The sequence below is a fragment of the Corvus kubaryi genome, unplaced genomic scaffold, assembly GCF_017639235.1.
Source record: "Corvus kubaryi isolate FWS band 111438036 unplaced genomic scaffold, C.kubaryi_AGA036_p1.0 66, whole genome shotgun sequence".
NCBI lineage: Eukaryota > Metazoa > Chordata > Aves > Passeriformes > Corvidae > Corvus > Corvus kubaryi.
Genome location: NW_024582054.1, coordinates 15,293,931 through 15,346,142, shown reverse-complemented (window position 1 = coordinate 15,346,142; position 52,212 = coordinate 15,293,931). Strand labels below are relative to the sequence as shown.

Below are 52,212 nucleotides of genomic sequence, written 5' to 3'. Positions count from 1 at the left end.
CCCCTGAGCCTCTTCTCTCCAGGCTAAACAACCCCAGCTCCCTCAGCCACTCCTCATAGGACTTGTGCTCCAGAGCCTTCACTAGTCCAGGCAGACAACATCCACAGCCTTCCCCTCATATACCAGGGAGGTCCCCTGGTCCTTAAAGCAAGTAAGGTTGGTCAGGCAGGACCTGCCCCTCCAAAATCCATGCTGGCATCCTGTAGGTATAGTGTGATTGTGCTCAAGATGTTGTGTTCCATAAACTTGCTGGGCACCGAGGTCAGGCTGACTGGCCTGTAGTTTCCCAGATCCTCCTTTTGGTCCTTCTTATGGATGGGTTCATGCTGGCTAACCTTGGGTCATCTGGGACCTCCCCGGGGAGCTGGGACTGATGGTAAATGATGGAGAACAGCTTCACAAGCTCATCTGCCAGCTCCATCATCACCCTAGGATGGATCCCATCTGGTCCCATAGACTTGTGAGCATCCAAGTGGCTCAGCAGGTCGCTAACTGCTTCCCCCTGGATTACAGGGGGTGCTATTCTGCTCCCTGTCCCCATCTACTAGCTCAGAAGACCATTTGTCCTGAGGACAACGTGTCTTATTTTTGAAAATGGAGGCAAAGAAGGTGTTAAGTACCTCTGCCTTTTCCTCACCTTTGGTAACTATATTCCCCCCCACATCCAGTAAAGTATGGAGGTTTTCCTTGCCCCTCATTTTGCTATTAATGTATTTATAAAAATATCTTTATTATCCTTTTCATTTGGTTTTCAGTGTTTTCTCACCAAAAGCTCTGCAGCAGGGAGAAAGCTTGCATGCATGTATGGGCATATACAAACATATATCAGAAATCATGAGAGAAGGTAGAAATTACAAACTCAGAGCCCTCCTTTTCCACATCTGTGAGAGACGCTGAAGGGGCACTGATGTTTTTATCAACTAGAAATCAAACCTGTTCTTTAGTGAAGGGTATGGGTTTGACCTGGGCACTAAGAATATTTTATTTTGTGAGTCTGGGTATTGCAACACATCAGGGTTGGGTGTGAGCAGTCACCTACACAGCCATGTAACATGTGGGCTGGCAGCACATCTGCCCCTGGTGCTGAGGGGTGCTCTTGTGCTCTCACCAGTGGGATTGCAATGACAAGAGTTGCAACACTTGTCCTGCTCCTGCTGGAGGTGAACCAAATGTTGTCTATCATGTGGTCAGATCCTCAAGCAGTGTAAATTGATAACCTAACCTGTGCAGCTATACTTAGCATTGATCATTCAGTGAAATGCACACATGGCTGTCTAATATTAGCTTGTATTTAAGGATATTCCAAAGAGATGTGCATCATAAATATCCCAAAACCTGCTGTTCTCCATTCACAAGAATGAGCCAGTAAAACAACTGTGTTCATCAAGAATAAAAGAACTGTTGGCGACTAGGAAAATAATTGCAGAATGGAAAAAAAACCAGCTTTCTCTACAGCTAATCTTCACCTCCTTACTATAAGAAATGAAAATTATTTTATAAAATGATCATATTCAAGGTTCAATGCAAAACCAATCTCTCCACTAAAGCCTTCTTGCAATAAAGATTACAATAAAAGAGAGAAAGAACAAAGCAGTAAATGAAAAAATGCTGCTGAACCATCAAAAGTAATGTAAAATATTCATATTATGTGGAGCAAATACCTATCTTGATAGTCACCCACTTGAAACTTGGCATTTCTGATTGAATTTTTCTCCCATTGTGAAAAGAAGGAAACTCAGTGTTGTTTCCATTCAATATCTTTCTGAGAAAGAGAACCTGCAATTCAATAATACCTGGGAACCCACGGTAGAAGTATTTGGGACAGCTACCAAATACCAGTATTTTACAGCTACCAAAATTAATCCTTAATACTTTAGAAGGATGTCAGAGACCATAACCAAATGAGACCAAAAGGTTCCTAATAATTCTTTGGGAGTTATTGTTCCCATCAGGATTCTGGAAACACTGAAACAAAGCAAGGAAAGCATCACTGTGCAGCATTTCCATTCATACTTGCAGGAATGCAGTTGCACCCAAAAGGATGGAAATGTTTGAAGCAAAAGATCTCAGCTTCTAAGAGTAATAAACCAGGACATTGTACTCAAGAAAACATCCTGATGACAAGTCTTTTTTCCTGGATAAATAGGTTTTTCATCCAAACCTCTGTGGAAAAGTGCTGTAAAGGTAATTTATCTGCCTTCTTCCTGGCTGTGAGACAATGGTGCGTTAAATACTTTCCTAAAAGATCAACATAATATTGGAAACATTTGATGGGTTCTTGTATTGGATTTGTGTGGCAAGGTTTTGGTAGTGGAGGGGGCTACAGGGATGATTTTTGTGAAAAGCTGATAAAAGCATCCCCCATGTCTGACAGGGCCAACACCAGATGGCTCCAAGACAGGCCCGCTGCTGGCCAAGGCCAAGGCAGTCAGTGACAGTGGTAGCACCTCTGCGATAGCATAGTTAAGAAGAGAAAAAAAGTTATTGTGCAGACGTAATTGCAGCCAGAGAAGAAAGGAGTGGGAATATGTGAGAGAAACAGCTCTGCAGACACCAAGGTCCATGAACAAGGAGAGGGAGGAGGAGGTGGCTATTTCCAGATCACAGAATATCCTAAGGCACCCAGAAGGAACATCAAGTCCAACTCTTCAGTGAATGGCCCACAGGGGGATCAATCCCATAGCCTTGGTGTTATTAGCACCATGCTCTAGCCAGCTGAGCTAATCTCAGGGTCATAATACTCCAGGTGCCAGAGCTGAGATTCCCCTGCAACCTGTGGTGAAGACCCCTGCAGCCCATGGAGGACCATGGTGTATCAGATATCTACCTGCAGCTTGTGGAGGACCCCACACTGCAGCAAGTGAATGCCCAAAGGAGGCTGTGACCCTGTGACCCCCTAGAACAGGACCTGTCAGGACCTGTGGACCTATGTAAAGGGGAGCCCACACTGGAGCAGGTTTGTTAGCAGGACTTGTGACCCTGTGGAGGGGCCATGCTGGAGAAGTTCATGAGGAACTGTAGGTCATGAGAAGGACTCACATTGGAGAAGTTTGTGGAGAGCTCTCCATGGGAGGGGACCCCATAATGGAGCAGGGGAAGAGTGTGAGGAGTTCTAGCATTTGAAAGAAGGAGCAGCAACATACATTCATGTGTGATGAACTGACTATAATCCCCATTCCCTGTCACTGTGCTCTTCTGGTGGAGGGTAAGTAGAGAAAATTGGGAGTGAAGTTGAGCCCAGGAAGAAGGGAGAGTTGGGGAAGGTTTTTTTTTTTAATTTGAGGCTATTTCTCACTATCCTACTCTGATCTGATTGCTAATAAATTCAAAATAAATTCATTTCATGTCCCCCAGTCCCCATGTTTTGCCCATGACAGTAATTAGTGAGTGATCTCTCCCTGTCTTTATCTCAACCCATAAAGCTTTTGTTATTTTCTCTCCCTGTCCAGCTGAGGAGGGGAGTGAGAGAGCAGCTTTGGTTGGTAATTCCCATCCAGGTAGGGTCAACCTGCCACAGTACCCCTTTTGTTTCCATCTGGCTTCACTTCATTTTCGTTTTCCCCACTTGTACACTGTGGCAGACCTTAATGTCAATGCCTGCACAGTGTGGGCTTCCTGCTAAATATTGCCTCTAAGAAACAAAGCAGCTACAAATTATGAAGGGCAGAGTTAAGGTGATTACCCTGCCAGCACACTGAGGATACAGGGCCCACATGGCCAGTTGCTGCATCAGCCATATGATGGCTAAACTGGCTGCAATCCCATAAGTTTCTTTCCCTTCTAGGACAGATGGGAGCTTTTGAACTGATGGGGGGCAGTGAAGCATCGCAGCTTAGTCTTGGACCATTACAAATTGTGTAGGAAAGACTTTATTGGAAGGAAGCTTCATGGTTTGGAGGGAAAAGAGGAAGAAAATAAAAAGTCTGGGAGATGTACGCCTGATGTACTGCTGAGGAAATGAGAAAAATTAGTACAGATTGAATGTGAAGTAACAACTCTGAATCACATAATTAAAAAGGCTGAAAAATACAGGGAAAAGGTCTACTGTTCTTGTGTCTACTAAAGCATGTGTAAGTTTTGCGATAGATTTTTGTGTTTGCAAATTCACAACCTCCATGGCTCAGGCTGATAGCGGGCGTGATAGTGGGGTGTCCATTTAAAGCTACTGTGCTATTGCATATAAAAATCAAAAATAGCGACTCTAAACTCAGCACAGCCACTGGTTCCTGACCACAGCCCACTGCTTCTGCCCGGGATGCTTAAAAGGCTGCCGCCCGGGCTATCAATCCCCTGCTTTAACGGCGAGATCCCACATGCTGGCAATGCTCCCAGCACAGGGAGCAGGTCAGCATCTGATTTTTGCTGGCCTCTCCTGGAAAATCTATGGGAGGTTTCTTCAGAATTATTTTGTTCCTTGCAGCTTTCAGTTAAACAGGCTGACACTGGGTCTGCTGCAGAGAGGGGAATAAAAAGAGGATTTTGTAGCATAACAATGCCGTGTGCTGATGTGCAGTGGGCAATTATGTAACAAACGCTAAATCTTTCTATAATTAGAACAAGCACCTAGTTAGAGTGATCAGAGCTCTTTTGTGTGCGCCTGCACGGGGCTATGCAAGAAAAACCTTGGCTTGAAAGAAAGATGCTGGCTTGATTTCCCTTTCCTTTTCAACTGGTGAATAAATTAAATCTCAGATTACCCCAAATTGCTGTGAAAGATAAACTGTGAAAAGCGTTTCCTTTTCATTCCTGTTGAAGACATTTGCATCCCAGGTGTGAATCTCATGAAATGCAGATGCAAACTTGGCCTCTCTGTCTCAAGCACCGGAGCAGCAAGAGCAGCCAGACAGCCTAAAGAGAGGACAGAAGGTCAGCATCAGCCCTCACGACTGAGAATCAATGCGTTGTTTAGATTCACTTTGATGAAGAACATGACAAGATATCCGCAAAGGCTCTCCTTATATACGGAGAGGAGGCATGGGAAAAGAGAACTAAACCATCCCAGAAAGCAGGTGATCCTATGATTTTATGAACCCAGAGGAGTAGCTTAGAGGAGATATGGAAAGGTGTGGTGAGAAATTGCTACCAGAACACCTTGACCCTTCACTCTTCTGATCTCCTTCCTGTGGATGGTAAGCAACACAAATATTGAGGCAAATCTATCTTCTGCAGCTATAAACAAGTTCAACTCTAGAAATCACAGTAGCAATGCCAGTTCATACAAGTTAAAGATGTGGCCAGTGGGATCTCTGCTGCTAGAGTTGTGTACTTCTCAAATATTTTCTGGTTCTTTTCTGATTAGTTCAGGCCTGATTAGTTCAGGTCACCAGATGAAATATTACAAATATCTCTGTATAATGGTTGACAGATGTGAAAATAAACATGGAGGATAGGAAATACAGCAACCTCCTACCTGGAGGTAATTCTAGAAGATAACATACTCACACAGGTCTTCTGATAGGCCAAACCCACTCCATTCTTGGTCCAGCTTAAATAGAGGTTGGCAGGTTTTGCCTTTATATCAGCAACAGAAAGTTCAGAGCTGACTCTGTAAGCCATAAAATTTTAGAATAGCATCTTCTTACCAATCATACTGCACAGAGCCAATATTTGGATAAAACATCTCTCGACACAAACATGCTCATTGCCCAAGGTCATTCAGTCCCTGTGACTCAGTAGTAACCAAAGTCTGAATGTGACAATAGAAAGTGATATGCTCTTTGGAGAGAGGGGCTCTAGATGAGCAGCAAAATCCCCTTCTACCAGTATTTTGTTCCTTCAAGGCCTTTGCTCAACCTTGTTGATGTTGTGGTATCAGTTTAGACAATTGCATGCCACCTCCATACTTCTCTCATAATTTCTGTTGGCAAAAAATATCCCCCTTACTCTATTTGCTAAAGTTGTTGGTGCCTAAAGGGCACTCCACTTCTTCTTGCAGGTTGTTGGGAAGTGTCAGTGAGCCAACATGTCCTGTGTGAAATGATCTTATCACCTGGAAGTGTGTATCACCTTCACAAAACACCCTCAGAGTCTGTGGTTTTTACAGAAGTACATGAGAACATTTTTGTCTGACAAAGTTTAATTTTCTACAATATGCAACAAATAACAGAAATTAAAACAGCCTTCATTTCAGTCATTCCAGAGAACACAGACATGGCTTGAAGAATTTAAAGGTTTTTTTACAAAAGCACTAGTAAACCTTGTGATCTTTTCCCCCCAGCTATAATTATTCCTCCTGAGTGCTGCCTGTAACCCCTTAGGAAGTGTGAAGTACAGGGGTTGCAGATGTGATTGAGCCTTTCAATTTAGGTAAATCTCTTCTCTTTCACTGTTTAGCATCCTACCTGTGGCGTAATTTATCCCCCGAGTTAAGAAGAGTCGTTTATTTTGATCATTTTTATCCGACTGTGTGCAGCAACTGGTAGGCATACAGATATCTGATATTAACAATAGCTTATTCCATTACTTGGTATCATCATCTTCATTTGTTACAAGATATTTTATGAACCATTTAATTCTGGATTTGCAAATGTGAAAAGTGCTGAGGTAGATAAAAAAGGTGCAGAGGATTTAACAGCATAAATGTACCCCAAAAGACTCCTCAGAATGCCTCAGAAATATGTTCTTAAAACCGGCTGTGATATTTTCATCAAACTAAAAATGTCCCTGCTCCCAGCCATCCCAAGACCTCCACAAAGCCTGAACTCCTTACTCACCATACCCAGGATCATTTTGGGAATAGAGATGCATGTGGAAACCTGATATCATTATTGTCCAGAAAGACACTGTCAAAAAAATATCATGATAAAACCAGAAAGGAATTAATCCTTTTTGTCTTACAGAGAGATTTATATTTGGGGAAAATAAGTTTCAGATTCTCGGAACCATTCCTTGCCTAATGCTTCTTTTCAGAGAAGCACAAAATAAGCTAAGTTGGAAGGGACACACAAGGATCATCGAGTCCAATGCCTGGCTCTGCACAGGACACCCTGAGAATCACACCATGTGCCTGTGAGAATAGTCCTGATGCCTCTTGAACTCTGTCAGGCTTGATGCTGTGAGCACTTCCCTGGGAGCCTGTTCCAGTGCCCAACCACCCTCTGGGTGAAGAACCTTTTTCTAATATCCAGCCTAAACCTCCCCTGACACAACTTCATGTCGTTCCCTCAGGTCCTGTCACTGGTCACCAGACTGAAGAGATAAGAGATCAGTGCCTGCCCCTCTGCTTCCCCTCCTGAGGAAGTTGTAACTGCAATGTGGTCTCCCCTCAGTCTCCTCTTCTCCAGGTTGAACAGATTGAGGGACCTCAGTCACTCCTCATATGGCTTCCCCTCAAGGCTCTTCGCCATCCTTTTAGCCCTTCTTTGGATGTTCTTTAATAGCTTTATGTCCTTCTTATATTGCGGTGACAAAAATATCACATACGACTCAAGGTGAGGCCGCACCAGTTCACAGCAAAGCAGAGTACAGCTCTGCCATTTGAACAATGAACAATTTGATCTGGTTCATAGGAAGTCCAGACCAAGGAGATACATGAAAATCCACAGAGATCGTCAATTCAGAAGGGAATATTAACTTTTCTTGTCCAATGTTGTGATTGTGGGACATTAAGTTTCACCTGACTGTTCCTGTATGGGCCCTGGTTGCTTAGGCTTGTCCAAAGCAGATCTGGTAATAATGAAACTGTGTCTTCCCAGGAGATTTCAGTTTTAATTCGAAGATAACAAGGGATAGAAAAGTGAGCACCTCCCACAGTTTTTCAAAGGTTAATCACTCTCATTGTTAAATATTTCAACCTAACTTCTCATTTGAATTTCCCTAATTTCTACTTCCAGTCACTGGTTATTGTTTTGCCTTCCTCTGCGTGATTAAGGAGTGGCTTAATATCTTGCATTTCAAATTTGTATGGGTACATATACAAGATGGTCAAATCTCCTCTCAATTTTTTGTAATGAACAAAATATACTAAGTGTTTTAATTTGCTCAGTCAGGTAATTTTTCATGTGATGTTATTGTCAAAGGACAGATAAATTGAGTTAACCTCATTCTAATCTGGCAATATTAACGTTTACCTCTTAAACTTCACCACAAAACAAATTTACTTATTGTATTTTCCCTACACTTCCAATTAATGCTAGCCTTATAATACCTTTGTAGACTTTTAACACTCTTCTACATTCCAGTGTTGTTTTAGAAACTTGAAGTCCAGGACAAGAGTCCCTCTAGAGTTCACCACGTCCCTACTTCTACATCCATGGCCTGCATGAGACTTTTTTTACTTCATAGCACACAAAATTTGTGCTAAGCTGCTTGTCTCTCAGAACCGTCATGGATCCTCTTCAGAGTCACTGGTTCCCAGCACAGCCTGTACTTAACCCCACATTTCTTACTTACAGATATATGTTTGCACAATGTGATGTTGAAACACAGCTCATTCAAATGGATTCTACTTACCAAGTCATCTAGCTCACACTGTATGACTCCTCTCCCAGTGTCCCTGAACATTTTGCCACTCATTTTGAAACATACAGACTTTATGAATAGCAATTTCATATTGATTGCAAGCTGATGAAAATGGTGGCTAGTATAAGTCAGAGTCTCCCTTCCTCTGTAACTTCCTCAGAAGTACCTTGTGCAGCATTGATCCACTGCTGATTATTCCTTTGTATTTCAAAATGCTAGCCACTTCCCAACCCCAATGGCACACTTCTTCAGGTGTTGCACAGTGCTAATTTTTTAATCAAAACATCATCAGAAGCAGAAGATAGAAGTAATGGTGTGGTGGTGTATTCCCCCCCCACCTTTTCAGGCCACACTGGGATCTGAGAAGTGCTCATTAGGCTTCAGCCTTGACCAGCAGCACCTGGGCTCAGCTCCTCTTGAGCTTATCAGAAACACTGTCTGCTCCCAGGAACTGAAGTTTCCAAACTTCACACAGTTTTAAAGTGCATAACTTCTCAGAATTTTTTTTCCTAGTAAACATTTTTCACCAGTTAAACCATATATATAAGCATTTATATTTGAAACATGGTAGGTAATGCAGAGCAGGGACAAGAAATTATTCACACCTTGATTTGCAGCAGTTGCATAAAATAAAGACTGTGATGAGTTTACTGAGCCATATGGTTTTGAATAAGCTTGTACAGCCCCTTTGTATCATGTGGTCCTCTCTACCCTGGACTAAGGACCTTCCATATTGGCAAACTCAAAATTAGCCAAGTCAGACATCAAAAGTAAACCACAAAAAAAACAGAGGTTCAAGGGAAAGAAAATATTCAAAAGAACCAGTGTTGCTTATAGTCAGACAACTATAAACATCTGCGAGCACTGAGAGCTCACTGTTTGCAGTGAGAAATGACCTGCACAGTTCTCAGAGCAAGCTGTGAGACTGAGGAAATGAAAGGAGCATCTTGGTGCAGGAGCTGAAGCAGATTGCTCATGTGCAGTTTTACCTTCTAAACAGCAAACTTGTATTGTGGCTGTCATATAAACTGTGTTGCAAAATAGCTCACAAAGGTGTATATTTTCCATACAGCATTAAATAATACTCCACAGCAAAGGAATAAGGAGAAATGTCAAAGTTGGAGGAATAAAACATAATTTTTTCACTGAGACTAGTAAACAGCTGGGCACAGAATCCTTGGCAACTTCTAAGGGGGAAAGGAGGCTCCTGAGTCAGGTGGCAATATCGCCAGATATGATACTGTTACTAAATTAGTGACAGAAATGGGTAGAAGGGATGACAGATAAGTTTTGCTTAGGAAAATTATTGATAAATGGCATGTGACAAAGTCTTGGATCTTTAGCTTTGTCTACAGTGCTCATAAGACACCAGCTATCTCAGAGAGAAGGGGAAGTATCTGTCATTCATAGAGATGGTGACAGAGCTGTTGTCACCACAATGCTAAACCAAAAGCAGATTCCCCCTGGAGATGATGAGTTTGGGCATAGACAGACTGCACAGGATTGCCCTTACCTTCCTCCAAATCTCCCTGTCCTAGAAGTTGCAGGAGATTAATTTAGCCTGCAGGAGTAGTTCGCCCTTATCACCGCGAGATGATAAGACAGACAAAATGACTAGAAGATTGCAAGACAGTTACTCTGTCATATCATATTCCTGCCTCTCATGGTATGATTTTTTGAATTTCTGGCAGACCATGTTTGTTTCTTTAGCCATTCTACCCTTTTCTTCTCTGTCTGGCTTCTGTTTCTCTTCTAGATGAACTGTGCCTGGCCCAGTGAGACTCTTCTCCCTTTGATTCACTAGATGCTACGTAACAGTAGTAACTGCTAATTAATAACTGTCTTTGGTTATATATGGTGCTATATATTGCCACTTTAACACAAATAGTGACTTGCCTATGTAAAGCTCCACCTAGTTCCCATGTACTACAACTCCCTGAGAAGTATTTTTCCATATTCCAAATTTTAATTATACTCTAAAGAGTGCATCTCTTGATTTGATTTAAAGAACTCCTGTGTAACATATGGACGGCCATTTAACATAGACAGCACAACTCCTTGTTTTTAATGCAGAAGTTTTTTTATTTTAAATCACTATTTTGACACCACTTTCAGTCTCTCTTCTTCCCTTCACTCCCATGTCCCAGTTCAATGATTTCTAAGCAGCAGGTATCAGAACAAATTTTATTCCAATGCATTTGCTCTATATTTTCTGCTTTTTACTGGGACATTTTCAGCTGGATGAACTGTGAAGTTATTGAACTTGTTGGAGACCGCGTGAATAGCACAGGGGAGCGGAACACGATGGCTGAAGAGATAAACGGGGAGACTGTAAAACTACACCTTCCAGGACGCCTTGCGGCCTACCGCGTGCGCCACCGCGCCGCGAGTGGCGTTATCCAGACTACAACTCCCAGGCCACGCTGCGGGCCAGGCGCATGCGCAGGTGCCGCCACCTTCCCCCTCCTCGGCGGCCCGGCTGCCGAGCGGACGGCGGAGGCGGTCAAGATGGCGCTCACCAGGTGGGTCCGGCGGGCCCGGTCGGGCCGTGATGGCGCTGCGGCTCTCGGCCGGCCCGCGGCTTCCCCGCCGCGCTGCGGGCCTACGCCGACGGGAGCGGCCGCGCTTGGGGAGCTCGCCGAGGGGCCGCGGCCTCTCCTGGGCAATGGGCCCGCCGACGGGGCCGCGGCCTGGGGGAGCCCTGGCGGGAGCGGGTGTTTGGCCCGTGGTTCAGGGTCCTGCTTCCTTCGCGTGTTCCCTGCGGGAGGAAGGATCTCCTTTGCCTCGGTTGGGTCCGTGGGGTTCTGTCGAGGTTCCCTCACCGTCAGAGAGGGCGAGCGGTCTTTGTTGCGTGTTGGAGTGTCTCTCGCTGGACTTGGGACTGCAGGTCCAGTGGCCGCCTCGGAATCCCGTGTTTCTCTGGGTATTTTCTTAGTAAACGCACAAAAGGGTTCTGTAGATAAGAAGAGCTGAAAAAGAGGAAGTGAAGAAATTTGGGTTTAACTTGCCCGTGGCAGGGAGGTGTCAGGTGTTGAAGAGGGGAGCTTGTTGACAGATCTGTTTGTGGGTGTTTGCCTTGAGAGAAAGGAAGAGCGAGTCATTGGGACTAGAGACACAGGAACATAATATTTGTTTCTTATCCATAGCAGTGGAAAGAATACCCAGTAGTATGTGGCATTCCTGTTGGAAAAAGGGCATTGTCACACTTCTGTTCAAACACTATGTGAATGTGGGTGAGTTTAGTATTAGGTTTTTTTAGGAATCTTATACAATGTTGAGAAAGCACACATTGCCTTTGCCATTCTAATCTCGGAAGTTACTGAATCTCAGAAGTTGTTCTCACATTTATGAGTGCAATGCTCAAGTTTCATAAATTGTTTCTTAATCTGTAGAGAGTGATTGTAGAGAAAGTAGTAACTTAGAATGAAGTTGACTCAAGCATAGTTGAGTATCAGTGAGTAAAGTTACCAGAATGAACTTTTTATGTCATTCTCTTTTGGTGGCTGTCCATGGATGTCCAGTTTTTTGCCAGCTCCAACTCAGCTGTCCCAAGATCAGCTAGAACTAGAAGAAAGAGCAAGAGCTCAGAGATCCAGGCAGACTGCTCTGGTCTCATCACGAAGGGAACCTCCACCATACGGTTACCGGAAAGGATGGATACCACGGGTGCTAGAGGTAAATATTTAAATTCATACAAGTAGTAGTGTGTCTGCTAAAGGAGGAAAAAAAAATCTGGAGTAGAAATAAACTCTGAGCACTGTGAATGTAGCTGAGAATTGTGCAAAGCCTTACAAGCTGCATCATCCAGACTGCTTGATATATTCTTGTTTTGGAAGAGGTTCTAATCCACTGGATTTCTTAAAACATTTGATGGTAAACAGGATGGTCTAAGTCTACCTCTCTTCAGAGATTGTTGTGCTGTATTACGGAAATACATCTGTGGTCCTTTGGGTTTACAGTCTGTGAACGCAAGGGTCCTCCGAGAAAGACGTCCATATTGTTCCTCTGTCACTGTTAAATACACGTTCCAGATTATAGGTGAAGTAAGTGAACGTGTGTGTATCAGAGAAGAGAACACTCAGATGTTCTGTTCAAAAAGATAGCTGCTATTGGGGGACAAAATTACAGTTGGAAGAAAACTTAAAAACTAGTCAGATATTTGTTAAGTATGTTACTAGCAAAAGGGTTTTGGACAATGTTGTGTGTCATTAGTTGTAACCCTTGCCAGTTTAATGTAATTTGAACTGGAACCGCTAAAAGTAGAAAGAAAATACAGATGGGTAGCTCTGATTACAAAACTGGTTTGGAACAGTCTCACTGTGAGCTGGAAAAACCTTGCAGTTTGAAATGATCCTTGACAATAACTTTTGAGACCTTTTCTGGTGAGTCACAAGCCAGTGCTCTTGGGACCAAGCATGCTGTTGAGGTTTTATTACAGTACTTAATGTATGATCCTACGTTGTTTCCAAATACCATAATTTCATCAGCTTGTAACAATGTTACCCTCATTTATGTTTGAGTGCCATTTTTGTAAATCCAACACTGTTCTGTGGTGATCCATGTACTTCAAATAGTAGTTCCAGTGGTTCACTGAAAGAATACATTCTTATGTGGGTGATGTTAAAAATTATACTTTCATTATATCCAGTGTAGGCTTTCCTTCCTACACTGTTGAGTACTTAAGTTAATGTTTCAGTGCTTGTTCTTTCTAAATGTTAATAAAGAAATTTTTTAAGAAGTCAGGTGCTGAAGGTTTGCAAAGAGTTTCCTGCACCACTTGGCCACAAATTAATACATACCCAAAAAGGCCTGTTAAGGGCTCCTTTCTGATTCATAAACAAGTGCAAATTCAAAAGCAGCAAATGCTTCCAAAGCGTAATCTTTGTCCAGTGATCCTGGAATGCCATTGTTGGAAAAAGCAAAACCTGTTCTTAATACATTATGAGTTATGCAAAAAAAAAAAAAAGGAAGAATGACTGAATTTGGCTGGCTAATACTTAACAACAAATTGTTGAATGTGGGACATCCAGTGGAAACCTTCAAATAACTGAAACTATGTTTCAAGGAGCATTTGCAGATGGCATGAGCACACCATCCCTGTTTGGAAGTGTTCTGCTTGGTCATTTCCAGTCTCAGTCCACTCCATCCCCATAGTGGTAACTACTTGGTCACATGGTGAGCATGAAGGGAGACAGATCTGCTCAAGACACCCATTCTTATTTTTTGATGTGTTTCGCTACCAGACTCCATATAAGCCATGCCGTTGCAACAGAGAGCGGGATAGATGCTCATGCTGCTTTAAGCAAATGCTTCCTCCAAAGCATTGCATTTGAAACCGTAGCCTGAAGTTGTTTTGTGAGTGGTACCACTGGGTCCTCTGTGTTACTGAGCCAGGATTATCTGCTTTAAGAAGTCTTTTGGTTAGATATTTATTAAATCTTTTTACACCAACACATTGTAGGAGAGAGGAAATAAACTGTAAGAATATTGGGCTGTTGCATGCTGGGCCAGTTTTCAGTGTATTTACACGTCAAAGTAAGGAAATGCTTGACACATAGCATTGTAAAGCTATGAGCTACAGGCTTTGAAAGGAATGGAATGTTTTTTTATCTTTTTCACTTCATTATGGTGTGAAAAGCAACAAATAACCAGTAGAAGTCTTCATAAAAATGCTGCTCTTGTAATTTTAGTATCCACAGTTGCTTTATAGCGGAAGGTCAATTTTTGAAGTTCTAATTAATAACTCACATGAGAATTAATTACTTAATTTTTTTATTGTCTGTAGCATAGTATTGCCTGCATATTCTAGTCAGTAATACCTGTTCCTACTTTGTGCAGGGAATAATTACTGCAAGATGGCTCTCCATTTCAGTGTCTTTTAATAACTGCAAGTTCTCTCATTAACTGCTCTCTTTCCAGTGAAAATAATAAAGTTACTGGAGCATTCTTGGCAAGTTAGTTTTTGTTGAAATCAATCTGCTCTCTCATTCCATTTTGCATTTTTTTATCTTTTGGACATTCACTACTATTTTCTTTCCTGTAGGATTTTGGAGATGGGGGTGCTTTCCCAGAAATTCATGTGGCCCAATATCCATTGGATATGGGCCGCAAGAAGAAAATGTCCAATGCTTTGGCTGTTCAGGTGGATGCAGAAGGAAAAATAAAATACGACGCAATTGCTCGACAAGGACAGTCAAAAGACAAGGTAATACTTCTTCCAGTATGTCAGCTGGCATATATACTTGGAAGAGTTGTACATACACATTGCATATAATTGAACTCATTGGTCTGGCATTAGCCACATGGATTGTGTCCTCTTTTCTTATGTAAGAACTAAAATAATGTCAGACAGAAATTGTGGTCCTCTCTGTAATGTAAGAGGTAAGGCAAAAGTGGCGAGAATCTCTACACAGAACTTACTTGATGGCTTAGCAGTTTTCATTTTCCAATGAAGACAAGAAACTGGAAACAGTTCTGTGGCCTCATTTCAGTATGTAGAGAGAGGGGACAAAAAACCGGACAGAAAACACAGGTCAGCCTTCAGAATACCGCACTTTGTGTCTTACTGATGTAACATTTGGCACTTCTGGTTGTTTTCAGTGTTGTTATGTGCTCTGTGTTTGCTGTTGTTGTTTAATTGCAGCAGAAAGTATTGCCAGTGGTTATACTCCATAAGTTTTGTGCTGAGTGCAGAGATGGCAAGATTCTCATGGAGTTTTTTAGAGGGGAACTTCAACTTCCTGTATCCAGTAGCCTTTCTAATACCAAGAGATGACACTTGAGATCCTAACTAGTTTTGAGGTCAGATACTTGGGTCTGCTAAGTCTACTTTAAGGAGTGTTTACATCTGCCTTTTCAAGTGTTACCAAGTGGGCTACATGGACTTTAATTCTCTTAAGCAGGTGTTGGGGGCTGGAAAACTGCTCAGGCATGATCAAGTGTATGACCAGCTGTTTCTTCCAGCAAGCATCTTCTGTAAAGAATAGGGTAACACAAAGAGAGCGTAAACAAAGTGTTAACTACACAGAGTGTTTTAACTAGTAGATATGAATAGTTGTTTTCAAAATAATTTGACTTCTTGGGCTTTAATTTAGGGTGCCTTGAAAAGCTTATGGTTATGTAATACGCCCCATATTTTACTGCATTTGAGGAAGGGAGGAAACCAAAATATAAACTTTACCTCTCCAGCAAAAAGCTGGGATGGGCATTCTAAGAATATCAGGGAAAATACTTTTAACAGATAAATTTATTGTTTTAAATAGACTCTACTGCCAGTAGGATTTTATATTTAATTAATACTCTGAGTGTCAAAAAAGCATCACATCTTGCATATCCTCATCCTATGCCTCATATGTTACTGCAGTACCTTTGAAAAAGATGAGTGCAAATTGGTCTCCATGCTGTCATGTGGAAGAAAGTAGTTAGACTAAACAGAAAAAACCAGCAGTGGCAATATTTTTATTGAGGAGACTTTCCTTGGAGTTCCACCAGACTTTATCTAATGTCTGGAATTATTTTTCAAGAGGAAGGTGTTAAAATATTAATTTTATTTGAAGAAATTTTTTACTAAATATTTGATACTTCATGCTAAATAGAAATGTTGCTTTGTCGAAAGCATACAAAATAATTTCAAGCAGATAATTAGACAAGAAGTAATAATCAGACCAATTTTGGGGAAGCTGCAGGCCAAATAATAAGAAAAAAATTAGTGTAGTTAAACCCTCATTTTTACAACTTGTCAAGTACATCTTTACTTACTTGTAGGATTATTTGTAATTTGCATGTAATAGAACTGTTCAGATTGGAATCTTAGTACGTTTGAAAAATAACTAGATATGATAGTAGGCTTGAGGAAAAAGTGACTGTAATCTTTCACTGACTCTTACTTGGTTCAGAGTTAGGAAAATACTTCTTAACAGGTTAAATTAGAGTTAATTTAAGCCACTAATGTTTGTCATATTTGATTCATGAAGATCTGTACTTTCATTAACTTTCCATACAGCATCTATAATGAAGGCAGTAATATTCTTGTTCTCATTCACCAAGATGGAAGAGATGTGGGGCTTTTCCAAAACCAGGCTCTATAGAACTGTAGTTAGGGTTTTCTAACCCTGAGCTCTGCCTTCTGTGTCAGCTTGATCCTAGTTGCATCCAGCTGGATGTAAATGCTGAGATTAAAGATTTAAGTATTGTGATTCAAAGGGGAGTCAAACTGAGAGGAAAATTAGATCACAGATTCATAGAATGGTTTGGGTTGGGACACCCTCTGCCGGACCAGTTTGCTCAGAGCCTCACCCATTCTGGCCTTGAACACTTTTCAGGGATGGGATATCCACAACTTCTCTGGGCAACCTGTTCCAGTGCCTCACCACCCTCACAGTAAAGAATTTATTCCTAATCCTGATCTAAACCTACTTTCCTTCATCTTAAAGCCCTTCCCCCTTGTCCTGTCACTACATGCCCTTGTAAAAAGTCCCTCTCCAGCTTGTAGGCTCCCTTTAGGTACTGGAAAGCTGCAGTAAGGTGTCCCTGGAGCCTTCTCTTTGGGCTGAACACCACCAACTCGCTCAGCCTGTCTTCATAGAAGATGTGCTATAGCCCTGTGGTCAATTTAGTGGCCTCATTTGGACTCATTTCAACAGGTCAACATTGTGTTTGGGGCCTCAGAGCTGGATGCAGCATGCCAGCTCAGGTGTCGGCAGAGCAAAGTAGAGGGGCGGAATCACCTCCCTCGATCTGCTGGCCACACTGCTTTTGATGTAGCTCAGGATACAATTGGCTCTTTGTGCTGCAACAGATATTTGAAACAATTTCACTGGAAGCAGCAGAACTACTATTGCTTGATTTGATTTGCTTTGCAGGAGAAAATATTGGCAGAGATGTCATAGGGAGCAGTTCTTCAGTGATCTGCATTGAATTGAATAATGTGGAATATTTTCTCTTAAGACCTTCTGATAGTACAGTGTCAGTAGAATTAGATACAGAAGTTTCATTTTCCAGAGAGCTGCAGCCATAATTCAATATTTCTTCAATCTTAATACTTAAAGCTAAAAGAAACAGATACTTAGCAGCCTGACAGAAATTAGATGGAGTTTATTAACCTATTCTAGGAGCTACTTCTTTGGTCTGAGTTAGGAAGAAAATTTTGCTTTCGCTACAGTTTATGGATTTTTCAAAGTTGAATTTAGTATTCTGCTTTCCTGTAGAGGCAGCAGTTCCATCACCCAGCCCCTATATCTAGATGACTTGTCAGCAGTTTCTACTATTGCAGTGGTTCATCTCTCTTGCATCTGTTCCCTTACATATTTAAAAAACAGTTGCTTCAGAGAATTTTCCCTGAAAAATACTGACACAAATGTGATAGTCTGACCAGCCTCCTGTTTGGGTTTGGCAGAAACTCTGCTAGACATGAAATGCTGGCTAACATTAACAGACCTGGATGCATGACCTTATGAATCTGAAGATGGGGTTCCTTCCATCTGGTTGTCGAGATGGATTTCTAGCCTAGCTGTGTGGTTAGCTCTTGTGCTGCTGTAAATTCTTTCAGCACTTTCTCTACTTACGTTACTAAAAGCCAGGCTAAAATAACGCATCAATAGTGGTATATTTTGGCGAGACTGATACTGTCCCCTTATTAGGAAAATAAAAACATGTAATTGCATCCTGTGTTTTTATGAAGACAGAAGAAAGAGTGAAATCAAGGAATGGAACTGTTAGGTACCTTACTTTTTTCCAGCAAGAATAACTTTTTATGTTGGAGTTGGATTTCTTCTTCATGGCCCAAGGCTGTGGCTTAGTTGTTAAAGGAGAAAAAAATCACAAAGCTTATTTACATCTTTTTTTTCCCCAAGATTGTCAATTCAATTGAAACATTTACAAGAGAGTAGTTCCATTGTTGAAGTCCTGTCACAGCTATGGAACAGGTCAAAAGAACATGAATATAACTCAAATAATCAAAAGTGTTACTTACTTGCAACCTATTTGCCTTTGTGTCAGAGCTTGGTTTGAGAGTTTGTTACCATTTTTTTATCTGGTGTGTGTACCAGGCTTACAACCAGGTAATTTTAATGATTTCTAAAATGTTATATGCTTCATATGGAGAAACCATTCTTTGACAAGGAAGGAATTCATTCTGCATTGCTTGATAGTAACTTCTTGATGTACATATAGGATTGATGAGCACTGTACAGGGCTGGTTGGAATATATAGAACAAAATACGTCGAGGACAGGATTTCTTGTAGCAAATTAAGAAATTTCTATCAAGACACTTGAACCTGTCAAGTGTCTTGTGAGACTCTGAATGTGATTGATGTCTAAATCCTGCCATGGTACAGTATCTTAGCTAGTTAAGTAATATTATTCTCTTTCTGCTTGCAGTGGCATGCAGATTTCTAATCACTGCCTGTTAAGGCTGCCCCAGCCAGGGAATCGCATGGCTGTACCAAAAACTTGAGCTTTTTCTTTGTGTCTAGAAGGAGATTCTGCTTTTCAGTAGCAATCAGAATGAAATATCTAAAACACAGGCTGATGCTTCATTTCAAATTTTACAGACTGAAAAATGGTAGTGGATGGGCACAGTACAATGTCAATCAATCCCAGTCTCCTCTTTATCTTAGATTAATGAAATGTCTCAACATTACTCCTAAAACAAGATAAATGTCTCGAAAAACAACAAAAAGAAATGTAACTTCTTTATCTGCCTCTTTGTATCACTTCAAAAAAGGACTACAATGAAAACAAGAGTATCAAGTTTTTGATGGCAGCAGAAGTATTTGTATTTTCAGGACAGTTTAATCTATATTATGTATTTCTTCCATAATAAAGCATCTTGCCATTTGCATGCAATACTTCAAAGTTTAAATAGGTCATATAGATCATTTGTACCTCACTGTAAAGTAGTTTTTAGAGTGCTCTTGGACCACCACAAGGAGCACCTTCTTTTATTTTCTTCTTTTGTCTTTTGGGGTGCTCTAAAGCTCCTTCAGCATACTTTGTTCTTCATGCAGCAAGACACTTGGACTTAAGAGTTAATTACCTTAGAGGAACTCTGCTCTTCAGATGTCCTTCATTCAGCATCTGAGATGCTAGAATATTACTGATACTAATTCAAAGGATTAAAATTTTAGGAGTGAAGGCTGAGAAGCAGAAAATCCTCTCATGTGATTAATTAATGCTGAGGCTAAAGGTTAATTTTGTAGTTGGACATGTACTGCATAATGAACTTGAAATAATAGTTCTTGACTTTTAACCCTTGGAACTAAAACTTGCTGTTTTGTTGGATACTTTTGAAGCATTAATGTAAGACAATACATTTTTCCCTGAAGCCATCTAATAGTGTTCTTTCCCAATATTTTAAACCGGGACTGGAAGCTGCCAGCAGCTAGCTGCATGTTGTGTGAAAACTCAAGTACCTATATAAGGGAAAGTGTCAAGACCAGATTTCTCAAGTATTTATTTTTTCAAGAAAATAGTAAACCTAATGATGTGAAAAAATCCAGATGCTGGAAAATACTTGCATGAAATTCTTGAGTAATCCTTGAAAACAAAGTAAAAATTTGTGGGGTTGTGTCTGTCTTGAGGTCCCTAAAAAGGAAAATACTAGGAATGGGAAACAGAAAACTGCTGTCTAATGCCAGTTCTGAGAGCAGTTTATACAATTATATTTAATCAGATTGCTTTGTTTCTTCGATCACTCCATCTGTAAAATGGGGTCCAGAGTATATATGTAACCAGGTCTTCTATGGGAGTAATTGAATGATATGTAATTGTAGTGCATTTATAGTTGTATATTAATTTTAATTAGTACCCAAAGTATAGTCTAAGCCTGAAAGATTTCCTTTGATATATGTACATTTATTCCTGTTCATCAGCACAAGTAAAATCTAATGTCTTCCAGGTTATTTACAGCAAGTACACAGATCTTGTGCCAAAAGAGGTCATGAATGTAGATGATCCTGAACTGCAAAGACCAGATGAGGAGGCAATTAGAGAGGTATTGTATGCACTGATGTGCCTAGTAAGCAGTGGTATGCTTTATGTCTTGCATCTGGGATGAGATGCACACTGTGGTATTTTTTCTTCAGATAACAGAGAAGACAAGAGCAGCCTTGGAGAAATCAGTCTCTCAGAAAGTTGCAGCAGCCATGCCAGTTCGAGCTGCTGACAAACTAGCTCCTGCACAGTACATTCGGTATGTAGTGCTGGTGTTTGTGCAAGATGTTGTGATAGACAAAATGGATTAAAATTGGCATATTTGTTTAATTTCTGAGAACAGAAATTCCTCTTGAATTCTGTTCTTCTGTAAGGAATATGAAACTGGCTTATGTATTTTGAATTAAACCACTAATGATCACCTAGTTTGAAGTGTGTAGAAATACGTCATTAACATGTCATGAGTTGTGGCATTTTGGTGGGGTTATTGTTTTATCAACAAAACACAGATTTGCTAGGGATCACTATTAATGATGCTGCCCTGAAAGGAAAGTATTTACTGCAAGTTTCAAGCCACAACAAGACATGTAACAAAGTTCTTCCTCCATAGAAAATGAGCAATTGGAAAGAATTGGAATGATGAGGAGGCCGATACTCATTTATGATGATTTTCTGTTTCAAACACAGAAAAATTTCATGGCAGGGTTACACTTGGCTTGAGGTTAATTCTGAAAAAAAAGTATGTGAAGAGATTGGTATTGAACAGTAAGAAGTCACCAGGGCTTCACAGACATAGGTGGAGGAGAGTATTGTGACAAGCTGTGTGTATTGTACTTGTTTTTCTTCTATTTCAGAATCTAGGTTGAAACAGGAGAATATATCCCTGAAGAGAAGTTACATTCTGTCTGGTGTAACTGAGTCTGCACTCAGTGCAGTATCATCTAGGCAGTTACCTGCTGCTGACATTCATAGTGGAATAGTCTTAAACTGTTGTGGATAACATGAAACCACAGCTAGAGCAGTGAACTGAGTAAAAATGGAGGTGGGAAAGGAATATCTAGCTGTGTGCAGAAAACTGAGCACTCTGTTTTATTCAGGTACACACCATCTCAGCAAGGAGTTGCATTCAACTCTGGAGCAAAACAGAGAGTTATTCGGATGGTGGAAATGCAGAAGGACCCTATGGAGCCTCCAAGATTCAAGTAAGTGTTCACAGCTTGTTCAAGGCAAGTAGAAGATTCTGAAGTGTATTTCTGTGCAACATGATGATTGTAATTGTTTTTGTAATTGCTCAGAATTAACAAGAAGATTCCGCGAGGACCACCATCTCCTCCGGCACCTGTAATGCACTCTCCTAGTAGAAAGGTATGAAACACCATAGCTGTTCTCAGTTTTGAATGCTTAGGTGGGTCACAAATTCTTCTTTGATCTAGTTCATTTCTGTGTACCTTCTCCTTACTGATCTTTTGATGTGATGTTAAGTGATAAACTTGGTGCCTGGTGCAGTGTTTTTGTTTGTTTGTTTGTTTGTTTTCATTTGGGCAGTTCTGTAAGTTGCTGTCTTTTTATCTATCTTGTCAAAGGTTGAGTAGATGTCTCATGTATTTTATGCAGGGCTGCATTGCTAAATTAGTTCATGGCATGAATGAGTTGACCAAGGCTTTAGCCTGGGTACCCTTATGTTGCTTTTAGACAACACTGTTAAAATAATCTTCCATAACATTAAGTTGTGTCATTAAGGATTAGCTCCTTCTGAGAAATGAGTGTAGTGGTGGTTCATCAGTTTGGTTCAACTTCAACGGCTGCTAAGTGTGCAGATGTTAACAAGCTGGCTGAGAGTTACGGCCTGTGTGACAAAAGCTTAAGAGGATGGCTGAAGAGCTGTCGGGACTTTATTCAGTGTTGGCAAAGATACAGTACAAAAATAAATCCCATGGCAGAGAGTTTGGAACCAGCTGATCTTTAAGGTCCCTTCCAATCAAACCATTCCTTGATTCTGTAATCTTATTGCTCCTAAGAAGAGTTGGGGTTTTGTAGTGGAGTCCTGAACTTTCTACTCTGACTTATTTCAATAGTTTCATAGTTGCTTTTGAGAAAGAAAACAGTATTTCCTTTTACTATGATTCTGAAGATGACTTTGCTTCTTCTCTTAAATCAGATGACTGTGAAAGAGCAGCAAGAGTGGAAAATTCCTCCATGCATTTCAAACTGGAAAAATGCAAAGGTAATTAAGTTGTCATAAATTTATTTTTCTAATGTTGCACCCTGATGGGAAACTTCTGTGCATGATTTAAGCTTGAATAATACTGATTTTAAACCTCTAGAGTTAGGTAAACTGGCTGCTTCTAGCATGAAGAGCATATGATCATACAGCTCATTTTTCTTCAGTTTGGCATATAAGGGTTGTCCAATTGAGAGTATAGAACTGAGGGAAAATATGTTACTTCATGGCAGAGATTATAAATTTTGAGAGGAAAAAATTATATTAATTAACATCCCCATAATAGCGCAGTCGAAACTCAAAACCTCTCGAGGTCACAAAGTAAAGCCATCTAAACTGAAAAAGACCAGACTATCAGAGACCCAAGCATGTTTCTTTTTAATACTCCAGTCCATATTTCTGGAAAGTTTTCCTTGTTGCATTCTTTCATTAATTAATTTTTACCACTGGTCAGCTAGCTATTTTTGTTCCTTGTTTGAGTAGGTCCTGTCCCATTGATTTTTATCAGCTGTTAAGTTTATGTTCCAAGACAGGGGCGAATTTATTCGCTGCAGTAACTGGTTTAATCATTCTGAAACATACTAAGCTGTTGTCCTGAGACAGCCCCTTCAAATGGAGGAAGGAAAAGCTGCATGTTTGGAGGTTACTTTTTTCTTGTGTACCCCAACACAGCTGTCTGACTGGGACCGATGCTAATTAGGAGATCAATTTTTAGGTTGCAGATGCTAAAACCAAAGCAGAAATTTTGTAGAGCTCACTAAAAAAATCTTAAAATATCATCTATTAATAATTTTGAGTTTCAGCTTTGGAAAACAAAACTGGTATTTAGTGTGTCTTGCTGGCTGCCTTGCCCCTTACTTTCTTATTTTGAATCAGCTAACCTCTTAACAGGTAGGGAAACCATTTAGGTAAAACAGCTGAGATACTGGAGAAGCTATTATCTGTAGATTTTTTAAGACAAAGCAAAAAGTGGACCTTATCAATTGAAAACTTTCTTTTGTCCTAAGATGAAACTTGAAGGAAAGCTGTGATTCAGATTTGGTGGGAGGGTGGAATTGGAGTGAAGCTTAGTATTACCAGGTAAGAATTTGAAGTACGTATGAAAAGGAGATCCATTGAGGCATAATAATGATGGGCTATGAGTTTTGTATGTGTTTTTTTTTTTTCTTACACAATAAATATAATAATGCTTGTTATTACAAATACTGTTTCTGTGATTAACTGCCTCTCTGTTTCCACTGTAGGGTTACACCATTCCATTAGATAAGCGTCTGGCTGCAGATGGCAGAGGATTGCAGACTGTTCATATTAATGAAAACTTTGCCAAACTTGCTGAGGCGCTCTATATTGCTGACAGAAAGGTCAGGTAGTTCTTTAAACTGTTTTGTTCCATATAGTTTTACTATCTTTGTATGCTAATTTCCTTCAGAAAATCAGCTGTGAATAGGCTATAGCTTTTTGATTTGTTCTGCTTCTTTGCTAATGTAAGACTTAAGGTCTTATCCCCACTATCTTGGAATCATTGGCTCAGCATGGGTTAAGTTATCGGAAGTCATGGGTCTTGTCTCTCAGCGCTAACTGCTGTGGCTGATGGGCTTTAAGCTTCCTAATTTTGGCTTCATTTCTGTTCCTGTTTACTGGCTAACTCCTTGACAGATCTGCTTGTATCCCAGGTGGTAGGCTTTCTGTATTTTTACCTGTCTTATTTGTGCAGGCTCGTGAGGCAGTAGAGATGCGTGCCCAGGTGGAGAGGAAGATGGCTCAGAAAGAAAAGGAGAAACATGAGGAAAAGCTCCGAGAAATGGCTCAAAAAGCCAGGGAGAGAAGAGCAGGGATCAAAACACATGTTGAAAAAGGTACATTTCTTTGTTATTAAGATGCTATGGCTTTTTTTAACACTGAAATGTGGAGCAATAACCTGAGAACTTAAAATATCCAAATACCAGCTGAAATTTCTAAGCATTACATCAGTTCGTCTATTCACTCTATTGGTTAAGTCACTGGCTGGTTTGATGGGATGCAGGTTTGAACCTCATATCGGTATGTTGGTGTATACAGGTTTAGGACACTGAGAATTTTGGAGTTAATAATGCATCAGTGCGAGTGGTGGCTTTCATGGACAGTTCTAAACTAATGTTTTTAGAAGCAGCATGTTGCAGACGAAGGGCAACTTTGTTTAGAAGAACTAAACCATCTTTTAAGTTTTCAAAGCTGGTAAAACACAATATTCTGTCTCTTGCACTGTTGTAACTGGTCTTGCAGAGCTGTAGTTTTGTTGGCCAGCAGGCTCTAAAATCCCTGCTGCCAACCTAACTAAATTGTCACCATTTTGATAAGTCTTACGTTCTGATTGAAATCACTCTTCAAAGATCAAGATGATGAACTTACAGAGCAGTTACGATCTATCTAGAAGGCGGAGGGATATGGTCATACAAAGCCAGATCCTGCAGCTAGGATGTACTAACCTCTTACCAACAGGCTGGGGGCTGGCCAGCTGGACAGCCACTCTGTTGGAAAGGACCCAGGAGTTGTAGTGGACAATATGCTGAATATGAGCCAGCAGTGTGCCCTGGCAACTGTAATGCTAAGGGCATACAAAGCTGGATCCGCAGGATTGTAACCAGTAGGTCAAGGGAAGTAATAATTTCCTTTTATTGGTGACCTGTTAGACTGCATCTGGGATACTTTGTGCAGTTATGGGCCTCCAGGTACAAGACGGACATTGATAAATAGGAGTCAGTTCAGTGGAAGGCCATCAGAATGGTCACAGGCTCAAGTAACTGCCTGCTCAGGTGATGCTGAGAGAATAAAGCTTGTTCTGCTAGGAGATGATGTGCCATTGGGGCCAAATAATGGGAACTTACCCACAAGATCATCCCATAATGATTCCTAAATGATTGTCAGAGCTCTTCACCAAGTTGCATGGTGGAAGAATGAGACAGTGGTCAAGAGTTGAAGCAGAAGGTTTCAACTATATGTTAGGAGAAAAATTTTCACCATGAGGACAAACAGCAGTGGAACAGGTTGCCTAGGAAGTCCGGCAGTCTCTATCCTTGCAGGTTTTCCTCACCTGAGTGGGGAAAGCCCTGACCAACCTGGTTTGAATTCAGCATTGATAGCAGGAGGTTGTGAATTAGACTCCCTTTCAACCTGAGTGATTTTCTGATATTGCATTCCTAGACAGACAAGTATTCGAAGCTCTTGAAAGTTGGAAGAACATAGTTGTTAGGGTATGTCTGCTTTGACTCTTATCAAGGACAGTCAGTTGCTTGGGGCATAAGAAAGCTGTGGTGTTCCGTGTGTTCACTTTAAATAAAGTGTAACATTTTCAATAGCACTAAGGGTCACTACTCTTCTGTAAGAGAATACTGAATTGAATTACTGTGCCAATGTCTGGCATAATTAATTCAAACTTCAAATACTTGTCTATAATGAGCAATCTTGTATTTGTTCAGAGGATGGAGAAGCTAGAGAAAGAGACGAAATCCGACATGACCGGCGCAAAGAGAGACAGCATGACAGAAATCTTTCCCGGGCAGCCCCTGATAAAAGGTGAGTCACAAAAAAAACCTGGTTTATTCTTGTACTGGCACTGGCTTCCCCACCAGGGAACCTGTTGCTGGGCTTTCCTTTTCTTGATGTGAGTGCCTGAATTTTTTCTTGTGGAGATAGTCACTGGTACGAAGCACAGTTCATTGTATGAAAAGGTATTACTGTGTGAAAACATTGCAATATTCTCTTCAAAATGTAGAATTTTCCACATGAATGGGAGAGAGGGGTGTGCTGTGTTGGTTTTGTGTGGGTTTTTCTTTAGCAGAACTTCAGTATATTCCGGTTTAATTAACATGTTGACAGCAAAGATTGAAACCTGAATCCTCTAATTTTGGTGAGACCAGAGTTATCAATAGTGGCTTTGCTTCTTGAAGCTGCTCGTTTAAAGTAAGCTTAGATTTATGAAGGTAGGCTGAAATATCTTACTAGCTGAAGCCACTGAGATTTCTGAGTGCAAATGGTTTCTGGAGGCTTAAAATCTCTAATATGTTAAAATTGGATTGCTTGGCCTTCCCAGAATATAACTACACTGATTCTTGCAAAAATAAATATGACATTTTAGACCAAGTCACCTTGATGTGAATTGCAGATAGTGGAAAGCAAATTTAAATGTCATGCCCAGCTGAACATAACTTTTCCAAATGTTTCCTTTGCCAGGAGACAAATTTTAAATGTTACCTAGTAAGGAAGAACAACAGTCAAAATCTGGCTCCTGCGGCAAATTGTTAGCATCTAATACAGGATCCAGTTGCAATTGAACATGTCAACAACTATGGTTTACTGACCTCATAAAACTTTTAAATTTTTAATTCAGGTCAAAGCTGCAAAGAAATGAGAACAGAGATATCAGTGAAGTTATTGCCCTGGGGGTACCCAACCCCAGGCCATCCAATGAAATCCAGTATGACCAGAGGCTGTTCAACCAGAGCAAGGTAAAATACCTTTTCACAGCTGTGTAGCTTTCTATGAGAACATGTTCATCCTTCCTTAGTGGGTATGCCTAGAATACTAAAGGGAGCCTGTTCTCATGGTTGGTGTGGATGCACTCAGAAAGAAGTCTTTACATAACTGATTAGGGAACTGTTGATTTCCTTTATCCAGAGCCTGTGCAAAAAAAAAAAAAAAAATCGACTATTCTAAGTGTATAGCTGAATTAAAGTGTTTTTGTTGTGATTTTTCTCACTGGGGAGTGGGGAGAAAAACTATTTTGCCTTCAAGCTGCAGTGACCTCATTTTCTTCTCTTGTACAAATGTACTGACCGAATAGGGAAATCTGCTTTCAGAAAGAAGTAAATACTTTCTATTCCCATTACTGCTGGTGTTAATAATACTTCTGAAGATATAAACACTTGACAGCAACATTTATTTTCTCTGAATTTTATACTATTCAGAGATGACAGAATATATTAGGCTTCAGCAAATCCCTCAATAGACCTGCAGTTTGTCAATCATTCTTTTTCATGTCTCCAGTGAAAGACTTGCAGGCAAGAACGGAAAGCTGATGAACCAAAAATTAACAAGCAGACACTTCTACTTTCACAGTTTATATAAGCCTCTCTATAAGTGTGATTTGGATCAGTCAGCTTAAATTAAGTTAGCTGACGTTTTACAGATTCACTTGTGCTGTTCTTCACAGGGTATGGATAGTGGCTTTGCTGGAGGAGAGGATGAAATTTATAATGTTTATGACCAGCCTTGGAGAAGTGGCAAGGATATGGCCCAAAACATCTACAGACCAAGTAAAAATGTGGATAAGGACGTGTATGGTGATGATCTAGAGGCTCGAATAAAGACCAACAGGTAAGGAAATAAATTTAAGAAATATTCTTAATTAGTACTCTGAAGTTAGTCAACTGAGAATCATCTTCTCCTGCAGGTTTGTTCCTGACAAAGAGTTTTCTAACTCGGATCGTAACACAAGAGGCAGGGGCAGAGATGGGCCAGTTCAATTTGAGGAGGATCCATTTGGTTTGGACAAGTTTCTGGAAGAAGCTAAGCAACACGGTGGTTCTAAACGGCCATCAGACAGCAGCCGCCCTAAAGAACATGAGCATGAGAGCAAGAAGAGGAGGAAGGACTGAATGTCTCTTCTCCTTGAGAGGTAGGGAAATGGACTGCAAGCTTGGACTTCACGCAAAAGGATTTTTAATAGTGGGTGTACAGGAGGATGGCGTTGTAACACGGCAGTTCACAACTCTGGCCGTGTGGATATATACACACACTAATTCTTCTACATAGGACTGCTACCCAAGGAGAAAGGAGACCACTCTGAAACATTTCATAAGGGAATTCATGATTCTTTAGCAAGTTCTCTGACTTTGCTGATTTCCCCATTGCCCAGCATCTCAGGGTAACAATGTAGCCCCCTTCCTACAGCTTTAGTTTTTGTAGGTAGCTAAAGCTTTGACTTGATCTGTTAAAAGCTTTCCTGCTGTATATAATGATCGTCTTATGCTGTAACAGATGCTGGGGTGTTTACGATTCAGTGTTTTAGTGCGGCTATACAGTTTTTTTGAACAAGGGAGGGGAAACAGCTGGATTCTGTTTTAAAACAAGTACTCATTCATAGTTTCTCAGTAATCTTTATTTTAGTTTCTTTACATTTAGTGAAATAAAGCCTCCTTCCACCACTCATGCACTTGGATTCTTTCTTTGACTGCGTCTTCTACGGGTCTGCTGTCTGAGAGTGAGCTGAAAACAATGGAAATTATTGAAATTAGCTAGGCAAGAAGGTTTATTTTTCATTTCATTATTTTCCATTGATATGGAAAGCAGAAGATACATTTATAACCAATTCAGTTTCATGAGCCCCAAGCCAGGGCTTTCCTGACAAGAAAGTTGAATATATATGGACAACAATTGCTTGTTGTTCCAGCAACTGTCTAAACCTAGCCTAGAACCAAGTGGGAGAAGTGCTCGTGTTCTAGAGAAGCCTGCATTTTTTAAGAAATGAAAATAACTACTGCTTGCCGTCTGCTTTTTATTTCACTATAAAGAAGTCTCTTAGCTTGCACCTCTTGTGAGAGTATAGTCTTTGAAGCCTAGGCAATTAAGTGCATGTGGCTATCCTTAAAGCTTCAAGAATAAAAGCAGCAAAAATTTCCAGGAAACTTACACAAAATACTATGCTATTTCTAGTACTTAATGTGGTAATTGCATACAGATAACATCCTAGTTCAGCACAATTTATGAAGGACCAGCCTACTGCCTATCTAGTCACAGTTTAAGGAGTCTTAATTTCTGCTTCCATTTTTGTACCACAGTTGGAACTTGCAGGTTGGTTCTTCTTGGGAATGGGTACTGAAGTACCACAACCAACAATAACTTATGCAGTAATATGAACCATGTCAAGCAAAATACTTTATCACAATCAAAATACTGCATCACTGAAGTCTCCTGCCAATTCATTTTACTTTTACTTTCTACTAGCATTCAAAGTCTCAAAATAAGAAACTAGTTGTCAAAAGGATATTGAAGAATTTGTATTAATTAATCAAAGGCTTGAACTGATTGTGTCTGATAACACTAGCCTGCTTGTTGCTCATGACTTCACTCTGTAGTACACCCTCTGAGTAGTTGTATCAGCTGAAGCACATACAAGTCTGTAAGAAAATCCCCTATTTGGGGAACATACCAGATGCAAGTTTCTAACGATTTTGACATGAGAGCTGTTAACAAATCAATGGCTTTGGGCAGCCATTGACTCCCTGTCCTTTATTCCTTATCTGTCAACACCACGGCACACTAGACGTTGGGAAAACGGTGAGATGGCTTTGCTCAGTTTCTGTGTTGGAGTGACGCTGGAGGATATAGTTGTCTGGCTCTAGCTGACCAGTCAATGACATACAAAAGTGTCTGTGTGCCAGACCACTACACTGTCTTGATCCCATACACTAATGCACTAACATTTAAAATGTTAAAGATGGAGAGAATAAAACCCTACACTAAAGCAACTTTAAATTTGCCTTGAACACATGAAAGCAAGCAGCTGATTTCTCCTGTATGAAATGACAGCTGAAGAAAAATAAATTTCACTAAAGTTCAAAACTTAGCATCACTTTCTTTATCACGTTTCCCCAGCCACTCAACATCCAGATCAGATGTTGGAATCCACCTGCAGAAACCTGTGTTTCAAAGTGCAAACTAGTTGCATAGTAAATCCCAAACAGTTTTACTGAATTCGTATTACTTTAGCATAGCAGGAGTTTTTAGTCTCTTGCATGTGTGATCTCTCTGGTAGCTCTATGATCTTGACCCTTAACAACTCAAGCTGAGAGGAGGGAATAAACAGAAGTGGTAATGATTTAAAAAACATTGAAAGCACACTGAGTGACAAAATCCTTAACCACACTTTGAAAGACTGTGGTAATATTTTCATGTTACTGTATCCAACTGAAAGCAGAATTAGAGTCAACTCATCGCCTTACTTCATGAAAGGAATTAGCACATTACCTTGGAACCTTCAAGAATGTGGGAGTCCTTCTGTAACACATTCTGAACTTCTTCTGGAGTTGAGAATTTAATCCAGCAATAACGTCTGTGAAAGCCTGTATCTCTGTCCTAATTACCAGTTAAAAAAAACAAAATGCAATTACTATAGGAAATACTCACAGAGGCTGTTAAAAACTTTCTACAGATATTGAATTTAAGGATTATTCAGAAATGATCAGAGGAACTGGCACACTTGCTGTTTCTTCACACTAAGACATTTGCTGTCAGTGACAGCATGTGGGGTCTAGCAAAGGCTGTTCTACATACCTCTCAATTTGAATCTAGCAATAATTAAAAAAAAATCACAATCCTAAGATATGGTTGAAGCCTGGAATAATGCATAGGCAGTAGTTTCAAACTGCAGTATTTATCTACTAATAATAATCACTCACAACAGAACTGACATTTAAATGGCCACAGTACATGAAATGCATTCAGCAAGATATAAAACAGCTACTTAAGAGACTAAGAAAGCATTCTGCAATTCAGAATGACAAACACTAACTGCACTGGAAAGAAAAAAGTTCTTTTTAGAAATAATTTACCAGTCAGAAAAGACAATTGTCAATAAAGAGGTGATAATGAGGAAAAGCCAGGTGTATCCAAGTGCCTTCTATGTCTACTCAGATCCCCCTCAGAGCTCACAACAGCTCAGCCACTCTGATCATCAGGCAACACTTCCAAACCACCAGGGAAGTTTTCACCTACAAGGCACTGCCTGGTTTCAGTATCACAGTGATGTCTAAATTAGGCTGTCCTACACTGGGATTTTTGTACCTCTGGCAGTTTTAAGCATTAATGAAACTTCTTAAGTAATCACTGAATCTAAAGGTACACATGCATGAGTTTGTGGTAAGCCACCAGACTTTACAACAGAATGATGCAGTCTGTCCTGGGCCTGAGGAAAAACGATGTGACAGGCAGGTGCCTAAGCTTCAACTGTTCAAAACAACCAGGCTGTTTCAAACTATCTTTCTCCATTTCCACACTAATCCTCAACTGAGGTGAACCCATCAGCTCACTAACTGAAGTTCACTACACACTGAGCTTAATATAACAGACCATTACTTCACATGGAGAAACACAAGCGGACAGAACCTTGATACTTTCAGCAATGGCCTGCAACTTACCCACAAAGGAATACTTTTTGACTGCTCATCTCTAAGAAACTGCATTAGATATCTATGATGCCTGACCTACATCCTCAGGAGATAAACAGCCTAAACGACAGAGGCATTGGTAGCTTGGCAGCACCCTGCAGAGGTTATGGGTTTTGTGTTAGCCTCGCACTCTGGATGGGGTCTGAATCCACAGCAGAAAAAGATGCGAGGTTCATACCCACACCTTTCGTTTTTGGCCAGCTAGACCAGGCACATAAAAACTTTATTCTCTGTCAGAAAAATAGTAACACGATGATAGAAAAGCTCAAAGCATTTTTACATTAATTATTGAGAAATGCCAGCATCAACAAGATGTGAAGGATGTGCTTTGTAAAGCTCTTTGAAAGCCAATGGAAAACACTAAGCTTCAATAAGGCCTAGCGCTCGCAGTCAAGTGGTGATGCTCCTGCAAGAAGGAGCTAAGGGTAGAGAGCACTGAAAACCTCACTAGAGTACAAGATGAGGCGTCCAGACTGCAGCTCCTAGGAAGCGGGGAAGCTGCTTCGGAGCAAGGCCTCAGCCGCAGGACCAGCCGGCGGCTCTTCCCTGCTTCGCCGAGAAGACACGAACTGCGGCCCGGAGGACGCGCGGGTACTCACGAAAGGCAGCTGGCACCTCTGCACCGACCCGAACTGGGAGAAGTACTCCTTCAGCTCCTCTGTGGGGAAACGCACCTGGTTATCCGGGCCCGGCGCCTCCGCGCAGCCGCGCCGCCCTGGCCCGACCCCCGGCCTGTGCCGGCACACGCGGCCGCCCAACCCCGCCAGGCCCAGCAGCGGTGAGGGATGGGAGCGGGGGCGCAGACTCACTGCTCGACACCGTCCAGGGAACCTCGGCCACGAAGATGTCGAAGAGCCGCCGGGAGCGGCGCCCCACCGCCCGCACTGCACTGGCCGCCGCCATGTCGGGACTGCGGCGAGAGGGGAGGACGGAGAGAGGGAGGGGCGGCCCCGCCCCGGCCGGCCCGAAATGGCGGCGGCGGCCCTGACCCGTGAGGGTGGGGAGGATGCGTTTCGCCGGCTCTTTCGATTCTATCGGCAGCGCGACGCGTCCGACCTGCGGGGCGTGGTGGACTTCTCCTCGCCGGGGGGCCAGGTAATACCAGGTTGCTTCTGCCCGTGCCCCGTGGTGAGCGGCTCGGAGGGCGTCCCGCTTTCTGCGCGGTGTCTCTGCGGGGCTGTGGCGGTGTCGCTGCAGCCCGTTCTCTCCACCTGCTGTTCCCCTTCGTGCCCGACGCCGAATCCCTGGTGCCGCCCCGTTTCTGGCTAGAGGACGCTGCACTCGAGCGCTGACCCTCTTAGGGATCCCTGTGATGTTTTACAAATGACGGCGTGACCTGGGAGGGGCAGCTGGGAAGGGCCCGTGGCCCCTCCGCGCGGGAGTCCCTAAGCCGGGCGCGCCCAGGGTCCCCCTGGGCCGTGGGGCGCTGCCCGAGGGAGCAGGGTGCCGTGCGGCCGCCCCTGGCCAGCGCGATGCGTAGTCACGGGTATACTACTTTGGCTGATACTTCATAATGTTTCATTAGCTCCCTACTCTGCACTAGGGGATCTTCAAAAGCTTCTAATAGAACCACGTGATACTTAAGCAGCGGAATGTATTGACGTAAAAACCCCCAAGTTTCGCTCTCGGAGCTGACACTGTTTCCTGGGCCTCCTGGCCCTTGTCTTAGCCCTGAAGTACTTGGGTGAGCTGGGATCAGCTGCCCCTTGCTGTGCTGTTTTCCCCCTAGTCAAGTTTCTTCTCCCTTCTCACTCCTGTATAATAAATGCTTGGCTCAGTCATCAGGGTGAGTTCAACTGTTGCAGTGGGTTGGGGAGCACAGCTGAAAGCAGTAGCCATCATAGTAATTTACCATGCCTTTAGTGATGAAGATATGATCCTTAAAACTTGTCTTCTGTTTCGTCACCTCACAAAAGGATGACACATAGCTGCTGAAGTGTTGTTAACCAGGGATTTTCTACTTAGGAGCCTATGTCAAAAAAAGGAGTGGGGAATATAGTTAAAATGAAACTTTGCCTAATTTTTCATAGTTTCAATGCTTAGTCTTTTCTTTTTAGTGTTCTATTCAGGTATTTATTTTTCTGTCTTTTTGGACTATAATTTTATTGTTGCTAATGGAACACAAAACCTGACCCATATGAAATTGTTAGAGGCATTAGAATTAACCAATGAAGGTTTTATCATTTCAGCCTTTCTTGAGCTTGCAGCAGTCCTATATTTGGTAAAGGATTACAGCATTATGGCTCTTCTGGGAAATTCAGAGTATTTGAAAACAACACAAGGATCTGTCTTCTCTCAATATGATTCTTTTTGTGCCTGTTACCTTCTAAGATCAGGTGACAGTTTACTAGTGAAAACATCTTTTATTCCTCTTTCCCCCAGGTTAAAAACATCTGGCTTTTCTCTTTAAGAGCTACAGGCTGGCAGACTGGCCCAGATAATACTGCTTCTTTTTTCTCAGAAAAGTGCTTCAAGCAATTGAGCTCTTCAGTGAAGTGTGACATACCCCATCTGCCCTGTTATCGGACTTATTTAACTGATTCAGCACATGTAATTCTTCAGCGTAGAAACATCTCCTGTTCCTCAGAAGCCCAAGCAACAGCTGGTGTGGACGCACTTTGAGCAGGCAGTGATGTGGCAGAGTTTTGGTCAGAGGATGAGCCTTCCTGGGGACATTCTGTGGATAGGACTGTGAAGTAAGCTCCTCAAGGCTGGCACTCACAGAGCTGCTTTTGACAGAGAGCTGAAAAATGGGTAAAACTTAACTACATTGCCAGAAGGTGCTGTCCAGCAGTAATTCAGAATTTCTTAGAAATTCAATGTATGTAATTTAGTTCTGTTGCTCATAAAATGTTAACCAGAGCTGTCAGCTGCAAAGAGACTGATTTACACATGCACCACTACAGAGGCTGTGTGCAAAGGCCTTAATTTGATATACACCTTAAGTTGTTACAAAGTCTTGCAGTCTCTGCCTGTTTATTCCTACTGTGCCTGGCCGTCTCTTTCCTTATATGAGTCTGTACTTTTCCACTGCTGCATGGAGAGCTAGACTGGGGAACTAAGCCAGAACAAAACCAACATGCCTCTACCCTGCCCTCCTCAAGACAGTTCCCTGTCCTAAGGAAAGAAGGGAGTGAGAACACAGTAGAGTGAGTTCGGTGGGTTTTTTTCAGCAAATGTTAGCTTAAATACATGTGTTATTGCAACCCAAGAGAATATGTCCAGTAAGTACATCTTGCCGAGCCTTGAGCTGGTGATCCTGCTGTTGGGAACAGAAGTGGCAGGGTGGCATTCAGAATTGACAGGGTTTCTGTAGTCCTTCACATCGGACAGCTTTGGCTAGTTCATCACTGCACTGCTTATCCTTCTGTAAATTAGAGATGAGAATAGTCATCTACCCTATAGGATCATGAGCAACTTGTATTTGGAATGTTCTTCGAAGTATAAAGTGTTACGAGTATATTGCTCTCTAATGGAGGTTGATAATTACCAGAATGTTTTACAATGATGAGGCTGTACTGTGGAAAAATCATGATGAATTTTTTCTCACTGGTATATATTGTTTGGGTTTTCTTATGAGTGGGGGACACCTCTCCTCATCCCTAAGTAAAACCTGTAGTAATACCTTCAAGTGTGGTAGTACTCTTCCTTTTAGATGCTAGTTTTGGAGGAGTTTTGTGTTTCTCACTTTTTTTTTTAACCAGAACTGTTTTCTTTTGCCAGGTGTTCAGATCACAGCTCAGTATTTCTTCAGTCAGTGATCAAGATGCCTACAGAGCAGGATTACAGCCAGTTAGCCAGTGGAAAGCCTATGGCCTCAGGGGGTATCCAGGTAGGTGCCTCTGATTTCAAGAAGAATTAAACACAACCTTGTTGCTTTGAATTCATGCAACTTCAATCTTACCTTTCTTGTCCTGACTGAAAAAGCTATTTTGGTTTGCCTAAGTGTAATTTAATGTTGTCATAAGTGAGGAGGATGAACAAATCAGCTAAAGGGTGGGATGCAGCAATATTTATGAAGGTGAGAAGAGCCAGTTGTTTCACAGTGAGATCAACCAGACCATAGCTCATGAGAATGGGTTCCTGTTGCCTTTGACAGAGACTTTATTTCTGTAGAATCTGTTTTTTCTCAATATATATCATGCACATTGGGTACATGGCTGAAATACAGTAGTTTCACAGTTGAAGTGTGGCATCTACTTGTCAGTGTAGGACACTGAGTACAGTAAGTGAATAGGCCTATTCAATATACAGAGTAATTTCATTAGGCAAATTATTTCAGAAATGGAAATATGTTTTAGTTTGCAGTTTACCTGGTAGAGTCACAGAGGGGCATTAGGTTGGAAAGCACCTCCAGAGGTCTAGGCCAACACCCTGCTTAAAGCAGGATGAAGTTGCAAGTTAGATCAGGATGCTGACAGCTTTGTACAGGTAAATTCTGGAAATCTCTAAGGATAGAGATTGCACACCCTCTCTGGGCACCTGTACCAATGTTTGGCCATGTTTTTTTCCTAAACCTTATATCTAATAAAAATTTGTCTTGCTGTTATTTGTGACTGGTGTCTCTCCTAATCTTGCTGTGCACGTCTGAGAAGAATCTGGCTCCCCTCCTCTCTCTGTAGGTAGTGCTCAATACCAGGATGTGTCACCAGCCCTCACCGCTGCTCACACAGTTTGTCCTCAAGGCAGCCTGGCCTTGGTTTGGAGCTGCTCTTAGCCCTTGGGCCCGTATTGTTGCATGGGGTTTTTCTGCCCCTGATGCAAAATTACCACTGTTGAACTTCCTGAGGTTCTCTTTAGCCCGTTCCTTCATTTGTCAAAGCCCCTTTCAGGTGCAGTAGTAGCCTCCAGCATATCCACTGCTGCCCCAATTTAGTGCAATCTGTAAGTGAAATGGGGTGAGCATCCCATCCATCCATGTTGTTGATGTAGATGTAGTTATCAGTCTTTGCCCCAGGATCAAAGAACAGAGCTCATAACAGCTGCTGGTGAGACTTTGAATCATCAGATCACTATTCTTTAAGCCTGGTGATCCAGCCACCTTTTGCTTACCCTTTCAATTTCCCCAAAAAATTTATGGGCCCTCAGTTTGGCTCCAATGATGCTGCAGGAGACCAAGTGGAAAACTTTCCTTAAGCCAAGGTAAACAACATCCCCTGTTTTCCCCTTGTCTGGACATCTCACTGTAGCAGGCAATAAGGCTGGTTACACAAAATTTGCCTTTCATGCTGTCTGTTCTCAACCACTGTGTCTGGAAGCAGCTGCCATGAAAGTTTGCTTCATAATTTTATCAGGGGTTTTGGTAAGGCTGGTGACTTTGTAGTTCCCCAGATCCTCCTTATTTCAGGGATTTTTGTTTGATTGATTTTGTTTTTTCTCATGTTTCTTTTGGTTCATTGGGACTTCAGTTTCTGTGGGTGGTTGCTATGAAGCCAGCCTACCATTCCTGAAACTGAAGCAGCCATGCTACCCATCTGGCATGTTTAATACACAGGGAATTGAACAACTTCAGGAGAAAGGCTTCTGCCTCTTCTTGCCTCTATAAATGTTTTGTTCCACTTACCTGTCATATTATAGCTGCCCTCGCTTGGTCTGCCTGCCATTTACTGTCTGTCTAAATGTCTTTCCTAGTAATTACATAGGGGCTGTGGGGAATCACAGGTTTTCCACTTAACTGCATTTTTCTTCTGCTTTGGCAAAGGAAACCTTTTACTAAAATGAAATGCAAATACATTGACAAATTATCTGTCCTGTTTAGAATCAAGTCATGTGGACTTGAAAAGAATAATATTTTATCATTTTTCAGCTACCTTTATCTGGACATCCTGAAACAGTAGGAGATGTGTAACCAACTGTCCCAATAGCCTTCTAAGTGAAGTAAGAATTTCTTTAGTTTGTCTATGAGCGAATGGAAAGGAATTTGGTTTTGTCCACACAGTAAGCAATGAAATAGAAGACTAAGGGATCTGGGCGAATTTCTATTGTGGTTTCCTGAGTTCTGTGAGAAGCATGTGATGCTGTCTTTGGGTCTTTGTAATTGACACACTTTTTTTTTATGAGAGGTTTTTCTTGCTGTTAGACATCTGCATGTCTTATCCTTCCTTTGACTGAGGTTGGAGACCACTTTCAGTAGGTACGAATTAATTCCTAGTTTGTAGCAAGATACTGCTGCAGTCAGAGAATTGCATCTACTTCCTCAGGGCAGCTTTCTTTAGTATACAGATTAACAGAGTAATTCTTTTGCCCTTCCCCCCACATCTTTCAAGGCGAAGAGGTTTAGTTATGTTGTCTTCAAAGTTTGTCTGTGGTGTTTCTGAACTTTAGTCAGTTCAGAAAGATTGCTACAGAAATACATTTCTTATTTCTTACTCTTCTCCCTCCTATGTGTGCAAGTTACTGATTCTAGCACTATTAATCTTTGCTCTATGTTTGCATAGAATTTTATAGTAAAGCTCTGCAACTGTTAGAAATTCAGTTCCTGTCTTTCTTGATACAGTAAGCATAATAGTAACCCATTTTTTAGTTGTTACTGCTTTTGTAACTCTAGACCAGTCTAGTTTCTTAGGAGAAACTTAGGTCAAGGAAAGGTTTGGAGTGACATGAGCATGTTCCAAGCTTGTGATATAAAAGCCATAAAATCTGGATTCCTGTTCTCATCTCTGCTTGTAACTAGCCCTCCAGGCTTCAATGCCTTTATTAATACCTGGGGATAATACATACATAGTAGAGTGTAATTTCATGAATGTAGTAAAGTGCTTCAAGGACCCCACATCAAAAACTGTAGACAGGATGGGCAATATTATTATTCTGTTCTATGCAAACGCCAACAGAAAGTAAATGTAATGCTTCTGGCAAAGAAACTTCCTGTAGCCAAACCTATCAGAAGGCCACCATAGTCTGAAAGTGCAGGAAACAGAGTGAAGTGAGTGACCATGTGTTATTAATACGCTAAAGGCTTTTTTTCTAACCAGTTACTTTAATCTTGAGTCTGTGAGGTATGCTGGCAGGTTGCTCTTTTTGTATTTTTATTACCACTTTGACAAGGCAAGTTTGTATCCTGCTAAGACTCCTAGCTTTGCTGCTTCTTTTTTCATCCGTTTTTGTCTCTGTTAACTTGATATGACTGAGAAGTTCAAAAAGATACAGTAGGCCAAAACCTTAAAACCTCCTTTTCCTTTGTTCCTCTTACATCCTTACCTCTCTTTGCATGTGGATTTTGTGTTGGTGAGCCTTACTGAATTGACAGTCTCTGAGAGAGTGCCTTGATTCTCAGAGTAGGTACAGTACAGATTAATAGCTTTTCTCATATGGGCTACTGCTTGAACCCTGCCTGAGGTGCCTGGCTAAATGAATGTGCAGAATAGCTGCATGTTTATTTTGTTTTGTTAATTAACAATGCCTGCAAAGTATTTGCAGTCAACAGCAAGTGGTTTGGGATATCATTTGACTTTCATGCCCCTTTCTGAGTGTTACTGTATCAAAATGCAAATGTGGATACAACCAGACTTACCTGGAAATAAGCATGAAGCAAAGGGGCGGACACTACATTACTAGACACTGGCTCAGCCCAGGAACTTCTTTCTGAAGTAGCAATAGGAAGAAAGTATGAGTTCAGAGACAGGATAAAGTTAGTTTGAAGTGTAGAAAAACTAGGCCAGAATTACTTTAACTTTGCAGGGCTTAAGACAAAAGTCATGCTGAATAATTGAAAAAATAAAATTTGCTCCAAAGCAATTGGATTTTCATATTCTTACTCCTTTGTCTCCTGTAATCAATATGCCTTACACAGATATGTCCTTTATTGTCATTTTTTGTTTGGACCACAGGCTGCCCTCTCTGCCTTTTCCCTTGTGCCATCATTTGTTTTTTTCTGAAAAAAAAAAACCAATAAGTTTTAACTTACCTGTAATAGATTTCATCAGCTTATATGCACAGTCAGTTTTTTTCACTACTTCTGACTCCTGTCCTTTGCTCTAGATTCAGAAAAAAAATAGGGAAACTCCTAATCATACTTTCTCTCCATCCTCTCCGTTTTTATTTGTGGTCAGGGTTTATTTTCATACCAAACCCATTCCTTCCGGGCTGCCAGCGTCACTGGGTGAAGCAGTGTCTCAAGCTATACCCTGAGAAACCCAATGTCTGCAACCTGGACCTACACATGGCTCCTGAGAAGACCATGGACCTGTGGGGACAGAGCAAGGAGCAGCTGAGGTAACTCCACTATAACCTTTGGCGGTCAAAACTAATGGAGCCAGATCTCACCTCTGTGAAGGTCTAAGAAAATGGAGCAGGAAAGGAAAGCTGAAGAAGATTGTGTACATGCTGGCAGCATACAGATGGTGTCACACCAAGTTAAAGATGGCTATTTCATGACTTCACATGCATCCTTGTTAATTCCTTGTTAATTCTCTGCTTTCATGCTTAGTGGGATTTTCTAGTAGCATATTGTTCTAAAGCCATCAGTGAAATGTTAAATAGTGACCCTGGCTGATGCGGTGCTTGGAAGCTTGCTAAACTCAGTTACAGGTAGAACCATGAAGTCCTCCTAGGCCTCAGTTATCCTGAGGCAAAAGGGATCCTTTCCAAAACTCCCCACTAATGGTAGCACTTCTTCCCAGTCAGCTCTTAGACCCGGTACACTGTAATTGTGCTGTTAGCGGTACTCTCTTGAACTTCTTAAATCTACCAGTTTCTGTGTTCTTATTTTCTAAAGTATTTCTTTTAGTTTGGTTTTGTTTGTGGTTCTTCTTAATTCAGCATGACATCGAATTAAATGTATTAAATGTACCATTTCTATGGCAATCCTATTTAATCTGAAAGATTCCTTCAGGTTCAGAATTCTGCGGCTGATGCAGTTGCCTTTCCTCTACCTGATTTGGAATTTAATGGAGAATTTGTCCCAGTTTTGAAGTCAGGTAGAAAGTTTAAAAAAAGAAAAAGTCTTTTAAAGCTTGAACTTTATTAACGTCACCTGTAAAAAGACATATAAGACAGACTGTTTACACAACCTTTTAGCCACTTGGATATTTATCATTACCTTATTGATTTCACCGCTCATTTTTCATAATGATTGTTTCATGTGATGGTGCAGAGTTCCCTACAATGCTCATCTTCCACCTCAGTCTCTTAGTGAGATTGACATGCTGAGATTTTTCTTCAAAAAAACTCTTGACATCTACAAGATACAGAATGGCAAAAGCAAGATTTGGACTTCTAGCCGTTTGCACCTAGGAGAGAAATTATGCCCTCACTTGTGTTTTCTAGGCTCGATCAGAATTAGCTACAGAAATGTAGACACCATTTTTGTGTTCCATCAAGGGATGAAAAATTGTTCTTTGAAAGGATTGTGCATTATGCCCAGTGGCTGAAAAAAGTGGGGTACTGTTCCAGCTTGACAGGCCTCTCCCAGCAGGACCTCCTGCGTGCAGAGAATGATCAGAAGTTCATTTGCAGCTGAATCCAGTTCAGTTGAAAACAGTGTTTGGAAGAGTGATGGCTAGCAGCAACACTGGCAGTTTTATGAAGTACTTGCCTAAGTCTTCAAGTGAGCAAACTGCTGTATTGTGCTTATACCTAGCGGCAGCAGATCAAAACTAGCCAGCCTCTCTAGTATCTGTAGTGAAAGCCTTTCTAGGAGGCGAGAAACAGTGCTTAACTAAAAAGAGGTCTACTTCCAAGATGGGTCACAACTTTAATGATTTTTAAAGCCTCAGGATAATGCATGCATGTCCTTGGGGCTTACCTGCTCTTTTTAGGATGCAGGAGTCACAAGGTAGGGTGAATCTATACAGTTCCTAGACATATATGCTGTGCTTTCCTCACAAAGTGGAGCCTGAGTATTGCCTCTGGTACTGGGGACAATTAAAAGCATAAAAGGGGATAGAGCATTCCCACAAGGGAGATATATAGATATGTCCATCATTGTGTATAAGGAAAAGGCTGGAGGGGTTTTACAGATGCAATCATGACCCTGTAAATAAAGACACAAGGGATCTTCAGACCAAAGCTCCCATGCTTGTTCTAACATAGTTATACTAGACCTTTTCTGTGTTTTCCTGCAGGACCTCATTGTTTCAAGATACACAACACTCACACTTTCCCCTTCTTAGCAATCACACATGAAATCACATGCAGAATACCAAGTTCTGGGAATGAGGACTTCCCACACGCATTTGGGCTCTTGCTGTTGTGCAAACACTAGCACTGTAGCGAAAGAAGGGCACTTTTGAAAGGCACATGCTAAAAATGTTTCATTATGAACATTGTTAATTGAAGGTTGTACAGGAACAAGTTGTGGGCTCCATGTTTTCTAAATGCTGTGTTACCTGCTTGTAGGCTACACAAATTGTTCCAAGCAACATGTATTTGACAGTTACTGTGTTGGTGTTTATGGTAATTGCAGTTGCTGTTACCATATGACAGATGGAAGTTGGCAAGACTACTTTCAGTAATCAGTGAGCTAAGAAAAATTACTAAAAGTAGAGAAACTGGCCTTTTACTCCTGGTCCTGTTTTATCTTAGGAGCTATCAGCATGGCATAGTTGAAGGGCAGGAACAAGCTGCATATCCAGGTAGAAATGCACACTAAATGCAGATGTTTGACTGAGACTTGACCATGGCAGCACAAATACAAATCTTTTTTTTGTAAAAGAGAGCATGTTTGGCTGAATTAATGAGGCTATAAATGAGAGCCAACCGTCTGGTGCTACTATTTATCTTCTCAGTGTATTTCCCTTTTCTTTTTCTTTTTTTACCATACCACGTGACTTGACTTAAGAAAAATAAGCTGAAATTGCTGGAATGAGTAGACTAGAAGATAGATGTGTATCTTCCTTTTTGTATTTGTCACTAACATACTTCTGTCTTATTTAGTTACTTATACTCTGTAACTTTTCAAGAGCTTTTCCATAGTCCTTCTAAAAGCCCGTCCTTGAAGCCTCTTGCTTTCATCACCTTCAAGTAAGAATGGTAAATTGGTGTGTGGCTTCAGACCACTCAGTCCCTTTACTTTAGGGTTGTCATGTGATAAGAACAGTTCTTTGTCCTGTGTAGCAGCCTGGATAAGGGGACACCTGCCGTCTAGACTTCTTGACGCTGTGGTCATAGCTAGAGAAGTCTTGCTTTTTACTGTGACTCAGTCTGTCCTAAGGATGTTTTATCAAAGCACCAAGTAGTAGAACTCACCATCCTTTGCAGTATTAGGCAGCATGCTGTGTTTCACTGTCAGGCAACTCATTTTTCTTTCTTGTAATTTTCCAGTAGGTACCTAGAATATTTTTTCCTTGCATTTGCACCTTTAGATCTTCAGATTCCAGTCTTTCAGGTGCTCAAATAGGACATGTTTAATTCTGATTTCTAAATCTGCGCAGTTCATTGTGTTGTTTCCATCTGACAAGCTCTTAGGTACCATGTTGAAAATACAAGCTTTCAAACTGACAACAGTTGGCAGTAGGCCCCATAGCTTGCACACATTGCATGAACTAAATTTTCAGGGTCTTTGGAGGAAGAAAGTATTGGCACTGAAAATAAAAGTTTAGTATTGATTGTTTTTAATAGCATTGATTGGTTTTAATAGGCTGTGAAATGGATGAGTGAATCTCATTACTGTATGCTGCACTACCAGAAGACCCCTCAGAAATTAACACATATCCTATTTCTTTATATTTTGTCTCTGTAGAAGGAAAGGTTCCAGTAAATGGGAGCCCAGGAGCCTATTGGAGAAGCTGCGCTGGGTGACCCTTGGTTACCATTATAACTGGAATACTAAGGTATTGAGATTAAATTCTTCTCCATTTTTCTTAGCCATAAGCACTCAGAATGGCAAACAGAGAAGAACATCATGGAATAAAATGTTTATGATCCTATAAGACAGTATTGAGGAAAGGCACTAACAAACTGTGTTTTCAAGAACATTTTAATCTGTATTAGTTTACTGTGAAGGGTTTAACAGCAAAAGTCCATTGCTGCATTCTTTCCTTTGAAAGTTAACATGAGAGCATGCACTCAGCTCTAAACCTGCAGCTATTTCAGAGTAAGTGGCATTTTTGCCTACCAAAAGGGATGATTACAAAAGCATTGCTAAATAAAGCTGAGTGTGACTTCTGGGAAATTCCTCTTCTTGGGAGGGTTGAGCAGGAGCAAGAAGAGACTGCTGCTCTTGTGATTTTGAGCTTAAGGGAGTCTGAACCAGTATAGCACATTCTTACCAACCAACAGCTGTTTTGAGGATCCTGATCAAAATAAACTATTTTCATAAGACTGAGACAGATGAAGGCTGATAAACACGGGCAGAGTGAATATGCATCTTACCTGTATACTGCAGATAACCAAATCTGCTTGCAGCTTTTTATTTACCAGGTCAACCTGTTATTGGATGGCCTTAATAAAAGTTTGGTTATTATCTTCCAGTCCTCTCAGAATCACTCATGGGAGAGAGAAAAAGTAGGCTTGCAACTGATTACTGTTTCTTACTCATGAAAGAATAAGATGCTTGAGAATAAAGATGGTTGTTTTGGAGCTCTGTTGATGAGCTACAGGACTGTCTTTCCATTGGCAGCTTCAGGTTGTGACTGAGAAGATCCTCAGGATGTTGGTACTAATCTTACTGATTTCAAGTTTAGCATCTAGATATAATGATTAACGTCACAATTCATTGAATCTCTGGCACTCTCAGCCTAGGCCATGATTTTAATGGTAAGAGGTAGACTTGCTGTGGTTCTGCCTGTGCTGTAGTCATTTTCTAGGCAAATGTGATGTCCTTCTCCGTGGCTATCAGCCAGACTTTCAAGTTCTTTTTCAATGTTTGTTTCCAGTTGTATTTGCTGCTCTGATGTGTTGGGTGTGGCTTTCTTTTTTTTTTCTCCCCCCTCTCATCCTTCCAGAAGTATTCAGCAAATCACCACACTCCTTTCCCCTCAGACCTTGCATTCCTATCAGAACAAGTGGCTGCAGCCTGTGGGTTCCGGGGTTTCCAAGCCCAAGCAGGGATCTTGAACTACTATCATTTTGACTCTTCACTGGGAATTCATGTGGATGAGTCTGAACTAGACCATTCTCGGCCCCTGCTGTCATTCAGGTGAGTCAAGGAAAGCACACTTGAGTGTTATGGAAAGATTGGTGGCTTTTTTCTAGGGTTGCATATGGTTATAGGAAGGCCGTATGATGTAGTTTGGGTATATAATCTTCACTGTCAGAAGATCTGATTAGCAGAAGGCTGTAGGTCAGGGACATAAGTTTTTCTTTAAGGACTGCTTGAATAGCATGGATGTAGTGCCTGGAGTGAAGAGTTCTTTTGCACAGAGCAGAGTTCTGTTCTAAAGCAGCAGTGTCAGGTACTAAAGAAGTATCTCAGCAGGGCTTCAGACCTGGCAGGGCAATTGCTCACACTGTGCCTGTCTTGAACCAGATCTCTTAGCCTGTTTGCCATGTTCCCACTGAAAAGTTGTTCTTAGGAGTCCATCTGTTTTTTGTGGTTGCTTGGGGTGTTTTTCATAAAGGAATTTAACTACTGATATTTTCTTCCTGTGCAGAAAATTGTTCTCTGCCTGAATTTGTTTTCTCTTCTCTCTCCATCCTTATACCATCTCTAGTTTTGGGCAATCCTCGATATTTTTGCTTGGGGGCCTGAAGCGGGAGGAGGCCCCGACAGCAATGTTCATGCACAGTGGAGATATCATGGTGATGTCTGGCTTCAGCCGCCTGCTGTACCATGCTGTTCCCCGCGTCCTCCCCAACCCCGAGGGCACAGCTCTGCCTTCATGCCTCGACCAAGCTCTTTCTTCAGACCTTCCTGTTGGCTCAGTCATTGAGCACAGCTCTGATGAGGATTGGCAGGTGTGTGCCAAGTACCTGCAGTCCTCCCGCATCAACATGACTATTCGACAGGTGTTGGCTGAGGGTCAGAAATTTCCAGAGGAATCTGGGACAAACGGAAAGGGCCAAGCACCCTCTGAAGACAGTCATCATGAGAACAGCAAAGCCAAAAGACATAAACCAAACACAGTCAGCTGAAACCAGGAGATCATACTGACATGGACTGGACAGGCAATCTCCATATGGAATTAGGAACTAGTGTAATACTGGAAGTCACTTGTCTGTATTGCGGTTAATAAACTTGTGCAGAATAAATGTAGTCCTTCTTGCTGTAATAAATAGGTGGGAGGAGAAAAAGAATTTAAAAGGAAAGGAAGGATGAGTTCAGGACTCAGGAGATGAACTCTATTGGCATTTTGTTGGCAGATGTTTACAGGTATTTTAAATTACCTGTATGTCAGAGAATTTTAAGCTTCTGGTGAAGCTTGGTTTAAGCTTTAGGAGTGATGCTTATAAAATATTTTGAAATCATTGGGCAGAGAGTGTTAGCAAAAGATACACAATTGCTATGTGATAGAGAATCCTGTTGGGCTTGTAAAGCCCAGCTGAAGCGAAGTAACAAGTATGGATGAGAATAGGCTGCTATGGGTGTAAGACCTATCTGCAACATTTTCAAGATAATTACTTCTACGGCAAAAATAGGTCCAGTGGTCAGAAACTGGCAGCTCCCTCAAGCAACACCTGCTGTAAGCTTGCTGTAGTCCTGTGCTTTCCTTTTGCCAGCTTGCATCCCCTCAGCTGCAGCAGAATCTGCTTTTATGAGTGGTACTGAACATCTTATCTCAGATTTTAGAGAGAAACAATTGGGGGTGATATCTACTTAGAATATTTAGTAGCTCCAACTGGGTCTCCTCCCAGCAGTATGTGACTGAGCCCAACATCCCCATTCTTTCAAAACTGCCCTCTCTTAAGTGCCTGTGTGTTTTGGTTCTCCAGTCCCAAGCTAGCATCTATAAGGAACAGAATGACTTGCAAATAGAAGCAATGAAGTTGTAAATTAAGTACCTAAAAAATTAATCAGTGACTATCTCTGTTGCCCAAAGATAAATATATTGAAACAAAGAAAAGCAGTAGCTTTTGTGCTAGTTCTTTTTAAGATTCAGACCTTCCTATCTACTTTTTAATGCAGTTTTAATTGTTGAAGTGGAATGCACTGTCCCTGGGGTATTTTTTTGCACTTTCCCAATGAATAAACTTATACAGTTTTTAAATTAAAGATGTCTATCAGTTTTGGGCTGGCTATTTTCTTCTTTTCTTTTTCTCCCTGTTAGTTGTTTCAGTGTGGTGTTAGTGCTGCTGTATTCCTTGTGCAGTTCCCTCCAGGCTTTTGGATCTACTGCCTCTGCAATCTGCCAGCTCTGGTGGAGGAGCCCTCCGTTTGTCTGCAGGGCTGCTTTGCTTATGGGCAGTTCGGAGGGCAGTTGCAGAGGAGTGTTGCCTGCAGCATCAAAGTCCAATTTGATACATATGTGGCAGCTTTTTCTCATGGGTAAAGTGTCTGGTCTGCTTATTTCATAGCAGGTGAATGTGTGTTTGTGTGCAATTAATTCCTTACACAATACTGCAGAGAGCTCCAGTAACTTAAGGTCTGAAATAATCAGATAAGAGTTTCAATATCTTATTCTATGCTAGATGTGTGTCCTTTCTGTAGCCTAGGCCTGGTATATTTACAGCTGAGCCCTAGGAGAGTGAATGTATTACGCAGAAAGGTTACAACATGACCAGAAAGGAAAGTTGACTGAGTCAGGCTCAGAAAACAGCAAAGATCCCTTAGTTGCACCTGAAGGTGGAGAAGGATGGAGAGGAATATCTGTTTTCCTAACTGAGAAGGCAGACTGACTGTTCTTCACCCTGGAGAGGGAGGCAAAGATTGTCCAACTCACTCATCTCTGATGATGAGACAAGACAAAGTCATGGAACTAGAAGGTGGTGAACTGGAGGTGGTTTCTTCATGTCACAGGCTGAATTGTAACTCCATGGTTTTCATGTCTTCTGTTCCCTATAAATATATATGACAAACAATTATTTATTCCAGGATTCAATTGTTCCTGTGATTCAAGGACAAGAAACCATACTGTTTACCCTCTGCACTGAAAATTGTAGTAAATGCTGCAAACTGCTGACAGCAGTTAGTCATGAGAAGTATCCAGTCTATTGAAGTCCTATGTTTAGATGTGACTGAGTTGAGAATTTTCTGAGTTGCTGACTTGCAGTCAAGCTTTTTACCTAATGTCATCGTGAGTGAGACAGCCCTGATCTAATTCTGTGTAAGACACCCAGAAACTGAAAAGTCCATGACCCAGAAAGGGATATATGGGAAATGACCCAGAAAAAAAAAAGCATCCATGTACCAAGAGAAACAACAATAAGGAGAGAGAATTTCCTGAACTGCCAGCCTAGCAGGATCATTAGTTCTTCATCCACAGCAGCGTGGAGTACAAGTGAGCAAACCACAGGACTTCTGCAGGCTTTGCAAACTGTGGTTCCAGAATATAATTTCAAAGAGGCAGTAAATCCTGGCACGAAGGCAGGATAGGGCTGCATTCAGTAATACACTCAGGTACCATTGACCTACTCCACACAGCTTTCAGTCTCACATTGCACCGCAGTTGCTTGGGTTTGTGATGACCTAACAATGTTTTTTCATAGCACTGATCAAATTTTTGTATCTATAGGTACCACCAATAATTGCTTGTCTTCATATAGGTGCATGCTGAGATAATCTCTGTAGTTTTTAATTCATCTGAGAGAGAGGAGGTAAAGAAGAGGACATCTGGACCAATTCTGCAAGAAAATTTATGTAATGAGTTGATTGCAGGAAGATAATAATGTGTTTATTTCAAAGCCACCTGGAAATGAAGCACATGGTTTACCACATGTACACTGTTCATTATGTGATCTAGAGATAAAGCTAGCTGTCCAAAAATTACTGCTTTTTTTTTTTAATCAAGAATAAAGGGAAAATAAATCTCCAGTTAAATGAGAAAGTGCAGTGGGATGAATACTGGAAGCAGAAGAGGAAGCTGCCTGCACAAACTAAAAATTTTCAGTCCTTTTGAGAGTACTGTGCTAGAAAAGTTCAGTGTTACAAACTGGACTTTTGGCTAGTGGCCAAGACAGATTTACTGCATGGCCTCTCCATGCTGCCAGGCAGTAACTTATGGGCAAGCTAGTCCCTAAAGCTGTGCCTGCTGCTGGAATGATTCTGATCTTAGGTATTTTTCCCTTCTTTGAGAGCTTTGTTGACAGTTTTTCCTTGCTGTTTCACAGCAGATATTTCTACAGATTGTAGTAAGGTGCACCTAAGCTCCTCTATGATGCTCTGTGCTCTGCTGAGGTAGTAGGTAGAGAGAAGCAAGTGGCTGGGTGAAGAAGCTGGGTAGGGACTGCCGAGACAGCGGCAGCATCTCAGTGGCATGGTTACAGGTCCAGGGTGAAGCTGGCCAGTATCTTATGCAGTGCAGACAGCAGCTCAGATCTGTCTTCTATTCATGTAAGTTATTCTCTGCATCACACCTGAAACAGGATAGATTTAACACAGAAAAGAGACTTGTCAGTGATAAGATTGTTTTCCACTTAATTAGAATGCAAAATTAATTGAGCTATAATTCAGTGTGCTCTAAGCATACTTTAGTTCTGATGAAATCATAAAACTTGCCTGAGTCTGAACATGTTACCTCAAAAAGTTAACAGAAGTACATGGCCTGCAGACATCAGTGATCCAGAAAAATATGTTGATAGAGGCCTCAAAAGACCCATATATAAAAGGCTTTTTTTTTAATAATCTTTATGCAAGAAGAGACTTAGAGAAAACCAGTGACAGTCATCCACGGCCATTTACGGATGCCTCTGTAAATCCTAACAACCAAAGCTGGTTGAAAACAGTCTGTAGCACAATGCTATAGGTCTGGTACAAGGAGGCACAAGATGTGCCTGACACAAGTTTAGCACAGTACAAAATAAGCTCCATTATTTAAAACTCAGCAAATAAAAATCACAAATACCTTAATAAAACCATTTTTGTATACAAGGAATTGAACAATGACTATGTTCATATGTCCTCTGGTAAAGTTGAGGTGAGACAAAAGTTGCCACTCTCTAAGTGACAGCTTTGCTCATAAAAGCTGTTTTCGTGCATCATCATCTGGGCAAAAAGTAAAGGACCACAGAAATGGTGGTTGAAGGGACCTCTGAAGGTGTCTAGTCCAACCTCCCACTAGGAATTACTGTTGTTGCCTACATGAGACTTGGAAACCTTCCACAATGGAAACTCTACCATTTATTTCAGTAACTTCTGCCCAGTGCTGTCATATTCACCTTAAGAAGAAATTTCACCTGAGTTTCCCAGAATACAACCTCTATCATCCTCTCTCCTTTTTTCTTACCATCTATTACTACCAAGAGTTTGCTTCCACTCGCTTTGTAACTCTCCTACAAACAACTGAAGTCTACAGTTAGACCATCTCCCCTTAGTCTACTCTGAGACACATGGAAGGACCGTGGGAATCACAATGTTTCCCCATAGATAATGTGCCCCACCCTTCTTCACTTTAGCCTTGTTCAGAACCTTGTCTGATTTCAGGTGCTGCACCACTCTCTCTGCTAGGGCTGGTTTCTGTCAACAAATTGACTACTGAACCCTAGTTCCTAAACCTGCTAGTTCCACTAGATCCGCTTTTTTACAGTGTTTCCTAGATTAAATAATTTTTTCCTCCCATCTCTATCATAGCAAAATAAAAGTAGTAGTTTTGTGAGGTGCAGAATGAATGAACCATGGTCCCCTATGGATTTCTGTTCCTGAAAAATCGAGTTCTCACTGAAGCTTTTCATCCAGATGAGTACTTACATGTAATTTTTTCCCATGTGATCTCCCCAGAGTTTAATACATGCACAGTGCACCCTTTTCCCAAATCAGGATATTTATAGAGTCCCTCTCCTCTAACTGGTTACCTACTACTTGCAGGAACTTAATTTGCTGTGAAATTTATCAAATCTAATTGAAATAGATCGACAGGTTTCAGAGTTACTGGACAGGAGCATGAGGACACACCAAGTTTAACACATGCACAACCCATAAGAACATATGCTTTACTCCCTTAGGAAACCAGTCTCAAAAGGCTACATTTGTGCTCTTAGTGCAAGCTGGTCTGGACTTCTATAGCAGGTCCTGCTCTGGAGGGTTCTGCTCTTGATGTCCCAGAGAGGAGAGAAACAATCTGGAATATCAGAGTAATTTTAGTCCAGCAGGCACAATCCCCATCTGGTTCCTGCTGTTATATCACCCCTCTTAGAAGGAGCTGACTGTGCACATAGACTGAACTTAATCAGCTAAATGCTTAACTCTCCAGGGTGGTAAATAAGTCTCTGGAGTACAGCAGGGAGTCAGACCTGATTCTTATTCGAAGCTAGGGCTTGTATTCAGATAGGCAACATGGAAAGTACCACTTCCACTAGATCAGGGATGAAGGAGAAAGGGGATAAAATCTGGAAAAGCCTGTAGTAGCTTTCCCTCTTTTCAGACTAGAGATGTTTATTCCTCTTGATGAGGAAGTGAAAGCTTTAACCTTGTGGAGACGCTTCCCATCTTGTTTTTTCCCAAGTCAGTGGAGATTATTCTGTCTTTGACCTTTTCCTATAGGGCTGTTAAATGTCCTCTTCCACAAAATCCCCTTGTGTACTGGACTCTCCCCTGAGCTTGTCTGTGTAGCCTGACCCTTTTTGTTCATGTAATCACCCATTTCAGCACTGGGGTTGTGCCCTCCTTCACCATCACTCAATGCTTATTTCCTTAATTCAAGAGGTCAGTGCTGCTGCCACCTGCCCACAATACAGCTTTTCTAACCTGTTTCATGATCTCAAAGCTCTTCCAAAGTGTAGGTCAGGACCATTAGCCCCCAGAAGTTCAGAAGCTAGGCCAGTTTATAACAAACTGTGGGGAAACTGAAATAGCGGTAATGTGAGGTGGCACTCACACTTATGTGTAGAAGTAGTGCTTAGGGACATGGTTTAGTGGTGGACTTGGCTGTCCACCACAGCCAAGGTTTAGGTTTAGCTGTTAGGTTTATGCTGGGACTCAATGATCTCAGAGGTATTTTCCAAACTAAATGATTTTATGAATCTATGAGGCACAATGAAACACTATCCAAATATTCTTGTTGAACTATATATAGAGAAAAAAAGGGAATCAGCCTAGAAGACATACAGTCTCTTTCTCCTCTGATGTTGAGAAGTCAGTATTTTACATTAACTTTTAGCTTCCTTCCAGGTGAATTTGAAATACTCATTCTGTATTTACTGAGGAAGGCCAGAAGAATCAATAAAGGCCTTGGCTTTCTAGAGGTGATCATCTCACCAATCATTCCTCCTCTGTTCTGTGCTAAGGGCTTAGATAAGAAGGTTTTGTTTTTGTTTTCTTTCTCCTTAACAGATAGGTCTCTTAATTAGGGTGGGGGAAAAATGACTGCAATTTTGCTGTGGCAAATTAAAACCAAAACGAGGTAGTAAAGAGCAGGATCTGGAGGGGA

General features: G+C 41.3%; 4 protein-coding genes across 4 annotated transcripts; 2 read left to right on the top strand and 2 right to left on the bottom strand.

Annotated features, from left to right (window-relative positions):
- Window positions 1-10,518: 10,518 nt before the first annotated feature.
- On the bottom strand, window positions 10,519-14,508 carry LOC121674233 (predicted GPI-anchored protein 58). Its single transcript, XM_042048449.1, has 2 exons — window positions 13,260-14,508; window positions 10,519-11,429 (listed from the first exon to the last, which is right to left on the bottom strand). The coding sequence occupies exons 1-2, from the start codon at window positions 13,365-13,367 to the stop codon at window positions 10,824-10,826; spliced, it is 714 nt and encodes a 237-aa protein (XP_041904383.1). The 5' UTR covers window positions 13,368-14,508; the 3' UTR covers window positions 10,519-10,823.
- Window positions 10,902-28,795, top strand: SNW1 (SNW domain containing 1). Its single transcript, XM_042048447.1, has 14 exons — window positions 10,902-10,982; window positions 11,982-12,135; window positions 14,504-14,665; window positions 20,358-20,453; window positions 20,545-20,651; window positions 21,490-21,594; window positions 21,688-21,757; window positions 22,551-22,616; window positions 23,858-23,974; window positions 24,328-24,469; window positions 26,069-26,165; window positions 26,980-27,097; window positions 27,802-27,965; window positions 28,042-28,795. The coding sequence occupies exons 1-14, from the start codon at window positions 10,969-10,971 to the stop codon at window positions 28,244-28,246; spliced, it is 1,617 nt and encodes a 538-aa protein (XP_041904381.1). The 5' UTR covers window positions 10,902-10,968; the 3' UTR covers window positions 28,247-28,795.
- LOC121674235 (SRA stem-loop interacting RNA binding protein) lies at window positions 28,732-32,733 on the bottom strand. The gene is made up of 4 exons (XM_042048450.1): window positions 32,626-32,733; window positions 32,416-32,474; window positions 30,618-30,725; window positions 28,732-28,856 (listed from the first exon to the last, which is right to left on the bottom strand). The coding sequence occupies exons 1-4, from the start codon at window positions 32,717-32,719 to the stop codon at window positions 28,797-28,799; spliced, it is 321 nt and encodes a 106-aa protein (XP_041904384.1). The 5' UTR covers window positions 32,720-32,733; the 3' UTR covers window positions 28,732-28,796.
- A 52-nt stretch (window positions 32,734-32,785) lies between these two features.
- Window positions 32,786-46,904, top strand: ALKBH1 (alkB homolog 1, histone H2A dioxygenase). The gene is made up of 6 exons (XM_042048448.1): window positions 32,786-32,911; window positions 35,540-35,648; window positions 39,865-40,027; window positions 43,494-43,584; window positions 44,698-44,891; window positions 45,406-46,904. Exons 1-6 carry the CDS (start codon window positions 32,786-32,788, stop codon window positions 45,824-45,826), a joined length of 1,104 nt encoding a protein of 367 aa, XP_041904382.1. The 3' UTR covers window positions 45,827-46,904.
- Window positions 46,905-52,212: the final 5,308 nt, after the last annotated feature.

What these genes read in the sequence shown, in the direction of transcription:
- LOC121674235 (XM_042048450.1), bottom strand. Translation starts at nt 32,719, where the DNA reads ATGGCGGCGGCCAGTGCAGTGCGGGCGGTGGGGCGCCGCTCCCGGCGG. An exon ending in TCCCTGGACGGTGTCGAGCA is followed by an intron (nt 32,475 to 32,625) that starts GTGAGTCTGCGC and finishes GTTTCCCCACAG; the next exon opens with AGGAGCTGAAGGAGTACTTC. An exon ending in ACATTCTTGAAGGTTCCAAG is followed by an intron (nt 28,857 to 30,617) that starts GTAATGTGCTAA and finishes CATTGTTTTCAG; the next exon opens with CTCACTCTCAGACAGCAGAC.
- SNW1 (XM_042048447.1), top strand. An exon ending in TGCACTCTCCTAGTAGAAAG is followed by an intron (nt 21,758 to 22,550) that starts GTATGAAACACC and finishes CTCTTAAATCAG; the next exon opens with ATGACTGTGAAAGAGCAGCA. An exon ending in GCTCGAATAAAGACCAACAG is followed by an intron (nt 27,966 to 28,041) that starts GTAAGGAAATAA and finishes CTTCTCCTGCAG; the next exon opens with GTTTGTTCCTGACAAAGAGT.
- ALKBH1 (XM_042048448.1), top strand. Translation starts at nt 32,786, where the DNA reads ATGGCGGCGGCGGCCCTGACCCGTGAGGGTGGGGAGGATGCGTTTCGC. An exon ending in TCTCCTCGCCGGGGGGCCAG is followed by an intron (nt 32,912 to 35,539) that starts GTAATACCAGGT and finishes TTCTTTTGCCAG; the next exon opens with GTGTTCAGATCACAGCTCAG. An exon ending in CGGCCCCTGCTGTCATTCAG is followed by an intron (nt 44,892 to 45,405) that starts GTGAGTCAAGGA and finishes TACCATCTCTAG; the next exon opens with TTTTGGGCAATCCTCGATAT.
- LOC121674233 (XM_042048449.1), bottom strand. Translation starts at nt 13,367, where the DNA reads ATGGCATTCCAGGATCACTGGACAAAGATTACGCTTTGGAAGCATTTG. An exon ending in CCCTTAACAGGCCTTTTTGG is followed by an intron (nt 11,430 to 13,259) that starts GTATGTATTAAT and finishes CCTCTTTTTCAG; the next exon opens with CTCTTCTTATCTACAGAACC.